At 36.4% G+C, this 57907-nt stretch overlaps 5 protein-coding genes across 5 annotated transcripts; 4 read left to right on the top strand and 1 right to left on the bottom strand.

Moving 5' to 3' along the window:
* The first annotated feature begins 4769 nt into the window (after positions 1–4769).
* Positions 4770–6296, top strand: LOC115981085. Its single transcript, XM_031103270.1, has one exon. The coding sequence runs from the start codon at positions 4770–4772 to the stop codon at positions 6294–6296; it is 1527 nt and encodes a 508-aa protein (XP_030959130.1).
* A 1665-nt stretch (positions 6297–7961) lies between these two features.
* LOC115981084 (B3 domain-containing protein REM17-like) lies at positions 7962–10692 on the top strand. The gene is made up of 5 exons (XM_031103269.1): positions 7962–8060; positions 9002–9488; positions 9586–9728; positions 10160–10357; positions 10684–10692. The coding sequence occupies exons 1-5, from the start codon at positions 7962–7964 to the stop codon at positions 10690–10692; spliced, it is 936 nt and encodes a 311-aa protein (XP_030959129.1).
* Positions 10693–25493: 14801 nt separating this feature from the next.
* On the top strand, positions 25494–30632 carry LOC115982059 (lysine histidine transporter 1-like). Its single transcript, XM_031104548.1, has 7 exons — positions 25494–25765; positions 28531–28914; positions 29028–29421; positions 29695–29800; positions 29940–30031; positions 30167–30235; positions 30340–30632. Exons 1-7 carry the CDS (start codon positions 25593–25595, stop codon positions 30436–30438), a joined length of 1317 nt encoding a protein of 438 aa, XP_030960408.1. The 5' UTR covers positions 25494–25592; the 3' UTR covers positions 30439–30632.
* Positions 30633–40991: 10359 nt separating this feature from the next.
* On the top strand, positions 40992–48317 carry LOC115982295 (DNA polymerase alpha subunit B). Its single transcript, XM_031104860.1, has 16 exons — positions 40992–41174; positions 41271–41346; positions 41820–41951; positions 42714–43074; positions 43195–43290; positions 43537–43616; positions 44080–44155; positions 44242–44418; positions 44979–45083; positions 45186–45281; positions 45415–45507; positions 45685–45723; positions 45813–45854; positions 46270–46400; positions 46502–46628; positions 46848–48317. The coding sequence occupies exons 1-16, from the start codon at positions 41099–41101 to the stop codon at positions 47004–47006; spliced, it is 1866 nt and encodes a 621-aa protein (XP_030960720.1). The 5' UTR covers positions 40992–41098; the 3' UTR covers positions 47007–48317.
* On the bottom strand, positions 47372–49154 carry LOC115982296 (TLC domain-containing protein At5g14285-like). The gene has a single exon (XM_031104861.1). The coding sequence runs from the start codon at positions 48417–48419 to the stop codon at positions 47673–47675; it is 747 nt and encodes a 248-aa protein (XP_030960721.1). The 5' UTR covers positions 48420–49154; the 3' UTR covers positions 47372–47672.
* Between the last annotated feature and the right edge of the window lie 8753 nt (positions 49155–57907).

Raw genomic sequence — 57907 nt, 5'->3', positions numbered from 1 at the left:
ATTAAATCATGTATGCATGCACTGATTTCCTTTGGATTTTCTTCATTGATAATGTTTGCAACCTCTTTATCAAATAAAAGTTATTCTTAGGGAAAAATGTCAACAAAAACTTTTATTTCTCTCAATAGGTTAATTACTTCTTCTTTTTTTAATAAGAAGTAGGTTAGTTACTTTGTTCTTCTAATTGATCTTTTCTTTTCTGTTTATATTTATTTTTTGTGTGCAAATTGGTCTGTACTATTATCATCGTAGTTGGCTGCATACACTTTAATTTATTTGAACGTGACCCAGTTACTCCAAGTGATTGCCTAATTTTTCTTTCTATAATGCTAAAGGGATTTAAGTTCTACACATTTAAGGGTTTTGATGGCATGAGTTGTTTTCAATTTAAACTCCACGCCAAGAGCATTCCAATTTTGTTGGCAAAGTTCTGCCTCCTTTGCCTTTTTTACTAAAATCTTTTTGTTGAAAAAAATATACTCAATTCTATGTAACCCACCACCTTATAGAATCTAAACAATGTTGTATGTGGTTTTCCTTACCCAAGTTTGTGTTGTGGATTCTTATTATTGCCCACAATCTATTTGTTGATCCTCGCTTGTGACTTCGGAGGTTGGAAGAAAAGGAGAGGGCACCCCTTTTGTATTCCATTGCTATTTTCAACTTGGTAAATAGAAGGGATTGTTTATGATGCTTTGGGCATTAACTGCAAGGCCGTGAAAGTTCTTAAATGGAAAGATTTATATACACAAATGATCTTTGTTAACTTAAATTTGTTAAGAGTTTCATCCTCTTTACAATTCTGGATCAAAAAGATAAAGAAAAAAAGTTCATAATATGCTTTGAGTCATATTTTTGAATAGAAGGTGAAACATATTTGTTTTGAAACAAATATTTATTTGAGCAAAGTAAATATATATAAATTTCATTAACTTATCCCGTGTATCGCACAAGTTAGCGACTAGTTTGAATTGAAACTAAGTTCGTATGATATGCGCATGTTAAAATTGCAATTTCTCTAGAATATAAAATTGCAGCTTTCTAATTTCGTAGTTTTTCTTCATGTTAGTTTTCCCTCCTATGTTTTCAATGGCTTCTCATTGCGACAGCAATAATTAACATTGTTCCATACCACACTCTTACTTTGAACTGCTGTGACCTCACTTTAGGGGGAAAAGATGTCTCATTAGTGCCCCATGTGCATTCAAGGTTGATTGTGCTGTGTGGCATGTGATGCATTTAACAATGCATTCAAACTTACCTTGTAAGAGTAACGTGGAGAGTGAGGTTATGGGTTCAAGACCCACCGGCAGTGTATGTAACTTCAAATCAGAAAAATAATGTGTTCAAAGTTCAAACTTTCTCTTGTATTATTCATTATTTGTAATTTCATTGTTGATTGTTGCTCTTCACAGCTGGCTCTTGAAGCAAATAACAATTTTACTTTAACAATCTGTCATCCGCATGTTAGAGGTGTGAGTTAATGCATTTAAACTTAATCATATATTATTGTTTATTGTTTCTATTTATCATGGCTGCCCAGACTCTTAAATTGAAGCACGTAATATTTTTCTTTAGAAATCTGTGAATGACATGTTTCATGAGTTATGGTACAATATAGATGAGCCGAACTTCATGCATTATAGTCCAAGCTACAGGTTTGGCTACATCAGTACTAGGTGACTAGGTTGCTCACCCCTAAGCATGGGCTGATCTTTTATGACATTTTCACTATCCCAAAGCTTCCAGGGCCTTGTACTATGCAAACATGCATATTATATATATATATATATATATATATATATATATATAATTTTTTTTTTTTGGATAAAAGAAAACCTCCACCATATAAATTCATTTCAGTTACTGCTTCAATTGACGAAAGTAGTGCGGAAACAAAAATAATAAAGTCAACTAGAAAATGTGATAAATGAAACAATTAGCAGGTTTGTTATCAAGCATCGCAAGATAGCCACACTGCTAGTCAAATAGCTAGAAAACGATAACATTTCTAGTTAAACCACACTAATTATTATTCCTAGTTATTTGGCATTTATACACATCTTATTGAATACCACAATAGAAAGTCATGCTTTGAGTCATTTACCCGTACGCTGTCTCATCAGTTCATCAACTTCATTATCCCCCACAACATGGGCCACCACCTCATTCAACATGTTCGCACTCAAGGTTGCAATCCTTCTTGCGTGGTCACACTCCTCTATGGCAACTTCCAACTGATACCTCAACAAGGTGTTCCTAATGTCTCCACTTGGATAGTTGGGTCCTTCGCTTCAAGATGTGCTTGGTGGACTTCAGGTGGACATGTTTAGACTTGCCCCCAATGCAGATGCACCACCGTACACGTCCATACCATTACAATGCAAATACTCCATGTATGCGGCTTCTGCTTCCCTTCGATCTTTATATGATTTGTGATTGGCGTTTGGGAACTTATGAACTTGTCTGCTCGCATCTAGCCAACTGTCATATATGCCTGGAACATGACCATTAAACACAACATAAGTACGTCCCATCCCGCTCTACAAACACGCAATGTTGGGAGTCCTTGCACTGGAATGGTGATGCATCTTACCAGCGGAGTAGGCCTGGGAATTTATAGAGAAACTCAATTTTTGAGAATTTGAGTTATTGAGTAACTCGATTCTTAAATTGCCGAGTTTCTGAACCACCATCACATCAACAGATTTCTAGAGATATAACTCGGCCACTTAGAAATCGAGTTTTAAATTAACTCGATCTCTTGTATATCAAGTTATTATTGACTACCCACATATCAGTGCCCATGCACGTGTCTGCCTCTTTCAGTTCTGAATAGCTTCACTATGCGGGTTCAAAAAAAGAAAGCTTGAGAGTGAACAAGTTCTTGGCATTTTCCTCTTGGATTGCATCCTCATATCTACATATATACAGCTGTGGCCCCCTTATTATTCATTGTGGCACATCTCTCCTGACAGGTATATCTCAACTGTGATTACACTTGGATTGGCTCTTTAGTATTAATGGTGCAAGTTCTTGCTATGATTCTTACACTTGGATTATGTAGATATATATATATATATATATATGTTGATAGCATTTTAATGAATATATGTATGTCAGTATGTGGTTGTATATGTATACACACACACACACACACACACATATGTAGATGCACACACACACACATATATGTAGATACACACACATATATATGATTAATTATTGTATGCTCTTAGGGCACACATTAGCAAAATCCTATATATGTGTGTGTGTGTGTGTGTGTGTCTACATATGTGTGTGCGTGTGTGTGTGTGTGTGTGTGTGCGATAGTGACACATATACATATATAGTAATGTATGTATAGATACGTATGAACATATATATAAACAAACATACATGCGAATTCCTACGATGATGATATATGCATTCATCCATAGAGGTACACAAATTCATTTATACAAGCAATCATGGGTTTAAATTGTCTGGCTCTTTCAGATCTGAAAAGCTTCAGTGTGTGGGTTCTGAAAATGAAAGCTTGAGAGGTGAACAAGTTCGTCTGTTAAGAATACTTAGGATATCATTATAATGCGTCTATAAAAGTTTTATTGTACGTTCATGTGGGGAAAAGATTAATTACACCATGGCTTAACATAACCCCCTATCTTTTGCATGATAATCACAATTAATTGTCCTTATCTAGGTCTACCATGGGTCATCATTGCTTCTACGTTTACTACAATGGGGAGTAGTATTTCCATGAGTTGCATGGGCTGTCCTATAGAGGCGAGTCAATGAAGCAGAAGTTCATTGACTTGAAATCCGGAACACACTTGAGAAAAATGCACCGGAAGATAATGGAAGCTCTAGGGTTGGATAAGGAGTCACATAAGATATCCATAGTGTATCGTGCCCCTCAGCTACTTGTGAAAACTCAGGTTGTCTACAACTCAAATCCATTGGGTTGTGATGCTGACGTGGACATGATATGGACAGTGATTAAGCAGACCCCCCAGTTCATAGCGTCCAACTTATATATAACTGTTGAGGCTATTAGGTTCCATGCTGGTGCAAGTTCGCAGCATGGCAATGGGGTGGAAGAGCCACACTCATTGACACTTGATGTGCAGCCTTTCTTTGCCGATGCCATGCCTTTGCCCAACAATACTCAACCATGCAGTGCTGTTGATGATTTGGACAACACCGAAGTGTTGGGCGCCACCCAAACACTTGATGTGGGAGGATCTAGTCATGCATATGAACATGTCCAAGCCTATATGGACGAGGGAATTGATATTGATGCCAGCCAAGATGTGTACAAAGAGTTCATTGATACTGATGGACAGGACCACGAAGCGGAGGTCTTAGATGGAACACAGATCGAAAACAACGAGGAGGATTGCCCTTCTACAATTTCTATCCCAGAATGGTTCACATCAAACGCATGGGACAATATTAATGACCCATCACCTACATTAGGTACAGGACAACTTACAAGTTGGCATAAAGATGACTAGCCGACGAAAGGGATGCTATTCCAGAATAAAGCCTCCATTCATTATGTGTTAACCCTCTACTCTGTGGAGCATAATAAGAAATACAAGGTCATTAAGTCTGACACCAATAGGCTGGTAGTGCGGTGCATACATGAGGCATGTTCGTGGTCAATTCAGGCTATTTGCAGCAAGAAGCACAGGATGTGGGTGATCAATAAATGTAATGGTCCCCACAACTGCACATCCCTCTAAGTAGCGACCGATGGGCGGATGATGGATTCAAAGTTCATTTCCATTGAACTTGAGAAGTATGTACGAGAGGACCTAACCCGATCTATAAAGGACCTACGTAGTATTCTACATGCGAAGCACAGGCATGATATAACTATGTACAAGGTTTGGGAAGCTAAACAGAAGGCAGTTATGCATATTTACGAGGATTTTGATAAGTCGTACGCGGAATTGCCACGGTTTCTAGCGGCATTGTCCGATGCAGATCCAGACACTATAACCACGTTAAAGTGCGACCCCCGTGTCCCGAGGACTTGTATATTCAACTCCACGTTTTGGGCTTTTGGTCTGTGTATTAAAGGTTTCAGGCATTGCAGGCCGGTGATAAGCATAGATGCAACGCACCTCTATGGCAAGTACAAAGGAAAGCTGTTGATAGCAATGGCAACAGATGGTAACAACGAGGTTTATCCACTTGCATTTGCCGTTGTTGAAAGCGAGGGCACGGAGTCCTGGGAATGGTTCTTGGCATGCCTGCTGACCTATGTTACGGACTGGACCAATTTGTGTATAATATCCGATAGGCATTGTGGGATACAATCATGCTTCGATGACACTGAACATAGGGGCTACTTGCAACCGCCCTTAGTCCATCACCGGTATTGCCTCTACCATTTAGTAAGCAATGTTAACACTAACTTCAATAGTGTGGCGTTGAAGAACTTGGTATGGAAGGCAGCAACTACAAATCAAGTTAGGAAGTTTGAAAACACCATGGATTGCATCAAGAATGTCAACCCGGATGCGTATAACTATCTTAAAGAGGTAGCTCAAGAAAAGTGGACACTTGTACATGACCATAGGCACCGATATGGGGCAATGACAACCAACCTGTCAGAGTGCTTCAATGGGGTACTTAAGGGCGCACATAGCTTGCCCATAACTGCAATGGTTCAGTTCACATTTTACAAGGTGAACTCGTACTTTGACGATCATCGAAACAAAACACTAGAGCAATTAGAAGAGGGGCAAGAGTGGTGCAAATATGCCTATGACAAGTTTGAGGCAAATCAAGAGAAGGCGAAGTTCCATATGGTTAGAAGGATGAGCGCGCAACAGTGCTTATATACAGTGGAGACACAGTCTTCACTGTTGAACACTGGTGGGGAAGCTCACACCCATAGGGTTTCCCTCATGGACAGGACATGCACGTGTGGGAAATGGGAAGCAAACAAGATCCCTTGTTCACACTTGATAGCATTTTGTGCCAAGTACAAGCACAATGCCACGGAGTTTATGGATCATTTCTATCGAGTGGAAGAACGGTATCATAGCTATGAGCTGATATTCCAACCACTGAAAGATAGGTTAGAATGGCCAGAGCCGCAAGAAAGGAGAATAGTGATGCAAAACCCAAGGTTGATCCGTGAGAAAGGTCGGCCTAAGTCCACAAGAATCCATAATGAGATGGATGACGAGGATAGGGAGTTGCCAACCTCGTTGTGGATTGAGAACGGACCAAAGTCGAAGTGTGGGTTGTGTCGCCAAAAGGGTCATAACCGTCGTTGATGTCCGACTCGAAATGTGGAATCAATAAGCCACGTGGTACATAGCAGGTAACAATTACACGTCCTAGTAACGAGGGGGGATATATCATAGGTTATTCTTATTTAGTGTTGTCAATTATTCTTACTAGTCATAAGTTATTCTTACAAGTCCTGTACTAATTTGTAGATTGTAACCATGATAGTAAAACATGGTTTTAAAATATGAGTAAAAGATGCAGTATTGATGTATTTTTTGTTGTACTTGTGTAGATATAGGATTCGTGGCAAAGAGGCAGTTGGTGTGGCGCAAGTTGAACTCAAATCTCTTCTTGTAAATATGAGAAATCAAAATTTATATGTAAATGGTTGTACTTACATTGTGAACAACTTGGTTCAATGGTTTTAAATGTATAATGGCTCCTTACCCCCCAGTCCATAGATTGTATGGATGATTTTCTTATTCACGTGGTTGTGTAATGAAGTGATTTGGTTATAGATGTGGTAGGAATTGTATGGATGATTTGATTATGGAAGTAGTTGGACACTATATGGATGAGTTGTTAATGGAAGTGGTTCTGAATAGGTCCAGTTGTATGAAGATTAAACATTGCAAATTCGTATAGGTGTGAACAGTGCTGCATGACTTCTCACTCGATGTAGGAAGTGTATTCCCAAATAACTCGATCTCACATTTATCGAGTTATGTGCAACAAGTGCTACCAAAAATTTGATTTGGTTTAGTTACACAGCACATAACTCGATATTTTCATTATCGGGTTATGTGGAAGACCCTTCTGCACAGTTGGATTCCTCTTGGACTGCATCTGGATCAGTCCAAATATATGGGCTGGGCTTTGCACATAACTCGATATGTTTATTATCGAGTTAAATTGCAAATAACCCAATTTCTGTTATTTGGTCGTTAAAGTGAGGTCCACATAACTCGATTAACAAGTAATCGGGTTATGTGGAAGACCCTTCTGGACACCTCGATTCCTCTTGGACTACATCTGGATCAGTCCAAATATATGGGTTGGGCTTTGCACATAACTCGATATGTATATTATCGAGTTAAATTGCAAATAAACCAATTTCTGTTATTTGGTCGTTGAAGTGAGGCTCACATGACTCGATTAATAAGTAATCGGGTTATGTGGAAGACCCTTTTGGACAACTCGATTCCTCTTGGACTGCATTTGGAACAGTCCAAATATATGGGCTGGGCTTTGCACATAACTTGATATGTATACTATCGAGTTAAATTACAAATAACCCATTTTAGTATGGATTGAGGTGCACGTAACTCAATTACCAAGTAATCGGATTATGTGCAAGATAAGTACACCTGGATTCCTCTTGGACTGCATCGAGATCAGTCCAAAATATCTGGGCTGACTGGGGACAGTTCACATAACTCGATTAATGTATTATCAAGTAATGTTATGAATAACTCGCTTTTTATAGAATTGAGTTACGTACGAGCCGACCAACACATCATGGATTCCTTTCAGTTATAGTGCACACAACATGGATTGGTTACAGTTACACTACACAACTCAATTGATTAATAATCGGGTTATGTGGAAGGCCAACCACCATTCTGGACACTCTCCTATTTTAGTACTCAAACATGTGGCATCAACAGTTACGATATTCTCAGCAAAAAACAGTTTGGAGAACCAGAACTATGACTTCTTACCAGCGAAGAGACAATGCGGATGGTCCTGCGCAGGTCCCACACTTTTTCAAGATTATTATGCCTGAAAGTCTTGAAGAAGGAAAGCTTGTAAGTATACTTAATTTCATGATCTTTTTCTCTCTGAAAATCATATGGTAATTAACGTCATCCACTTGATCTTTTTTATTTGTGATTGATGAAAAAATTTACATTCGTTGATGACCAAGTTCAAGAAAATCTGTGAACTTGGTTCCATGTTACCTGTAGTCATATGCGTAGGTTACTGCAATGCTGTATACATATCCCATCAGTATCTATTTTCTTAATTGCATCTTTCTACCACTGTTCATTTTTGTATTTGTGATTGATGAAAAAATTTACAATTGCTGATGACCAAGTTCAAGAAAATATTTGAACTTGGTTCCATGTTACATGTAGTCATATGCGTAGATTACTGCAATGATGTATACATATCCCATCAGTATCTATTTTCTTAATTGCATCTTTCTGCCACTGTTCTTTTTTGTAATTGATGAAAAAATTTACAGTTGTTGATGACCAAGTTCAAGAAAATCTTTAAACTTGGTTACATGTTACATGTAGTCATATGTGTAGGTTACTGTAATGTTGTATACATATCCCATCAATATGTGGTTTTCTTAATTGCATCTTTCTGCCACTGTTCTTTTTTATTTGTGATTGATGAAAAAATTTACATTTGTTGATGACCAAGTTCAAAAAAATCTGTGAACTTGGTTCCATGTTATAATCTATGAACTTGCTTATAAACTGCAATGCTGTATACATATCCCATCAGTAACGAGTTATTTTCTTAATTGCATCTTTCTGCCACTGTTATATGGTGTTTGCCTAGGTTTTTTTCATCCAACAAGTATCTTCCTTGAACAATTATGAAAGTATTATTATAAAAGAAAGACTAAATTTATTTTTCCTGTAATGGTACTGACATAACACGAGAATAGATCTTGATTGATTGCATGTGTTTATTTACAAAGCTTGCATTTATGTTCAAGTTCTTCTTTTTACAGTGGATTCCAAAGAAGTTTATAAGCAAATATGGAGTTGATTTGTCAGATATGGCCTTTCTTACGATTCCAAATGGTAGAAAATGGAAAGTGAAGTTGACAAAACGTGATGGAGAGGTTTGGTTTGAAAATGGGTGGTGCGAATTTGTAAGCTGTCATGCTCTAACCATGGGGCACTTGGTAGTTTTCAGATATGAAGGAAATTCAGCATTTTCTGTACTCGTATTTGATGCCACTGCAACAAAAATAGAGTATCCTTTAGATGACGAACCACAAGTTCATAGGATGGAAGACGATGAGAGTGATGATAACTCCATTGAAATCATGGATGCCTTTATGCCAAGCCCTCTACCTCATAAAAGGGCAAAAACCAATCCAAAGCAAGCAAGGGATACACATTTCAGACCTGAAGGATCGAAATCTAAAGGGTCAATGTTAGAGAAATCAAAAATGGTGTTTGGGGTATCTTTTACTAGGGGAGAGGGTTCAGGTTTGAATCTTACACTTTTGTTTGCTGATGGTTGATTTTGTAATCCTGTTTACTATTAATTTCATGTGCATGACTTCATATTTTCATGTCATTTCAGGATCAGCTCATGGGGTTGGAGGAAATCGAGTAGGATGCACAAACGGCCCGTTAGTTAAACTTGAATCTGATTGCTCACTCGATGATGTGTCTTTCTCAAATGACCAATGTCCTAAGAAAGATGGTGGTGTAGCTGAAAATCTTGTGAGAGCTAATGCTTTTAAATCATAAAATCCCCTTTTCACGATTATCATTCATCCATCATACCTTAATGGCAAGGATCGTACGGTAAGCTTTCAGCTTTGTAATATTGTTGGGTTTTAGAAATGCAACTCCCATTAACTTTGATTTTCCATAGATCAATTAGAAAGCATGTAGCAGAGAGTTGTTGTTGTACATAACTTGGTAATGATTTGCTTCATTGTGTTGTTAGTTCAAATAGTATCATCTTAGGTGGTAGAAGGAAATCACATAAGAATGTAAAGTCATTATGAACAACATGATCAAATCAAACTGACATCCACACAACTGCCATCCAACCATTAGCATAACAAACAATAGTATTGCCTCAAAAGTACTTTTCATTCAAATGGGTTCAACTATTTTTGAAATATGTCTTAATATTTTTTGTACAGAGCTTACCCCATGGCATTATCAACTACTTACCGAGAGAAGGCTTTAGCAAGGACTACACCAAAGGAACTATTGTACCTGTGAAGCTCCGAGTTGTGGACCGATTATGGCCTGTCAAGTTATACATTTATGAAGGAAAATACTCATCATGTGTCGTATCTACTGGTTGGTCTACATTTGTGAGGGAAAATGGATTGCAAGTATGAGATGTTTGTGTATTTGAGCTAAGTATGAGGGACGATGTTGTGTTCAAAGTCCACATTTTCAGGGCTGATCTTGATTAAGTGCTTACTAACTTTGCATTGTAAATTAAATGTTGGATATGTTCTATTATTCTAGGAACTTATTATTTTGCAACTACTCTATTCGATTAACAAACAATAGTTTTGTGAAGATTTGATATTTGTTGAGTTGTTAGTATTTACTGGTATTTATGATTATTCATTATTTGTGATTTCTGTGTTGGTATTTATGAGTTATGGTCTATATTAACTTAATTTATGAGATTTTTTTGCTGGTAATGCAGATAATCTGAGGCATTGGCAGTCATTAGTTTTGTTTTCTTTGTTATTTTTCCATATGATTTTGGTTGTTCTAGATTATGATTTTTAAACAATCAAAACCAATCCGGTTAATACATGCAAATATGCAATTAGTGAAGTTTAATTTCTCTTTTGAAATGTAAACTTGATTGCAAATTCCCGCGCAAAGAGTTTCTCAAAACCAATCCGGCTGGGATTAAAATGGTTTACTTACACTTTTGTTTGCTACAAATGCTATACTTACATGGCCATTTGATGCTTTTGTCTTAATATTGGGAGTGTCCGAATGGTTCAAAGAATAATCATCCAAATTGATCACTAACTGAAATGAAATTAGCATAACATAATAGGAATGAATATTGGTTCAAGAATAAGGATGAAACAACACCCACTTCTCATCCTTAATTTTTTTGAAATTTATTCAAAATAGTACACATTCTAACTTTCTATTTATTTCCAGATAATTTTTATCTGAAGTGTCAAACTTATTTTTAACAATTAATAAAGAATCTAACATCCTTTATTTTAATTTACTTGAGTTATGATCTATATTAACATAAATTTTGAGATTTTAGTAATAGTTTTAACATGACTTTTACTAGCACCTTACTTTAAAATTTACAGATGAAATTGGATATGTTATGCACCTTTGGTTTTTATTATTAATAAGGATAAAATAACACAAAATTCAGTTTATTTACTAATTCAATCAAATTGTTCTAGACTCAACTTAAGTTAGGCATGCTTAAACCAGCTAAGTGTTTGTTTGGGAACAATAGACTGAAGTGGACAAAATGGACTAAACTAGACCAAGAGGACTGAGTTCTCTAGCAAATGGTCTGAATTGGACCGAACTGGACCGAATTCAACAAAATGGACCTAATAGACCGAAGTGGACCAAAAGGACCGAATGGACTAAAGTGTACCTAAGGGACAGAAGTGAACCAAAATGGACCAGCAAGAGCGATTGAACAAAGTGGACTGAATGGACCAAATGGACTAAAGTAGACCTAAGGGACTGAAGTGGATCGAAATGGACCTAAAAGAGCAAATGACCAAAGTGGACTTGTTTGTGTTACACTGCACATAACTCGATTCATGAATAATCGGGTTATGTGGAAGACCCTTCTAGGCACTTGGATTCCTCTTGGACTGCATCTGGATCAGTCCAAATATCTGGGCTGGGTCTAGGACCACACTACACATCTCTAGCAAATGGTCTGAATTGGACCAAACTGGACCAGATTCAACAAAATGGACCTAATAGACCGAAGTGGACCAAAAGGACCGAATGGACTAAAGTGTACCTAAGGGACGAAAGTGGACCAAAATGGACCAGCAAGAGCAATTGAACAAAGTGGACTGAATGGACCAAATGGACTAAAGTAGACCAAGGGACTAAAGTGGACCGAAATGGACCAAAAAGAGCAAATGACCTAAAGGACTTGTTTGTGTTACACTGCACATAACTCGATTTATGAATAATCGGGTTATGTGGAAGACCTTTCTGGGCACTTGGTTTGCTCTTGGACTGCATCTAGATCAGTCCAAATATCTGGGCTGGGTCTAGGACCACGCTGCACATAACTTGATTTAAGTATTATCGAGTATCTTTATAACTCGATTATTAGGAAATTGAGATACATGATTACCCACCATTATAAGCTCTCCCCTAGTTCTGCAAAATTTGCAGCAGTCTGAAGTTACATCTTCGATTGCTCTGAGCTGCATCCGGCTAGAATCGACAATTTCCCGCGCAAATTCTTCAAAGATTTTACGTAGTATGACTCTTTTAACCTTTATTGTCTTTAAAATTACACATTGGTGGTGCGTTATTCTCTATTCATTTTTGGATGATGCTTCAAACTTCATTGTCTATGTAGATTGTGATGAAATTGGGTGTTTGGCTAGTCAAATGCTTTGTTGTTAGTAAGGTTACTTGCTTATCTCGTAGGTTGTCTTCGAGTAGTCTCCTTCCTTGGGGGTGAACTTGCCAGTGGCTCCATGATGTAACTGTGTGGTACTCCTTATGCTGTTTGTATGTCTAAACTGTACATTGTACAATTTAAGGTTTTTTATTTGTTCGTGAAACTTACTACATGTAACTAGGAATTTCAAAAATGTGTCAGGTCCTACATCCTAGTGCTAAAGATGTTTCCTGTATAATATTGTTGCTGTTAGAATGCTTGCTATCGATGCATGACATTATTGATCATTTTCACAAAATTTAACATGTTAACAAATTGCATGTTGGCTCTTTGAGTTCAACTAAAGTTTATATACTCTAGGTCTCTATCTTCAAATTATTGACTCAGACCAAAATGCATTATTATTATTTCACCAACTAAACTTGTTGATTGATCATAAAAATATTGTTTTTACATTGTATTGTTGTAAACTGCTCTAGACAGTACATTGTATGGATGATTTTCTACACATGGTAATGCGTTATTCTCCAATTGTTGTTCTCTACTTCAAACTTCATTGTCTATGTAGATTGTGATGAAATGATCTGTTTGGCTATGAAAATATGAATGGGTTAGGTAGTATGAATGTTGTGTTTATCTCTTCGTAATGCGGTTTTTGGTTCTGTTCTTTTTATCCCTAATCGTGTTTCCACCGCTGACCATCAATTAGTTATGGCTCCGAAGAGGGCTAAGAGGGGAAAATCCAAAGCTGGATCCGAACTTGAAGTGGTGTTTGATCAATTAAGGTTCCTCACGCCTGAAAATGAGTAAACCTTTGAAACCTTGATTAAGCATAGGCGTATTTGGGGAGAAAGGCAAATCAATCTACATGAACTACATCCTTCTGTCCGTGAGAATCTACAGTCTAGGCCTTGGCTGGGTGTACAAACATACAACCCCCTCCAATTGACTTAATTAGAGAATTCTATTCAAATCTCTCGGTGCATGAGGAGCTCGGTGGTCACAAAGTGGCATCGTGCATACGTGGTGTACCAATTACAATAACTAGGGAGCGCGTATCTAAAGCTCTTGATGTACCTATAATTCGTACACCTCCTTATCCATACTCTAGGTCTTCTCGTATTGATGATGTTATGGATGTCCTTTGTGGACGATCTGTCACTCGAGGTTCTGACCAAAGTATTAGGACCGGTGAGTTGACTGAGCTTAATTATATCTTCTTTAGGATAGCTTGTCACAACATTTTACCTATCTCTCATATCCATACAATCCCTGTAGATAGGTGTTTCTTTCTTTACACCCTTGTCACCAATAGTTCCATTTGTTTTCCTTCCCTTTTCATTGAAACCGTTGTGGAGGTGCGTAGGAGCAACTATAAGAGGCATGGTTTGTTTTTTCCAGTTCTCATCCATAGGGTCCTCAAATATTTAGGATTAAAGAACTTTCCTTCCCAAGAATTGGTTCATATCCAAGCCCTCATAGGAGCCAAATTTCTGAAACAGCGAAATTCCCAAAAGAAGTTTGTCGACCCCAGTGTTGGTTCATCCAAGAGAACACGAGTACGGCCTACTACTGGAGATGTTCCACATGAGGACATGCATGGGGATCCCACAGCTACATCCGCCGAGGATGGTGATGATGAGGTAGATGTTGACACTACTGCTACAGCGCATATAGGCCCTCCTCCTCCCTCTCTTCATGCTATGATGGAGACCATTATGACGACTCAAGCAGCCCATAGGCAGCTTCTATATGGTCTTTTTGCCGAGGTTGCAGCTCTACGAGCGGACTTAGCTGACTATAGACGTGCTGTTCCACCTTCTCCACCATCTAACTCTTGATGATTGCCATTGGCCATTGTACCCAAGGGGGGGACGAATTTGTATTAATTGTTGTAGCGTATTTGGAGAATTGTATGACAGTTCTATTAAGTGGCTTTCAGCCAGTTGTATATTTTGTTATTTTAGTGGCAGTTTGAAGAACATGGTATCATGTATTTTCCATTGATTGGATATTGTTGTCGCTTAAATCAGCAGCTATATTATTATGAATTTGGTCCCTGTCTGGACCATACCTCATGCATCATATTTTCATTACAAAATTTATTGATGAAACCTTGCAATGCAGACTCATCCAAAAAGAAAAAAAGTGACACTTGGCACGACGTCATGCACTCCCGCATTAGGTCTAACGGGTTTTTTTTTAATCAAATATTGAGTGTATTGATTTCGCGCTACTGCAACGGAGTATACGAATGTTAATCTTCACCGTGCTGTTCAATTGCTCCATGCATCGCATGGATTAGTGACCAGTAATAGTCATAATAACTACAATAGCAATAATAACTACAACAGGCGCCAAGTCATTCCCAGAAAAATAAAAATAAAAAAACAATAAATAAAATAGAGTAACTAGATACGCCAGCTACTCTATTGCGCCAAGTCTAGTCCTATCAAGCTGCTTCAAGTGAATATGTACGCAAACTTTCTCACAGTACCCTCATCAGTCCGTTACTATTACCCTAATTCGAGTCATATTAGATAATGGAATCACGTGAAAACTACATGTACTGTTTCAAAAACTATCCCACGTTTATAGAGATGTAAATCAATAATTATAGAAAAAAAATATATATATATATAAAAAAAAAATAAAAATAAAAACCCTATAATTTATGATACAACAGAAATTTGTTTACAAGGATGATCGATAACAACCACTTCATGTGACATTTCAATTGGGTAACTATTAACACTATACATCATATATATAATAATACTCTGTAAAAAAAAGTGGCATAAATTACATTTACAAAAATAGCATAAATAACATGGAAAAACTTGTTTACATAATACCCGCAAAAAAGAATTAGCGTAAATTACAGTAGAAAGAAAGTAGCATAAATTACCACTTCAAGCAGCTTAATTCCCTTAAAACCCAACCCCTAATTGACCAATCATGCACACATTCCTCGCTCCGGCCTGCAATGCCTGGATAAATTCCTTGGTCCCAGACCTTGCAATTGCACCCAAATTGTTCACCAAATCTAGAACCCAAAAACCAGAAAAAGTGTTAGCAATCTAAAATTACATTAAATATTACGTTATTGGACCAAAATAGATAAAAATAATTTATAAGTACCTACACGCATAAGTAGAGAGAGTCTTGTTGAATCAAATCATGCACAATGAGCTACACACGTAAATGCAAAACCAAGCAGTCTTAATTCTCATCCAAGTAGCTTAATTCCCTTAATAAAGTACCGTAAATTCCCAAAAAAATTAAAAAAACACTACAAATTACTTTACTAGTATTATTTTTCAAGAAGCCATTTTAGGCACAAACCCTCCTATTTAAAATCTTGAAGTCAACCATGATAATAAGCCACCGTGAAAAGATAGAACCTAAAAACTTGTTAAAGCCTTTGACAGTAAATGTCTTCAATCTAAAAAAAAGTAAAGGAGGATGTAGAGCTAAATTAAATGCCTTCAATCTGAAAAAGAGTGAGAGATAGAAACTAGTAGTGTAAGTTAGTTTGTGGGTCTTAAAGTGTAGGAATTTTAATTTACATATTTATCCACATCACCTGAAAACTTGTAGGTGGGTATGATAAGGGTATTTTGGGCAACGTATTAGTGAGAGTTACAGTTGCATTGTTACCGGATTGTCTCTTAGTTTTGTCTCTACTTAAACATAAGAGTGTGAGGGCATTTTTGAATTAAAATATGAGGAATCCAAACAAGGGGAGGTTGTATACATAATAGTATAGATAACAGTGAGCTGAAGATAATAAACACCGTGATAATAAATACCGTGAAGTTTAATGTTTTGTGAAGGACCAAGCACAATTAAACAGATATAACAGTGACCTCAAGCCACCAACATCAAAGGTAAAACACTTTCCAAAGTCAGTTCCAGTTGGGCTGCACATGAAACTGGCGAGTCTTTGATTTAGCTGTCGTAATCGAACGTATATGACCACGATCTTTGATCGAACAGTCGAGTAAATGTGTATTCCAAATCTGCAGTGTCACATTAATTGGCTACAATTACAAGAGATATTTCAGTGTTTCAGGCTATAGGGTTGCGTGATTTGTAAGAGTGATGGTTCTAAGAGCAAAGTGATGCTTTTAACCTCTAAATGTTTAATGACCAAAGATAATAAACACCGTGATGTTTACACACCGTGATGTTTAAACACCTTGAAAATGACCAAAAATAATAAACACTGTGATCTTCAGGATCTGTTTTCTGAAATACCAAACACAATTAATAAATTAATATAGTGTAATATCAGCGTGACAAACGAAACACAATTAGTATAGCGAAGTTTCAAGATGACCAAGTTCGAACTTTGAGGGCATGTCACCAGCCTGCTGCTGTAGCACCAACTGTAGTCAACTCAAATTCCTTCAATCGCAACACATGAGCCAATAGACGCGGCTATTTAGCGAAGTCATGTTCGTAATTCTACACGTGCTGCTCAACAGCTCAGCACTATTTCACACTGACACTCACATGAATACACAATTGTCAAATTGGATGCACAGATGTCCCATTTACATTTAATGTTGCAACTACTGCCCACCTTTGATGTGACATTGGGAACATTTAAAATCCTGTTGATATAGTGTTTTTCCAGCCTGGTTGTTCATTGACAAGCCCTAATAACTGAAATTGTAATGCTTGGACCATGAAATTAGGTTATAAATGCACCACAATAATGATCTTTTGTCTATCCCGCTAACTTCATAGATTGATTGAGCTATGAGTCGCAATGCCTCAGCATCAAATCGTACAATGCGAAACAAGTTTGGATCTACTTCAACAAATGAATCATCACAAGTTCCAACAGATCAACAACTACAGACATACACAGACCACTATGGAGGGAAATGGGTTGGAAAGAAGAGAGATTTTGTTAATATCAATATACACGAACGAGAGTCTTGGAAGCGTCGGGCACATCATGGTCGGCAAACCTACAAAACTAAGTACAGATACCACCGCAATAGAATTCACCATAGCAGAACCACCATGATCAACCCTATACGAGAAGAGGTGTGAGTTAGAGGTGTATTGTCGATGGCACGGGTTACGAGTTCCTAAGGCATGCTCAGCCGAGTTACCTAGAGATGAACCTGCCAACATACTTGCTCATCTTGAACAAGAGAACAATCAAATGCAAAGGCGACTAAACCATTTTCACACAATCCAAAAAGCTAGGAAGCATCTAAAGGGGAAGGCACAAGAGCGAGCCATCAAGTCTATTAATGAAATTACTGTGTTAAATGACGAAAGAGATATTTCAGACTTCTCAGATTCAAGCAATGATGATTTCCAAAAATTTCTACCTACGACCATTAGACGTTGTTGTTAATGTCTACACATTCTGTGCAATATGTTGTTGTTAATGTTTGACAAATGATGATTATGTACGTTTAACTTTTGCAACTCTACAGATTAACTGTTCATTAGTTTTGGCTAAGTTTATATGAAATCAGTTTCTCTTGTTTTCCCTACTATTCTTTGTTGCTAGATATGATTCTTCTGCTTTGGTTGGACAATGTCCTCTACTTAGTAATGTAGGAAAAATCTTAGGAACTGAAATGCCTCCAGTTAGATATGTTGATGTTTCCAATATTCTGTCTATGTAACTTGAAATGTTACACACATAAATTCCTTTGACCCAAATTAGATTTATTGCATATTAATTGTAGGAAAATTTAATTGATTCAATACATACAGACTCATCCAAACCACACAGACCAACCACACATGATTCAATAATACAAATAATTCATTTATATGAGTTGTTTAAGTCGCTGTATCATATACACATATCCGTGTATCTTACTTCTGCTAGTGTACTACTTTATATAGATACATTACATATAGACTCATCCAAACCAGACTAATCACTCACTCACTGAAAATCCATATGGCTCACACAAGGTCATCATTGTGACGATATTTGGCTTACTAAAAATAGGGCAAATGCCTAAAAGCCTAATCAGCCTCTAAAATGTTTCATTCAACTTATTGGTTTGTTGTAGCATTGCTCCACAGCTCCCTAATGTTGCAATTGTGATGATTGGAAGCCATTGATGTAAACCTTGGAAGCATAGTTGCACTCGTGTAATTTTACATTGATGTTTAGAAAATGTAACTACATCTTATACCCGCAAAGACTCGTTGAAAAGTTTGTAAGGGAATATGGGGATAAAACTCTCCAGTGTTGCTACACTCGCTGCTCGTAATACAATACAATGGTCAAGTAAGGTTAGAGAAGGCTGACACAGCTCTGCACTGTTCCGCCAAGTCATGTTCGCAGTTCTGCATGTGCTACTCAACAACTCAGCACTGTTGAACCCTATTCAGTCATATCATCCATGCTTACGTGAATACATAGATATGCAACCTTTTGCAATGCACTGTTTTCAATGATGTAGAGGATCCCTTAAAAGTGTAAGCAAAATTTTGGGGGTGAGCTATCCATCATTGTTACATTGATGTTCATAGTTCTACATGTGATGCTCAACAACTCGGCACTGTTGAACCCTGACCACAAGTACCCATCCCTACTCACGTGAATACACAGATGTGCAACCCTTTGCAATGCACCGTTTTCGAGGAGGCAGAGCATCCCTGAATTGATTCATTATAATTTTGGGGGTGAGCTGTCCACCGTTGCTACACTGATGTTCGCAATGATGCATGTGCTTCTCAACAACTTCACACTGTTGAACCCTATCCAGTCATATCACCTACACGCACGTCAATACACAGATATGCATCCTTTTGCAATGCACCGTTTTCAAGGATGCAAAGCATCCCTGAAAAGTTTATGATACATTTAACACAGCTCGGCACTATCTCGTCAAGTCATGTTAGATGAAGCACATGAATGCTGAATAGTCTTCAACAAGACATACCAAACTCATAAGAGAAAAGTCTTAAAACCACATCCATCAGATATAAGCATAAACATCACTAGTTTAAAATTTAAACAAGTTATCCTAGTATGAACTCTGATGGTTGACCACGTGAAATATTGAGATACTAAGCACAACAGGCTTCCTCTCGATCACCTCAAAGACACCGACATCTCCTTCTTCTAAATGATTGTCTTTCGAAAATGCAACCCATCCCTTCTCGAAACTCATTACTGAATAAGTTTTGATGGGGGTAATAGCACAAGACATTGAAGTGTGACAAATTGCTTCCCAATAATATACTTGGTAGAAAATTCAGCAAGTACATACTGTACAAGAAGGAGAAACAACTAAGCATTAAAGCATATATGTTTCAAGGCCATATTTAAGAGAACATCATGATCACATTATGTATAAAGGCTCACCATATTATGCGGCCGCGAGATATCCATGAAAGAAGGATTTTTAGGCTTGAACTTTTCAGCTGCCTGGATTGCTCTCTCTCTTCCTCTGGACATGCTAGAAAATATGTCCGTAACAAACTTTTCTCTCACTTCATGTTTTGTGGGCAAATCATCTGAGGGAGATATGTTTGTATCATCTTCATCTAAGTCTATTATTTCTACCTGATGATCTTCCAATTTACAGTTCTTGCTGGGTGGATATTGAATCTCAGTGGTAGTCTTATCAAATATAAGAACATCGAAGCTTGAATTTCCTTCATATTTGAAGACTAAAAATTAACCATAACAGATAGAATGGTATTCAACGAAATCCTCCCAACCAAGTTTCTAGTTTACAATGTTCTTATCAGCTTTCTTCAATCCCACTTGCCAAATACCACCATAGGGAGCAATGACTGTAGTTATAGTGGATAGCTCAGCACTGTTGAACCCTGACCACAAGTACCCATCCATACTCACGTGAATACACAGAGCATTACTGGAAAGTTTATGCATCAATTTTGGGAGTGAGCTGTCCACCATTGCTACACTAATGTTCACAGTGCTGCATGTGCTACTCAACAGCTTCGCACTGTTGAACCCTGTCCAATCATATCACCTATACACACGTCAATACACAGTATGCATCATTTTGCAATGCACCACTTTCAAGGATGCAGAGAATCCCTGAAAAGTTTATGATACATTTAACGGAGCTCAGCAATGTCTCGTCAAGTTATGTCAAATGAAGCATAAGAATGCTGAATAGTCTTCACGTGAATAAATACACAACCTTCTTTGCAGTACACATCACCAACCCGCTACTGTAGTACAAGCTATAGCCATATCAAATAGCTGCCTTAGTGAACCACATGCACCAATAGGTGCCATTGTATACCCAAGTCATGTTCACGGTTTTGCATGTGCTCCTCAACACCTCACTGAATAGTACATTGTCGAGTCATATCATCTTTATTCACGTGAATACTTACCCTTACATATAGTCACATCCACGTGAATATTTGCCCTTGCAAAACTCCTATATAAAGTCCCATTTACATCTACTCTTGCAAAACATCTACACATACCGATCAGAAGTCACATTTTCCACTGTCAATGCACAATTGGATGCTACCTCGTTTTCCAGATAATTATAGAAGGGAGAGAGATTCCGACGAGAGGGAATACTATGCCGGACTGCGACGAGAGTGGGACTTTCGCATGAACGAGTCCAACGCTCTGCATGATGATCTCATGCGACTCGGAGCGCCTCTTGTTGATTGTGTCTCGCTTACACTATCACGGTGAAACATGCACCAATATGAGCGTGCAGTGACAACAATAAAAAAAAGAGAACAATCTGATGATACTCCGTAGGTCCAGGTATCACATGCTACAGCTGGTGGAAGAGTTAGCCGTCGCAACGAATAGGCAACTCACTCCGATGGAACATAACAATGTCCTCAACTACGAGGACTACCTGTCAGAGTGAATGCCTATGTGATATGTGTGTTATGTCTAGGGTTAAGTTAATAATGTTAGTGTTCAATATGCAATGCATGCATATTGGTGAAATCGTGTAAGTTATTTTAAGTTTTTTGTGTTATTTTGTAGGTGCTTATTGAAAAATATCATGTGTGGAAATATTTAACTTTTATGCATTATGTGGGAATAAACTAGTTTACAAATAACGTGCATGCTCATAAGGTTTACATAGTACAAATGCAACAATAGTGACACACATACATTTAAAACATAGTTAAACAAAATAGTTCAACAACAAAGACTAATTACACCACGACACAATTACTCTTCATCTGACATCTCCACGTCTGACTGATAAATGGGATCAGCAAGAAGTGATTGTATGAATTGTGCGTGCTCGTACCACCCTCCCTCCACTGACTGTCGAATCTCGACTTAGGTCCGATATCAATTAAGACGTATCTTCATTCGATTATTTTCTTCTCTTATGCGGTTCAATGCTTTACGAAGTTCGTCAATTGTGTCTCTGGGCATCTACGATGCGAGTCGCCGAGGCACTGGCAACTTAAAACCAACCAACTCATCATAAAACATTTGCTGTTCACGAAATAACCAATCCCACTCCTGTCTCATGGTATTGTGAACGTAAGCACTATTTCGCAAATTCGGATTGATTGGATAGTTGAACTCATCTTCCAATACCCAGCAACGACCCATAGCAGTGAACACATCGTAAGGCCTACAGAGTTATGAGTTGCCAGAACCAGACATTGACGCTGAATACAATAATAGCAAATTATCAAGTTAACAATGTGCATCAATTGTTGGTAAATAATGTGATGCTACATAAAATGGTACATGACAAAGATAGTCATAAATTTGTGTACTATTACATGCTAAAAATGAAATACTAACACTAACATTTGACCATATACATTAGACGTTATTGTTAATGTCTACACGTTGTGTGCAATACAAAATGTTGTTGTTAATGTCTGACCAATGATGATTATGTACACTGCCTATAAGATTATGACCAATGATTATTATGTGCAATACAAAATGTTGCTATAGTAAAGATTTCATTCTCTTGTGACCGACGTTTACTACAACAAACAACCAAAATCACACCAATGTACTTACTTCACACTCATTCAACCAAAAAAATAAAAATTCAGTACAATATCAAATGAAAATACCATTGCCATAAATTTTGGTGTGAGTTTTTTACCTAAGGTGATACAAATTTTAGTTCAGTTCGAAAGCAGAGTGGAACTCAGTTCAGACAGAAAGTAAGACACTGTGAATGGGAGGAGAAGAACTATACGAGAATACCTCGATTTTAAGGAGTTCGAGTATGCTTTATAACTCGACATGCATTTAATCGAGTTATATTAAACGACTTGAACCCGTACGCCTGACACCAAGACAGTGCAAAACAGCTTTAACAAGAGCATAACTCGAGATCTACATAGTCGGTTATATAACTCGTTTTCCTTATAATCGAGTTATGTAGGGATTAAAGAAAGCAAATGCCACATTGGACAACCAGTGTGGCAAAAAGCTGAAGATAACTCGATTATAGTGTGATCGAGTTCTTCACATAACTCGATTTTACAATTATCGAGTTACAAAACAGGGGCATTTCCCTAATTAGTTTGAGAAAAAGGGCACAACACTGCTTATTTTGCCCAAAAAGGTCATTTGCCCATTTTCTCCGTGAAATCTTATCTTATCTTTCACTATGCCAATCACAATGCAATTTCGTTTGTTGGTATCGCTAACTCAGGTTCAGATCCATGCAATTGATTAAGAGTGCTCCTAAGTCCTAGTATTCCACCATGTAATGGAGCATTCAAAGCACTTGACTTTGGCATGACCAAAATGGTTGAGAGGTCATCAAAAACAAGTATGACAAGTCGATCTGATCGGATCTTTCTTTATGAAAATTTGTTAGGTACTCCGAGATTACGGTGAAAGTATCGTGACCTTTCATTTTTTTTTTTTTTTTTTCAAATAAATGGTTTTCTTTCTTATATCTAGTTCTAGTTGTGTGACACACTGATAACTGATAAGTCCTTCTAATTAGGTTATGTTTTCCGGTTTTTGGATGAATTTTAGGCTAATTATTTTGAGCACTAAAAAGGTTAGGGGTTAATATGTAGAAAACCATTAACTTAACATTAAAATATTTCAAAATGTGACTATTAACAAGTAAAGTCTTTCTCATTTTTAACTCAAGAATTAAATTTGTAACCCCTAGTAAAGTCTTTCTCATTTTTAACTCAAGAATTAAATTTGTAACCCTTGAACCAACCCATCTTTTTTTTTATTAATTTTCCTAAAAAATATTTAGACAACATGCCAAGGTGTTAGGTGCATAGACATAAAGGCATAAAGTACTGCACTGACACTATTTAGCCATTTTTAGTAGCCACCAATAGCAGTGGTCATGCCCCCATTTATTAAAAAAAAAGTTAATTAAAAAAAAAATACAAAAGGCAAAAGCATCTATAACTACACGTCTACACTACTAAACGTCTAACACTAAGATAAATACTAAGTAGTAGAGGAAAAAAATACAAAAGGCAAAAGAAATTACCACTACACATCTACACTACTAAACGTCTAACACTAAGTTAAATACTAGGACGACTAAGTTACTAACACTAAGTCTAAATAGCACAAAACAAAACTAAAGAAAAAGTCTAAAAGTCCACATCATTAGTGAACTTTGAATATGAAGTGCGTAAACTTAAAATATATACTTTTTGTGCTCCTTAAAATCTATCTCTCTCTCAAGTTATAAATTTGTAATTATAAGCATTCTGCTTGTGAGTTATTAACATGAAAGATTTTGTTATTATGAGTATAAAGAATTTCAGTCATGCACAAAACTATTAGAATTGGAAGGATATAGAAAGTTTTATAGTTTTTAGTTTGTTTGTTTGTTTTTTTCCGCTTCTCATGTATAACAGTAACACAATTTACACAAATAGTCTAATAATTGTAGGTGCCCACTTAATGAAAAAAAAAAAAAAAAAAAAGGTATTATGTACAATTTATTTCTTTGGTTGATTTGATTCATTCTCTCTAAAAATTTGGCATTTATTTGTTTTTTTTCATGTGAAAATATGGGTCAGCCCAAACCTACTTGCAACCCAATTGACCTGACCCATTTCAACCCGTTTAAAATGGCCATTTTTTTTACCCGGCCCGTTTGACCTGTAACCCGATTGACTCAACCTGAACCCAACCCAACTCGACCGTTTGCCATGTTGTTTCATAAGTAAAATGGCAACAATAACCAAAATGACAGCAAATTTAAAAAATGACACCAATATGGTTCTCATGTCTTTCCTGTTGTCATTTTACAAAATTTACATTTTGGTTCTCAACATTTAATAAATTTCAATTTTTTATTATAAAAAAAAAATCTTGAATAATTTATAAATATTAAAAAAATCCAATTAATTTGCAAATCGTTGATTTAATGAGTGATTTTTGGTAAATAAATAAATAAATATTTGTAATGTTCTCATATGCTAACAAGTAAGAATTTGCGACATCAACAATTTATAAAAATATTGTTAAATAGTTTATAACTGTAACATTATTCAGTTGGCAAATAAGCAAGCCAGCCAGAAAGTATTCCTACAAATTCGTACCAAATACCACCAATATTCATTGGACGTAGAGAAGTACTAATATCCAAACCATGAAATTACTAAAACACGACGCTATGAGATATGGATACCGTCACCATGGTCCACGCTATGGTGAATTGGACTTTCTAGTAATTTTAGACACCCATACAGCTCTGCATGCATACTATAGATTGGTTAGCCTTCCTAGATTCTAAAATCGGTTATGAATAGAAAGAATACTGTTGCAACCAACTGTCACATTGTACATTCTTATCGAATCAAAAAAAAAAATCCCTATTTATGGCTTCTGAGATTCCAATAATTCTTATATATATGGTTGTTTAGGTACCTGAATGAAACGCAATGTGCTTGGATTGGATATTGGAAGGCCTAGATTGTCGGATCTGTCAGACACTGCCTAAGAGTTGAACCTCTTGCCTAACAAGAAGCAAAACATGGCTCCAAATATGACAGAGGAAGAGATAGCAAGGCAGAAGGCAATCGATGACTGGCTTCCAATCACTGCTTCCAGGAATGCCAAATGGTGGTACTCGGCTTTCCACAATGTCACTGCCATGGTCGGTGCCGGTGTTCTCAGCCTGCCTTATGCCATGTCACTCCTAGGATGGTAAAATATGTCTTTTTCTTTTTCTTTTTTTTCATCTCTTTAATCAGTATTTGGTTTCTGGGAAAATGATCATGATTGTCTGATAATAAACATGGTGAATATGGACATGGAAAGCTTGTTTCATGTCCAATTAGTAATTTTGATAGTATTTGGTTTCTGGATTCTGTGCAAAAATCATGTTTTCCTAATAATAAACGTGGTAAATATGAACATGGAAAGTTTGTTTCGTCTCTGATTAGTAGTTTTATAGTATTTGGTTTGAGCAAATCTTAGATACAGTACCTTGTCTCAAAAAATCAGCCCCGTGGCTATTTCACGATTTTAGTAAGAGGGTGTTAAACTCAAACGCTTGAACTCAAACAGAATTAAGCTAGTCCTCCTCTTCTCTCACAGTTCAGTCCCTCTCTCTCTTTTCCTGGTAATTATGCACCCATGCTTTCTTGAATAAAAATCATGCACTTATGGTGAAAACATGTGTAACGCTTTGTTTGTTTAAATGGAAAATATTGTGTAAAGATAGTTTTCTGTAATTTTTAGTGTTTGGTAACATCATAAAAAAAAAGAGTCAAAAGAAACTATCTTTAGTCGATATAAAAAACATGGCTTATTTTTAGAGATTGTTTTCCACTTATTTCTTTTGGAAAACAACTCTATCTCACAACAAGCTAAATAAAGGAAATTAGAAAATTGTTTTTCAACTTATTTAAAATTGCTAACAAACATAAGAAAATAAGATAGTTTTATAGAAAATGTTTTTTTTTTTTTTTAAATAACTCATTTTTCTAGAAAACATTATTGCTAAAACAAACGGGGCCTAATAGGAGTAGTGGTGGGCTTGGAATTTGAATGGGAGGTGGAACTCCAAGGCTTTCATTGATGGATCTGGGATTTGTGTGGGTATGAAGAGCAAGGATGGGTTTAGGGACTTTGCTATGAAAAGACTCGACTTTGCAGGATTTACTAGTTGTGAGAATTTCAAAAGTTATTGTAGACCTATACGTGAAAGAGATGGGAAAAAAAATCTGGTCTTCGCTTTTTATTTTTTGGTTTTTTCCAATATTGGTCAATGAAGAAGTTAATGTACAGAGAGAGATTGAGGCTAAATAAAATTTCACGTTTTGGAACTTTTCTTCCAACAATTTCTGGTTTATTTTTTCCCTGGTTTCTTCCTCTTCTTCCAATTTTTTTTTATAAAAATATTATTGAGTTTGAATCTGGAAAATTCTACAAGAAGTATTTAATATAAATGAAAGGCAAAGATTATGCAAAGACAGTGAATAATGGATTGAGCTTTTGTCAAGGCATGATATATCGATCCATCAATGAAAGCCTTGGAGTTCCACTAGAGAAAAGGGTGGGAACGAACAGAGACAGAAAGCATTGAAGTACAACGCTAGATTAATTGATTTTTCTAAGGGAAAGAAGAAGTTCTAACACCCGTTTACTAATATTGTGAAATAGCCACATGGCTGATTTTTAGGGAGGGAACCTAACGCACAGTACATAAAATATTGTATCTAAGTTTTGCCCGTTTGATTTTTGGCTTCCGTGCAACAATCTTGTTTGTTTAATCATAAACATGGTGGAAATGGATATGAAAAATTTGTTTCATATCTAATATATTTAGTATTTTGATAGTATTTGGTTTCTATGCAAAAATCTTGTTTGTCTGGTAATAGACAATGGTGAATATAGACATGGAAAGTTTGTTTTTTGTCTAATTAGTATTTTTACAGCATTTGGTTTCTTTTTTTATACATATAAGATAGAAATTCTACTCTAACCAAATCTAAATGTATATGTAAGCAAAACTCTCTTCTGGAGACTTGAACCCCGGCCCTTTCCTCCTCACACCCCACAAACACTTATACGTGGAGTGATCATCACACTAAGAGTGTGCGGTGGTACAGTACTTGGTTTCTGGATTACGTGCAAAAATCATGTTTTTTTAACCATAAATACGGTGGATATGGATATGAAAAGTTTGTTTCATGTCTATATAATTAGTATTTTGATAGTATTTGGTTTTTGGGGTCTATGCTAATTTGATGTTTGTCTCATAAACAAGGTAGATGGTACGTTTCTTTCATATTTAATTAGTATATTTTGATGGTACTTAGCAAAAAAAAAATAAAAAAAAAATTAGTATATCTTGATGGTATTTCATTTTTAGCAAAAAAGAATATATGTGATCCACTTTGATTAATTTGTTGAGAATCCATAATAAACCTTAAAATTTTGAGAGTAAAACTTGGTTGTTGTAATTGTTATAGTATTTCATTCCTGGGTTCTGCACAAATTGTCTCAAAAACTTGATTATTATGACCTTACAGGTAGAATAATCATGAATTGTGTTTTTTTTTTTATTAAAAAAATTCTTATAAAAGATGTTCATAAAAATTTTAGTTTTTGTTTGGATGAATATCTATACAAATTTTTAGAAACAAAATACTTGTAACTTGTTGTACCTTCAATTTTTTTTTCCTGTCCTTTCGTTTTTCCTAATGTTTGAGGGTTAAAACTTTGCAAGGGATTGTTCAATAGAATATTTGAATCGGAATAGGTTTTATTTTCTCCTGTTCTGTTAATCATAATGTTAGATTGGTGTTTAACCTACGATTTTGTTCCTAATCATTTCTGGGTATATAAACACTTTAAATTAATTAAAGTTTTGCTTCTGTTTTCAACAGAACAGATTGGTAGGTTGCTAATACATCATTCTAACCAAATGATTTTTTTTTTTTTTTTTTTGTGTGGAATATTAGGGGTCCTGGTGTCACTGTCCTTATTTTGTCATGGATCATCACCTTCTACACTCTATGGCAAATGGTTGAGATGCACGAAATGGTTCCGGGTAAGCGGTTTGATAGGTACCATGAGCTTGGTCAGCATGCCTTTGGTGAAAAGCTTGGACTTTGGATTGTGGTGCCTCAACAGCTAGTTGTTGAAATTAGTACAGACATTGTGTACATGGTCACAGGAGGGAGATCATTGCAGAAGTTCCATGAACTAGTTTGCCCCAATTGCAAATCTATCAGGACCACTTACTTCATCATGATTTTCGCTTCTGTGCACTTTGTTCTGTCTCATCTCCCCAACTTCAACTCTATTTCCGGTATCTCACTGGCTGCAGCAGTCATGTCCTTAACGTAATACACAAACCACCCATGTTAACATTACCTGAAAAATTTATGTACATCATTGAAACTTTTAGATTAATGTATTTTTCTTCAAAACCCCTTTTGGGGGGTTGTTTTTGCAGTTACTCAACTATTGCTTGGGCAGCTTCTGCTGCGAAGGGTGTTGAACCAGATGTGGACTACGGTTACTCAGCCAAAAGCGCAGTCGGAATTACTTTTAACTTCTTCACCGCCTTGGGAGATGTAGCATTTGCCTATGCTGGTCACAATGTGGTTTTGGAAATCCAAGCAACAATCCCTTCTACTCCAGAGAAACCTTCAAAGGGCCCCATGTGGAAAGGAGTGGTTGTTGCATATATCGTTGTGGCCATTTGCTACTTCCCTGTTGCTCTGATCGGGTACTGGATGTTTGGAAATTCTGTTGATGACAACATCCTCTTGACACTAGAGAAACCTCGTTGGCTTATTGCAGCAGCTAACATGTTTGTTGTTATCCATGTCATTGGAAGCTACCAGGTGCGTTTCAACATTTCATGTTCGAATATATTTCCAATTTTCTGTCAAAACTGAGTGTTAACATCCTCTCCATTTGAAATTAATCTATTTTATGGTTCAGATTAAGTATTACCAGTCTAAAGGTGTTTCCAATACCACACTCTACACACTATTAGTTTCCGAAAATAAAATCTTAACCATGAAATAGAGAAGATCATGTTCTCAAAAGTTATTGATATAACAGAGTTTGTTTTTGTCGGTCATTATTTTTAACCAAATCGTTGAAAAGCACAGATATATGCTATACCAGTGTTTGACATGATGGAAACTTTTCTGGTGAAGAAATTGAAGTTCAAACCATCTTTCACACTCCGATTTATCACTCGCAATGTATATGTTGGTAAGTTTACACTCCTCTCTCACATGAATTCCGATTGCATGTTTCAATTGGTAGCATTACTAATTATGTAACTCTACCTTTTTTGCATGATAATTCTTCTTTCTTTCTTTCTTTTTTCATTCTTGTTTTTTGACTGCAGCGTTTACAATGATGGTCGGGATAATAATCCCTTTCTTCGGTGGTCTCCTTGGTTTCTTTGGAGGACTTGTTTTGGCCCCAACTACATACTTTGTAAGCAAATGATTCTTCTTTCCTTCCTCAACCATTTCAAAATACTACAAACTTAAATGGACTGCTTATTCTTCAAAGTTCATAGAAAATAATCCAATAGAATGCTAAAGTCTATGTTTTTTAATATCTTTGCAGCTCCCCTGCATCATATGGCTCATCATCTATAAACCCAAACCTTTCAGCATAACTTGGATGGCCAATTGGGTATGTTAAAAATTGCTTTATATATCATACCAAAAAGAATTGTGTAATCTTTTGCCTACTTTTTCTTATTTCTTAACATAATTTTGTTTTAACTTGCATTTCAGATCTGCATTGTGCTTGGTGTGGCATTGATGATTGTAGCACCTATTGGGGGACTAAGGACTATCATCCTTAGAGCCAAGGAGTACGAGTTCTTCTCATGAACTAAAATTGGCATTAGTTCAGAATCAGATGATAGCGATGAAAATTATATGGATATCTACCTGTCTAGATTTGCTTTTTCCGTACAGGGAATAATATTATGACTGTTGAACCCATTAGATAAAAGGAATTTCTAGATGTCTATATGTCATGTTTTCATTCGTTTGATGTATTTGTGCCTTGGGTTAAAATAACCGCACAAAAAAAAAAAAAAAAAAAAAAAATCCAAACAAACAAACAAATATATATGTATTTATGTCTTCATATTACTTTTATGACTCTTTTTTTTTTTTTTTTGACAAGACTCTATTTATTATTGTTATTACAATTTATGTTCTTTCAGAAAATTTGGATTAGGCTCGTTCAACTTATATCATAATGATGCTATTGATCCAAAATACCGTGTTTGGCATAATGATGCTATCTGTAATTTCCATGTGATTACGATGAAAGTGTGATAGCCATTAAAGAAAACAATACAACCTGAAAAAATTGCCCAATTGAAAATCATTATGGCTATCAACGCATCACCACATTCTGGCACTATAAATCCACCACCAATTAGGGATTGCAAAACTTTCTCATCCCATATGTCTTGTCTTGTTTTGTCCCATTTTGCCATACGCAGATTTACTCATTTCATTCTAAATCTAACCTATTCTGCTCTCGCTCTCAGGGACAGAACCAAGTGGGGGCCCAGGCCCCCCTAGGTCCAAACAAATTTTTTTTTCTTTTTTTAGTTATATTATTTTTCATTTTTGTAGTTAGGCCCCCTTCCAAAACCTTAGGCACCCTTTCTCCACAATAAACCTAATTAGTCTCACCCAAATAGCAACTACCTAACCAAAAAACTTAACAAAAACAATAAAAATATTCACAATTGTGATTGTATTTTAGCAACAAAAAAAAAAAAAAAAACAATTTTACCACCAAAGAACCAAAAAATTATATGTTATTGGAGAAGCTTTTTTTTTTTTTTTTGAGAAAGAACAATGCTCTTATATTAAACCTTCAAGGGGGGAGCCTAAATTACATCAAGGATGTCTGGTGGTACATCTTCCATCCAGACACTTAAATTTTCTGAAAGAATAGCCCTTCTAGCTAGTGAATGGGCTGCTTGATTTCTTGTCCGACTAACATGGCTATAAAACAGATGCTAGAGAATAAAGGAACTAAAACTTTTACATCCTGTATCAAATGACCATGTAAAGCGAGAGAGGAACCATTATTCATGAGGTCTTTGTAGACGATCTCAGAGTCGCCCTCCAAGATGATTTTATCAAAACCGATCTTAAGAGCAAATTCCGTCGCTTTTCTTGCTGACATTGCTTCCACCTATGAAACTGTTGTGGGGAGCTGAACTAGCTGGGACATAGATGCCATAACTTCCCCATTTGAGTTTCAGATGACAACGCCCAGGCCTGCTTTCCCTTGTTGCTCAAAGATTGCTCCATTGTAGTTAACCTTGTAACAGACCCTGTCCGGAGGCTTCCATCTGGTGTGTTTTTTATGCTACATCTTCAGAGTTGTTGGTTGAAGGCGTTGGAACTCCCTTTTCCTCTCCTTTGCTAACGGTAATATCTTATTCAGTGGGCACGCACTCTCCTTAAACTGCAATTGATTTCTTCAATTCCACACAGACCAACTCGTGAAAGCGAGTAGTGCAACATCCATATTTTCCTCAAAAGCATAGCTGAAAATTTCTTTCACGGTGCTTCCTTGCAAACCCGAAATCCATGGCCACTCCGAGCTCCAAATTACCTGCACATCAGAACAAAAAAATAAAGCATGTGAGCACTCCTCCCCGGCCTTGCAAAGATCGCAAAGACCATTGGGGACTATTTTTCTCCGCTGCAAATTTTTCCTGGTGGGCAAGGCCTCCCTACAAGCACGCCAGACAAAGTTTTAACTTTGCTAGGTACTTCTAAACCCCAAACTTTTTTCCAGAAGGCAGACTCTTAGGCTGATGCATGTGAATTTTCTGCACACTCCTGCAGAAATTTGTAGCCGGATTTCACTGAATATTGACCCGATGGATTGAAAGGCCATATTAGTGTATCAACCTGACTTGATGAGCTTAGGGGAATGGCTTTGATCATCTCAGCTTCAACCGGATTAAAGACATGGTCTATAACTTCATTTCTCCAACACCTTGTGACAGGATTTATGAGCACTTCAACACTAGAATTTTCTTGACCCCACATAACTGGAGTTGTAATTCTTGCTACATTCTTAGAAGGCAGCCAGTTATCCCCCCAAATTCTAATTTGCTTCCCATCTCCCACCCACCATAAAGCTCCCTTTTTAATGACTTCCTGACCTTTCAAGATACTCTTCCAAGCATAAGAAGCAGATGGGGCTTCTTTAGCATCAAGAATAGTCCCATTTGGAAAGAATCTAGCCTTGAAAACTCTATAGAAGAGTGAGTTATCTTTTTTTTTTTGGTTAAAAGAAGAGTGAGTTATCATCATGCAGCAACCTTGTTATTGGAGAAGCTAAAGCTAAATTTTTTACAACTATAGTAAACCGGTATAAATACCAGTTGACTGTAACAAGTTGTTAAAAATAAAATACAATATTTTATTAAGATTATATTTCTTCCTTCAATTAAAAAACTCAAATTCTCTCGCTTCTTTTATTATTTTAATGAATTGTTTATATTATTTTAAATGAAGTTGTAAAAAATAAAATAAAACATTTGGTATTGGGTGTATTGTAAAGTGGAGTGGTTAAATATATAAAGTAACTTTTTAAGGTACTAAAAGCTAAAAATTTTAGCACCATCAATGTGAATTCTCTAACTTCAAATAATAATAAAAATCCTAGACAGACTAGTATTAAAAAAATACATTATTTTTTTTTTGTTTGTCTTTGTTGGTAAAGGATTGCATCTTAATGAATTTAGAAATAAAGATTTTGAGTATTTATAATTTTTTAATACTATATGGATGCCTATTTGAATTTTTTTTTCTTTATACTCCAGCCCCGCTAACTTAAAATCCTGAGTCCGTCCTTGCTCACTCTATACAAATTTTCTCAACCTTGAAGAGGAGACAAGGCAGGAATAGAGCACCCCTAATCCAACCCATCCCACCCTATTGCGATCCCTATCACTAACTCACTCTATTAACAATTTCCACGCACTACCACATTCAAATTATCCAAAAATTTGTTAGGCCATAAAAACTCTGTTTGCCACAAGTGAATACCTTATTCTTCTACCACACGTATATAATTCCCCTATTAAAAGTCTAATACTTTTTAAAGAAATTAATTATTGTTATTAATTTTAAGTTATTTTTTTCATCTACCTTAATTTTTAATTTAAATTAAAAATCTATTCAATATTCTATTCTTCTACCATACGTACCCTATGCACCATTAAAAGGGTTCCAATCAAGTCAACATTCTTATTAGGCCATTAGAGATAAACACTTAAAATTTGGTACCTCTAGCTAGGGAAGTAAATAAACCAAACCATTTATAAATAGCTTGTCTTAGTTCGATAAAAAGTTTGTTCATGTTTGTTTGTTTATAAACAAGTCAAGTTGAGTCTTAATTTTAGATTTATTTAAATAAATGAGCAAAACCTCCTCCCACCCCCCGGTCACAGTGACGCCCAAACACACAAAAAAAGTGTTCATGAAAATGGTAGAGGGTGCTATGTATTAGTTAGGGTGCTGACCTAGGAAAAAAAATTATATGACCCTAAAAAAATTAATTTTTAATTAACATGGGTGGTTGACCACCCTAAAATATTATATATATATATATATATATAATTTTTTAAAAAAAAGCTTGAAAGCTCTAAATAAAATTTGAGCCATTTTTTTTGTTTTTTTGAAATAAACTAAAGATAAACACGACAACAATAACTAACTATAAACCGACCATTTTTTTTTTAAATCCAATAGTTCCACCACTTTAATGCCCCCATACATAGGTTACAATCAGCCTAAGGGCCTAAATATTTTTGAGAGAGTTTTAACCTATGGCGTCCACTCCTGATGATAGCCCTTTATCATCAAACCAAGACACCAATCAGTTTTTGGTGTAGACGGGGATTGAATCCTAGATCTCTTATTCAACTATTAGAAACTTTACCGATTTGGCTAACTAGAACCCCCAAGGACCTAAATATTAGCTTCGCTTTTGAACCCAGTATTCCTAAAACACATATGGAACAAATCATCTCTATGAAATGAAAAGGCCAAACGCACCTCTTTATGAACAAATGCTTACATCTCGCTCGCCATATGCTTCACTCTCTCTCTCTGTCTCAGCAAATGTTTGGTTTTTATTGTGGCTTAGATCAAAGGCATTTTTTTTATTTGTTGTGTAAGATTGTGGGGCTTATAAAACACAAATGATTTGTATTTTAGAAAGGGGGCATTTCAATAGGGATTTTTTTTTTTTTTTTTTTTTTTTTTTTTTTTTGAGAATCAAAACTTCTTGGGATTAAATTAAGGGATTGGAAAATTAGCCATTGCAAAACTTTTAATGGCAAGTGGAACAAATTCCATCCAAACCAGTAAAGGAAAAGAAACTAAGGGTATGTTTGATAACTGTTTTTTCCCCTTATTTTCTATTTCCAAAAACAATTTTCTATTTTTGAGACTAAAAAACTTATTTGGCAACCCAAAATGGATAAAAAACAAAAACTATTCTCAAAACTCAATTTGTGAAGGAAACTAAAAACATGCGAAAGGCTATTTTTAGTTTCTAATTTTTAAAAGTCAATGAAAACACGCATTTAATTAAATAAATCTATCTTATTTAATGAGTTAGCATTAGAGTTCAAATCCTAGTAACAACATATTTTAGTATTTTTCTATTTTTTTCTTCAAAAAATTATCTTTTTAACTTCAGCTAACCAAACATGTTTTTTATTTCAAAAATACAAGAAAATTGTTTTTTCTTTATATTCCCAAAAACAAGTTTTTGAAAATAGAAAACAAAAACTATTACCAAACATAACCTAAGTGCCTGTTTGGTTTACTTGTTTTCATCACTCATATCTCAATTTCCATCACTCATCACCCAAAAATTGTGGACCCCACCAGAGAAAATGTTGTTTGGCTTGATTCTCATAATTCAATTCTCATCACTCATTACTCAAAATATTGAGAATGAGTGATGAGAAATGAAAACACATTTTTGGTGTTTTCAGATTTTTGAGATATGAGTTTAATGGCAATTTGGTAAATAAAGGAAAATTGTGGGATCCATTACATTGTATTGTCACACTCAACTCCTGACACCAACGAACGTCTCCTTCTTTTTCTCTTTCTTTCTTTTGCCTTTGCTTTCTTTCTTCCTCACTTTTGCTAATTTCTCTCCACAGTTTCCTTCTTTCTTTCTTTCTTTCTTTCTTTCTTTTTTTCTTTCTAACTTCTCACACTGGTGCTTCTTCCTTTCTTCTTCGTGATGAACACAATGCACTCCACCAAATTTGTGGTGTGGCTATGGTGGGTTTGGATCTGAGATGTGGGTAGCTATTGTGGGTTTAGATTTGTGGTGTGGGGTTCGGATTTGATTTGGGCATCTATGGGTTTATGTTTGTAACTTTGTACATTTAAGAGGGTTTGTATTTGTGGTTTTTTATTTGGGTATTTGTGGGTTTTGATTTGAACATCTTTGGGTACCCGTGGGTTTATGTTTGTATTCATTTGTGTTTGTATGTTTATGAGGGTTTGGCCGTAGATTTTTGATAGGATTGCTCTTGTTGATATGTGTGTACATGAGAAATGAAAGAGGAAGAAGGATAGCTTCAGTGAGAAAAATGAAAGAGGAATGGGGAGAGAAAAATTTCATGGATTGGGTATTGTTACCATTCTGAATAAAATAGACATGTGGGCTCTACAACTTTTGAGTTAAAGTTGAGTTGTAAGTTGAAAACAAAACCCAAATATTTGAGCCAAACACATTGTAGAGTGATTTAAGAAAAAGTAGAGAATGAAATATGAGATATGAAAATGAGTTTTGAGTCATCGAAAATGAGATATGGGAAACTAGATATGAGTAATGTGAAAACCAAACAGACTAAGCTCTCCTTACCAAAGCATAAGCTACAACATTATCTTGTCTATAGGTATGAGAGAACGAGAAACTCTAAAGAGAGTTTGTTGAAGATAGAATGTCTTTTATGAAATGACCAAAATCCGAGTGAAACATATTCCCCCAGAAGATTCAATACTTGAAATTTTTCCTAACAAGATGAAAAGATAAAAAGATTCTAATAACAAAATACTAGATAATCTTTCATAGCAAGTTAAGTCCCTTTTAGTAATTTTACATTTGAGACAGCAATTTTAGATTAATAGCTAATTTGTCAAACTATAGTTTTACCAAACACTTCATTGTAATTTTTAAAATTGTATTTTCATAAGGCATATTTTAAAATCATTTCTTAATATGCACTTTTTCTAACAACTAGTATATTAGTGCTTAGAGCATTCGTATCAGTTAATGCAAAAATTCCTACATATTTTAGCATAACAACCTACTTTTTCAATTTTACATAACTATTTTTCAATAGAGTCCAAATTTAGTAAAGATGTGTAAAAACTTTATTTTATCCCTTTAATACTAGCATGCCATGCCATGTCAGCTTTTCACAGAAAGTACAAATAAGTGAATAAGATATACCACACACAATAGTTGCTCACGATACCCAATTTCAAAAACTTCAAAGTTCTTTCCTCCGCGTTATTGGTTGCTGGATACGGACTGGTTTAAGATAAAGTGCAGGGTTGTGATATCAATGCTGGCGACAGAGAGGGCAATGGAGTTGACGCTAGGATCATCACTGAGAAATACACAGTGTATTTCCTTGGTTTGATAAATAGGTGAATCTCCATCATAGATGAACTGAGGTTTTTTTGGCTTTGTTGCTCTTTAGCACCACAAACTTCCATGTCCTTCTCTATATTTTAGAATAAGCCTTTTTGTTTTCTAGCAATAGACATAATCAAGCAATGCCATCTTTGCAGATCCAAGCAAGCACAATGTTGGATTTATTGCTTTTGCTCCAAGCCAGCACTGTGTTGGATTTATTGCTTTGATTATAGACAATTAGACATACAATTAGTTTTTCTAATTATAATTGGTAGCTCACCATCCAGTCTGTACTGAGAAACCATGGAAGCAACGAAGAGAAGCTCTCTTTTCTTTCTTCAATGTTTTTGGGTATTAGGGAGAAAGTATTGTGTGTGATAGCATGTATTCACTAATTTGTAAATTGCCAATGTGTCATCATGGTATTGGAGGGTGTAAACAAGAGGTTTTACACCAAATCCTTACAGAATTTAAACTCTTTTCAAAAACACCTACATCATATTATCTATTCTACATTATATTTTATTTAAATAATCACTTTTCTTTTTTTTATCTTCATAGAGAGAGAGAGAGAGAGAGAGATCTGATGATACATGAGAGTAAAAGGAGAGAGAATAGAATAAAATATTGAAATACAATGTGAACAATGCTTATATATATATATAGCAACCACATATTTTTACATAATTTTGTATGGTATGATAAGGGTGAATTTTGGGCTTAATTGGCTAAAATGTGATTCTTATTTTATTATACAAGCACTAATGCAAGTGCTCTTACTTTAGTAGATAAAGAATTGCTTGGTTGTGTATATTGAAAGAGATACAGTTGATAGCATTAATACTGACACTATCATGCAACAATTTCAAAATATGAAAATTTGTAGAAAGAAATTGTAAAATTTCATGTATCTATATTTTCTTTTTTAATGGTGTTGATATATTCAAGTTTCTTTTTATTAAATTTTTTTTAATTTAAGTTTTTTAATAACTATCTTGGAAGAAGATTCTTGGAGCCATCATTGTGAACAGACTCGTGAACAATGGACTTAATCAAAAATTAGTTGAGCTTAGGCTGGTTTATGAGCTTGGTAAAACTTAATATGAACTTGAAAATTAAACTCATATCTTACTAAACTTTTAATTAATTGGGAGTTGAAACCACTAGTCCAAACTCCAAACGAAATGGGCTTTGATAATCTACTTATCTTGGATCTTGAGCTCAAAAGCTTCAGTTTGAGCTCGAGCTCGAAATTGATTTAACTAATGAATCAAACCAAGCCAAACTAAAACTTTTGAACTTTCTAACAAGTTTAAACTCAAACATTGTTTGTAAACTTGGTTCAAGCTCAAGCCAAGCTTAAACATTTTGCACTTGTTAATGAGTCAAGCTTCAAAATTCAATAATCAATAATACTCAGCTCGTTTATAGCCCTCTAACCAAGGCTTTAAACTCAGTTACATTCCAATGCTTAATCTAGTGCACTTACTCTCCCTATTCCGTTTTGGTCTAAATTCTAGTATGTTTTGATGTTTTAGATAAATTTCAACTATTCCAGTCTCTCAATTATGGACTATTCCGGGTTGTTCTAGATAGGGGTGGCAATTCGTGTTCAAGGGTCTGGTTCGTGTTGTGTCAAGCCACGAGTATTCAGCTATATGGGTTGACCCAAACCCGACCTATTTAATAAACGTGTCAGGAATGCTCAACCCGAACACGACCTGTTTATTAAACAGGTCAACCAGACCTAACACGTTTAACTCGTTTAATTAACAAGTCAAGTCAAGGTCAATACAAATGACCCATTTAATAATCTAAAATTAAAATACAATTACAACTATAAATATAGTAATAAACATATAAAAAAAAAAAAAACATTAATTAAGCAATAATATCAAAATAACTAATAATTTTATAAGCTAAACAGGTCAGACGGGTTCGCATGTTGAACACAAGCACGGCCCATTTATTAAACAGGTTAGCCGTATTAACTCAAATATGACCCGAACCTGTTTAGCCTCAACCCATGATCTGTTTATAAACGGGTTAGTCGTGTCGGGTTCACAGGTCGTGTCAGATTTTGCCACCCCTAGTTCTAGACTATATTGAATTTTTAAAAAAATATTGAAGCCCAAATTCGTCATTTGACTAATTGTATTCTCATATCGTATATAAAACTTCGTATTGGTTAATTAGGAGTCTGTTTGAATATCGTTTATTTGCTAAAAACTAAAAATTTATTACTAAAAATACTATAATAAAATTTTTTTTTAAAAGGCAAAACATTGTTCACGAACACTATTCACGTGTTTTTGTGTTTTGCCTAGTCCATGAACAATGCCATGAAGAGGGCACTGTAGTTGTAGGTCCCACTATTTCAAACGTCAAACACAGACGCAGGGCTGGAAACATGCTTTCCAAACGCACACTAGATATAATGAAATTGTGCACTAGGATATATATATATATATATATATATTTCCAAAAATGGTGCACCGTAATATTCTATTCCAATAATCAATCCAAAATGACATTTGAAACGGAATTCAAAACCTTGCCCTTTAACACTTTCATTCGGGCTAACTACTTGTGTGTAGGGATGGCAATTTTTCCCCGCTCCGCTTGACCCGTCCCTCCCCACTTCGCCCCGTGCGGCTTTTCTCCGCCCCGCAAAGGTGGTGGGGCGGGGATGGGGCGAGATTTTAGACCCACACCATGGGGCGGGGCGGGGATGGGTTTACACTTTTTAAACCCACCCCGCCCCGCCCCGGCCCGCCCCGCATTAATAAGGGTTAAATTGTAATTTTATTGTACCCTAAAACCCTACTATTTAAACAAAAATATCATCAGCTTATTTTATTCTACCTAACGTGGCTCTACATCTTTTTTCTCTCTAGCAAAGTTGGAAATAAGGTACCAATTTTAACTTCTTCTTTTTTGTCTTTATTGGAAACAAATTTATATACTATTGAATTGATGATTTCATTCATGATTCATATGGTCTTTCTCAACTTACTTTTCATCATGAACATAATATAATTTTTTTTAATGAGTTACGGCTCTGTGGCTCTAAATATGTGTCTGTGTCATTGTTTTTGTAATTTTGTGTGGGCATTTGGTTGCTTAACAACACTGTTTCTTTAAACTTGTTAAAATTTTATTTTATCATGTTATGAGAGTTTTGTTGTGATATTGTCTTGTTAAACATTTAGATAATATTATTTAGTTTTTGCTAAAAATTAGTTTGATTTGATAGGATAAATTTATTTATAATTTCAAGTATATTTTTATTATCGAAACATGTCATTTTATTTGAAAAAATGATAATAGTTGTAGGGAAAATTAACAAGAAATAAAGTTTTACGGTGTAGGGCGGGGCTTCGCGGGTCTTCGCGGGGCCTTAAGGGGCAGGGATGGGGCAAGAAATTTTCCCCGTCATGCGGGGCGGGGCGGGGATGGGGCAAGAAAAATCCATGCGGGACAGAGGCAAAGATCTCATCCTTCGGCCCTGCCCCGCCCCATTGCCATTCCTACTTGTGTGCCATAAAATTTTCGCTGAACGACACACCCAGATTGGCAATGAGGTCATTTTCATTCTACCCCAAAAAAAAAAAAATAATAATAATAATAATAATGTATATATCTGTTAATAAGAGTAAACAATATGGGTATAATAGGAATATAGGAAGAAAAATCACCAGCCCTATTTAATATTCACCCAAACCCACAATTTTCCCGCCATTTTCCGCTACTCTCTCTCTCCCAAAAAGTGGCTGAGCAGAGCTTGAGATTTGAGAAACCCTAGCGAGCGAGAGAGAGCGAGCCATGGAAGAAGAAATCATTGCGGTATTCAAGAAGAACGGGTTCTCTCTCGACGAAGAGGAAGAGATAGCCAAGAAATGTAAGTTCTCCCATTTACCCCCTAAAATTCTACTCAGATATTTTGTACAATAAATATTTGTTGCCATAGCTCTGAATGTTGAATCTTCTCAATTAGGCCTCACTTTCTGCATAAATTACAATCTCAAGCCCTCAGACATCGTTTCCAGCTGGGAGGTTTACTATCTCAACAGGTTCATCACTCACCTCTTATGTATTTATTTGTAGAAATTGTTTTTTAGATTTTTCTTTGTCCCTTTTTGTATACCCAGTTGTTTGTTTCCTGGGAAAATTGTAGAAATTATATGAATTGAGAGAAACCCATTTTAATATATCCAATTGTTTGTTTACTGGGGAAATTGTAGAAATTATATGAAGTGAGAGAAACCCATTTTAATATACCCAATTGTTTGTTTACTGGGAAAATTGTAGAAATTATATGAATTGAGAGAAACCCATTTCAACTGTGCCAAATAATTGTGATTTGCACTGATTAGTGGTGGGTTTTCTTCTTTGGTTACTGTGAATTTTTTTTTTTGAAAATAAAAATTTTGAATTTACTCTCTTATCCAAAATTTCTAAGCAAAGGATACAGAGTTTTACTTTTAACTTATGATAGAAATTTCTAGGTAGTCTATGTTATAATTGGGACATGAATATTTGACAGGCAATTGGATGAGTCAACTGTACAAAATGCTCAGATGGATGGGTTTTTACAGTATTTGCAAGATGTGCAGAAGGAAGCAGCAATTATGGAGGAATCTGATTTGCATTTCTACTCAAGTAAAGATGTTGATATGTATGAATTCTAACAATTGTTTGTTCTCTTCTTTGTTTCATCCTCATCCATGCTTTGTAAATTTCTTACCTGTTTGACACTTTGATAGCATGTATGGATGCGCATATGAGGCTGCAAAAGGTCACCTTTATGTGTCTGTGTCTGTGTGATGCATTATGCTGGGATGTAGTATTAGTTTCGTTTTAAAGCTCCAAGTGATAAACTAGTAATGCAACCACTTGACGTACTTTAATGGTTCTAAGAGTAGAAGATTCTCTCTCATTCCCAACCCCCCCCTCATTTTTTTTTCTTTTTTTTTTTTGTATTTCCTTACCATGGCTACCAATATTTGGATTTGTAACAGAGCATTTTGTCAATTTCTCCATGCTCTTGCATCCCCCCACCCTAAAAAAGAAAAAGGAAAAAGGAAAAAAAAAGCTCTCTCATGTCATGTCTCTGTATCTATGTGTTTGTGTTTCTTATTGTCTAGCAGGTTTCACATGGTACATGTTTGATCCACTGCAGTCAGTTCTTCAATTGATATATACCATAATTAGTCTATTACAAATGTGATTTGTAACAGATGAAGTTAAGGACATGTAATTAACTCTAGCCCTGTGGTTCTGGTGGTATGACCAGTTTCAAATGTTTTATTGGCAAATAGCATACAAATTTGCAGATATGAGCACTTATTTTATTTTTTATTTTTAAAATGCAGATATGAGTAACAATACCGTTTTAATTCCTACAATGATAATAATTGATGAGAAGTCTCTTATGTAGGATTTTGAACGATGAAGATGGAGATACAAAAGAAGGTATTCTTGGCTCTCCAACAGACAAATCTCAGAGACTTTATTCAGAGCCATTTGATTCAACGCCTCAAACAAATGGGGGCATTTTTTCTTCTGGGAAACCATTTAAGCATGTGACACCATTTGGGCAACGAACAGATAAATTTGTGGTGAAGTTCAGCACTAATAATATTCCCAATGCAGAGAACAGAGAAAACGAACTTGCTCATGAGAATAATGATGATGATATCATAAGAAAGGTTCAACCCCGAGAGAGGTGTTCTCTGATAGTTCATGGATCAGGGCCTGAACCTGGTTGTAGGTTCATGTATGATCGAATTGAAGATAGGGTATGTGCCAGCAACAATAGCATGGGATTGTTCTTATTCTTCTCCTGCAACTATTTATTACCTTCTTCTATTTTTGGGAATCTTATATGTATTACGTAACAGAACTTTTTTCCGGTGTAGTTTAATGCACTTGAAAATCGAATCAAGAGACATACAACTGCACTTGTTGCATCTGGGCTCTATGAGGAACCAGTGGACCCTACAGTTGCTTCCCAGGTAATTTAACCACTCCATTACTCTCTCTCTCTCTCTCCCCCCCCCCCCCCCCCCCCCCCCCCGCCCCTAATTCTGAATAGTAATGAAAAAATGTTTTTGTGTTACTGATTTCTTATACAGTCACTGTGAGGCTTCTTCTTAGCCTAAACACAGTCTCCACGTCTTTCTTGTTTTGTTCTAAAGATTTTGTGCGTTAAATAGCTACAAGTCTGAGTATCTAAACTCTAAAAAAATCTTATGTTTCAGAAAAGCATATTTGCTGTTGGCATGATCTGTTGTGATGGAGAAGGCCATTTAAATGAGAAGTCCATCTTATTGCAAAGCAGGTAAATGTTCATGGTTTTTTCTATGTAAGATCCATGTGTATCATCTACTAGTAGGCTGACAGAAAAATGTCTTCTTGCTGCAGTATTTACTCTTGAGAATATTCATTATCAGGTAGTTAGTCTTTGTGATTAAAGATCAATCTATGAATACCTAGAATTAGAAATAATGGATTCTCCTATGAAGCTTAATGATATATAATGTTTCTGAAGCATTGTCTAGGCAATGCCAAGACTACCTAAATCGAGCTAGGTTCACTGGGCTTAAGCCTGGGCCAAGGCAGGACTTAGATACATTGATGAATGATCAGGATCATATTTTTGGACCCACTATAAGAAAACCTCTGGTAGAGGACTAGTTAGATGCAATGTTTAACTACCTATATTTGTGATCTCTGTAAATCAGTCAGAGCGTAATCTCTTCAATTTTTCTCATATGTGGGTTTGGCTTTTATTTTGTTAACAGTGTTGAGCATTCTGGAGGGCAACGTGTTCGTCTAGAACTACAAAAACTTAGCCAGTTTTCAGTTTTCCCAGGCCAGGTGTGAAAATAGATATAGCTTTTAGCTCTCAATCCAATTTTGAAATTCCATCAGTATTGAAAATTGAGCCAAAGGAACTCTCTCAGGTAGTAGGTATTGAAGGACACAATCCTAGTGGGCACTGCTTGATTGCATCAAAACTTGTAGATTCAATTCCTTTGTCCACTGCTGCTGATGTGAATTTGCATCCTGCAAAGAAGCAAGCTTTGGACCAGGAGATTCAGTCAACTGATCTGTCTCATAAACGGGAAGAGCTATCAGTGGTATGTAAGCTTGTGTTTTACATCACTGAATGAGCTGCAATGGAAATATTATTGCTTATGCTAACACATCTATTTTACTGTAATCACAATTTATGTGTATTCATATTATATTCTGTATATCATATACTTCATTTTCTATCAAATATGTTGACATGATTCTGAGATAATGTTAAGAATGTAAACACTTGAATTTTGGATAGTAGGGCCACCTAACTTATAAAATAAGGGATTTGGATTATTCTAATGGAAGAGGAAGGTTCAAAAGAAATAGATAATTTAAATAAATAAAAAAACTGGAGAACAACTTTCGCTATCTGGTTTGGGTTGCCAACCCAAACAGTTGAACAAGGCAGCATAATTTTCTAGTTAGACAGATACAAAAATAATAGCATTCACTACTTATAAGAGGAAACCTTGTACTAATAGGTCATTGTTGATACATATGGAATGAGCACCTCTTTGGAATTCCATTAAATAAATTATTCCCTGTTGGTAATTTGCACTTCTCTTTTTTAATTGATCCTGTTGATGATTAATGCATAATTTTGGTATTTATATAGATCATAGCATCAGGCCCTTTTACCACTACAGACAACTTATCGTTTGAGCCTCTGACAGAACTGCTAGCATATGCAACCAGAAAGTTACCTCAGGTGCTTATATTGGTAAGTATCTGCTGCTCTTCATATAAGTAATGGTTTGAAGAATTTTTTTTGTATTCGCTGAGTTAGGAAGTTTCATGTTGAAATTTTTGAAAATTTCCTCAGCTTGGACCATTTGTTGATTCCGAACATCCAGAGATTAAGAAAGGAACTACTGACAGAAGCTTTGATGAAATATTCCATGTGGAGATTCTCAGAAGGGTACCTCCTCCCCTTCTTCTCTCTTCTCACAGTTTTCCTAGGTCTCAGAATGATATCTACTTAAGAATGATTTGATTGTAGCAGGGGAAAAAAACTCTTTAATCTTTATTCTTTTTTCTGTACTTTTTTGCAGTTACAAGATCATGTGGAATACATGGGTTCCAATGCACATGTAATTCTTGTGCCGTCTATACGTGATGCTAACCATGACTTTGTTTTCCCCCAGGTAATGTCATTGTTGAATTAAACAAGTACAAATTCAGTACCTTTTCAAAGTAATGACATTTTTTTTATTTTACTACATTGTATTTCATTTATTGGTTTTGGTTCTTGCTAGCATGGTTACATGTCATTGAGATAGTATATAACTACTAAGATATAAAATACTGATTTGGTTGTGCAGCCTGCTTTTGAAATTCATTCACCCAATCTCAAACATCAGGTACACGATCTTCAGGAGTTCATCTTTCAACTTGTGGTCATGAATATTTTCCATCACTTTGGTCTGAATGATGTTGCCTTGTTTATCAGATAACCAGCCTCACAAATCCAGGGACTTTTGAGGCAAATCAGGTAAAATTCTGGTGATGTTGGTCTTAAAATTATGATCGTCTCTTGTGGATTTCTCAAACAGTATTCATTTAAAATCTTGATGTTGCAATACTAAACTTTCATTATATATTAAGAGATTGAAATTGTAATTTCGAAGTATCCAAGTTGTCCAATATCTGATAAGTTTGTACAAAATGGCCAAGGACCTTTTAATAGAAGTTAGATTAAGGCGTCCTGCAATTATATTTTATTGTTATAGTTGTTGTAGACTTTGACCTTTCTGTCGATGCTATTTTGTTGATTATGATAGTTTACTTCATAGGCCTTTATAGGGGAGAGAGAGTCTTCAACCATTAACAAAGCACATGTATCAAAATTATATATGGTGTTTTGAGAGTACTCGGAATTGTATTTGCATCACAAGTTTGCATTTCAGGTCAAGATAGGTTGCTGCACTGTAGATATTCTCAAACACCTTAGCGGAGAGGAGATGTCACGAAATCCAGCAGATGGAACACCTATTGATCGCATGAGTAGACTTGCAAACCATATTCTTAGCCAGCGGAGGTATGTTATATTGCTTTGTCTTTTTAGAAATTTCTCTTGATATATAGGTCTAAATGAGCTATTTTACTTATAATTAATGTAACTTTTGAAATTTGAAACAGATTCTATCCACTATATCCACCAGCAGAAGGCATTCCATTGGACTTCTCACTTGCTCCAGAATCTCTTCATATCTCTTCATTTCCTGACATTCTCATCCTACCTTCAGACATGAAGTATTTTGTAAAGGTAAAGAACATGCCAAGCGCTTGTCTTTTCAAAGCTAGTCTAAACACTGAAGTGGCTGCAACTGCATATATGGCTAAAGACTCTCAAAATTCATGTATTACACTTATGAATTGTGCGTTTTAACTGCTCACAACAACTCATTACTGAGTCCAAAGGAAGGATATGCTGATGCAACCAAAGAGTGTTTGATTAAATATTCACTTCTGGGTTTTGGTACAGGTGCTGTCTCTTGGGGAAGGAGGTGAAGGAGGAGAGCCAGTGAAGTGCATTTGTGTGAATCCAGGAAGATTGGCAAAGGGAGAAGGAGGGGGCACATTTGCAGAGCTTAACTACTATGGAGGTCCTGACACAAGCAACGCATCTATTATTGGCATATAAATCCAGGAGTGATACTCAGGGCCTCATTGTGAGTTGCTCGGTGTAAATTGAAGATGGAGATCCAAGATGTGGCCAACAAAATGAGAGTTTTGGATCTTAGAGGTACTATGTGATAATTATTGGATTAATTATTTGGTTCAAAAAGCTCAATGGCCTGCAGAAGATCATATTAGCATATGTAAGTTCACTAAAGTTTAGACAAATAGATTAACAAAGTTGGAGCGAAATTAGGAAGATTGGTAAGGAGTCTTGTAGTTCAGATGATTGTCCTTATGTTTCAATTTCTTGTATCTTTTACAAATGTAACAACCACTACCATATATCTAATAATTCAGCTTGCTTAAAACATAAAACAAACAAACAAATAGATCAGCAATTCTGCATCATAGTATTAATCACACAAGTATATGGAAAACTCGTTCCTGATCAGGAACACAAATTAAATACTGAGGACACAGGATTATATACAGAATATATGTACCATCCCTTGTAGTAAAAAAATAATAATAATAAATGAGAATTGTTCCTTCCCACCACTACAATAAAAATCGATATGACCACAAACCCCCTAATTCCAGACTATCATCTGAGAAATTTCTTTAAATTCCATAATCCCAATGCACATTTCTAGAACTGTTGAATAGCGCAAACTAAAACCCCCAGATTTTACTTGACTTTCTTCTGTGCTCTGTGACTGCGTTGTCTAAACCAAAATATCCATAGATTCGAAACCCACAAAATGCTAATCATGACAGCAACAACAATTACAACCATCCAAGAAATCCATGCCCATCTTGGAATCAAATTATTAGCTCCTCCACTCGCATAAAACACCCCTATCTTGTACACAACGAGTGTTCCCAAAACCCCTCTTGCAACAGAATAAAAGACATAGAAAGGAGGAGACAAGAATTCATACACTTTGGCAGCCAGAGGAACATCAGCTCTCCGCAAATTCGCAAGGCTCCGAACGTTCTGGCAAGCACTTGTAACCTCAGCAAGAAAAAGAAGAACAAGAATTGCGACCGCCCCGTGATGAACCACATACCGACAAGTCACAAACACATATAGTGTGGCTAAATGGTGCCCAATGAAGAGGAGATCACTGGGGACGAACACCATGTAGTGAAGGAGGTCCATTAAGAAGTAAGCTATACTGAATTCTAGTACAAAGTTCTGAAAACTAGCGTTTGGAGAAGCAAAACTAAGTGGGGTTGGGGAGTTCATCAACGCACGAGTAGCCATGATAACAGCTGGAGTGCCATGAGTTAAAGACATAAGGCAGCTTGAAGCTTCTGGTTTTTGCTTTGGACTCCAGTTGCGAAAAACTACCAAGAAAGCAAAGAGATACGCCAAGAGAAACATCAAAAAGAATATTGGGAAGGCTGGAGTGAAATTAAGTAGGGTCTCCATGAAAAAAAACCCAGATGAAGAAACACCAAGATTATAGAAATCAAGCAGCTTCAAATTCTCCAAAATTTGACACTATGGTAACCCAATAAAGAGAAAAAGAGAGAAAGATTGAAGGAAAAGGTTCACCGGGGTCTTGAAGCTATAGAGTCATAGACAAAGTTGAAGAAAGGGAAAAGAAGAATTAAAGTTTGCTTAGAGTACTGTATAAAGTGGAATCTTTTGGAGACGTATAGTTTATTAAATGGACTAGAAACCAAATCGGTACCAATAACATGATCAATAATAATCAGGAGACAGCATGATTTAGACGGTGATTAGTGCTTTGAGAGTTAATAATTCTTGGGAGAAAAGGTTAGCGGATTAAGGCTTTGGCAACCAAATAAATAAATAAATAAATAAAATTGAAGATAATTTCACTTTACATGTGAGGTAACAACGAGTCTTATGGTGCCACGCTATCTTGATACTTTGAGTATTGATGGATATTCGAACATTTTGCTTTCGTTTTGTAAACTGCAACTTAGCCTTAAAAAAACTTTGAGAGTTTGCGTACGGGAATCAACCGTACAAGTTCTATCTATCTACAACTCAGCGCACACGCACACAAAAAATTAAATAAAAAAATTGAAAAAAAATACAGATTCCTTATCTGTCTATCATGTGATGAATGATGATTATGATGATGGCTTTTTATCAATTGTTGTGTGGTTCTACACTTCTATTCTATACAAATTTAAGCTTTTTAAGAAATCAGCAGGGGGGTTGGATTTTAAATCCACCCACTTTCCAAAGAAAATAATTGAAAATTGAAAAAAATAAATAAATAAAAGTCAAAGTTATCATGAAATGATGATCCTAATTCCTACCAATCATTTCATGAGTGGGTGACGAGAATGACGAAGACACCCAAAGTTAATTATTGAGAGTTTCCTCTTGTTATTGGGTCATTTTTTTTGGCCCCATGAATTTCTCTTTTGCCATCTACAAGCATGCATGTGAAATACTTGAATTGATTAAAAAATATATTCGTCAATTAAAGAAAATATATTACTATTATATCTTTTAGTAGTAGGCTCAATAGAATCTGGATTTACGAAGTTTATTTCACGATGATTATTTTTTAACATCTAGCTTAAACACTAATTAACGTTTGGAGGCACCTATTAAGAACAACTAGCATGTAATTCCATGCAAACGCATAGATGTATTTAAAATTAAACTAAATTTTAATTATAAAAATATAAATAATTAGTCAATTTTTTTTTTAAAAGCATGTAACACATGCATTTATGCATACATATAGATACATTTAAAATTAAACACAATTTTTATCATAAAATATAGATAATTAATCAATTTTTTTAAAGTAAACGCAATTAGTCACATATTAAAATTCTTATCTAAATTTAATACTACTTATGATCATTTTTTTCTAATTTTTAATAAGATAGAACGTGTGGAGATTTTTGTTATGTGGTGATATTTATTTTATTTATTTATTGAGAAACATGTGGTGATTTTTATTGAGTATATGTGATTATTTTTTTTTTTAATTTTATAGTTTATTAATATTAGATTCTTAGTATTTTGCACTCATTAACTCAATTGACACAAAGATTAAAAAACTTATGTAGACACATGGTATAAGTTTAAGTGGATAATTATATGTAATTTCCACATAAATTTAGACACATGGCACAAAATTGGATTATAATTTCAAATTCTAACTCAATTTTCTCTAATCTTTACCTATATATATAGATGACTTATAAATTTGAATTTTTTTTAGTTATATGATTATATTTTTTGTGGTTTATTATATTGGACTCATCGTTTTCTACACTAAATTAACTAATTTGACACAAAAATTTAAAATTTTAGATTAGATGGAACACGTGGCACAAAATTAAGCTCTAATTGAAATTCAATTTTTATACTAAATTAACTCACTTGGCACAAAATTCTAAAATTTAGATTAGATGAGATACAAGGTGAAAAATTAGACTCTAATTAAATTCCAATTTGAAATTTAATTGGATTTTCTCTCTGTTTTACCTATTATTATATATATATAGATAAATAGGTCTAGTCCCTAGCCTACTCCAATTGATGCTCTCGTGATGTCTCGTTCAACTTCCAAGGCACGACCCATCCTCTTATAGCTCTTTCTTCAAACTCAAGTCTATTATTTGAGCACAAATATTTTTTTAATAATTGAGCTAACTAAAACCCAAACATTTTGCTATTATTAAGAAAATTATTTTACTATTTAGTGAACCCTTTTAAAATTTTAATAGAGTTTCATGAATAAATTAACAATCTTGAAAATTCTGGAATCACATGGTAAAAGTACATTAATTTTATGACCTGTATTTCATATTTGACACAAACATAATATGTTTGTGGGGCCCAATAATTTAAGGATCAAGCCCGATTGCTCCTGGAAAATCCGAAGGCCCAGTCCGAGGAGAGCTGTGGCCCAAGCTCTACAGTACAGAGCACAAAACAATTTTGGAAAGCAGCCGAGGACAGTTTGGTCCTCAGCAAATCCTGAATCCCACCGAAATAAAGGGGTAAAACTGGTATAGGGACGAATTTGTAAGGAGATCCAAAATATCTTGGGGAAGTTATCCTTACTACCCTTCCAGATAAGACCCAACACATGACAGAGCCGTACTCTGCAGCCTTATCAACCATACCCAACAATTCTGGGATTAGACTGATGGGACAAATATCAGTCTTGTAAAGATTGACCCTACACGTGGATGAAAGACAATTAACACAGACGAGTATAAAGGAAGAAAGCAAGTAAATCTAAAGGGGATCCCATCCCACCTCCGAAAAAGGAGGATCACATGGGAGAGAACATCTCAACAACACCGGACTTCACTGAAGAAAGTCCGTCTTTGGATAACCGGGGTTAGGCCTCAATGGTCCTCGGATCAACTCCGAGGAGTCCCATCCCATATGGTGCGACGTCTTAAGGCTTAAATGTTCAGGCCCAACACCTTTTTCTACCTGAATTCCTCTAAAACCAGGATCGGACATCGCCCCGCGACCAGCGGCTAGCTTTTTAAGCCCACTCTCTACAAATTATATTGTGAGGGATCTTCCGTGCGCGAGCCCAACATCCTTACTGGGCCGCCAGAGAATCGTGTCCTTACAATTGGCGCCGTCTGTGGGAAAGCTTGCGCGTTGGCGCAGGTGGCGGTGGAATCAACTCATTGGCAAGCAGAAATTTCTGGGATCTCCTCCGTCTCCGGTGACATATAGTTGTTGCTCCGACGTAAACTTCTGCTAGGGGCTACGCCTCGCAGTGCTAAGGGCGCGGGCGTCTCTAGGGGCTTCCAGCCCCAGGCCAACTGTCCCCGCCTTGGTGTAGGGGCTGGTGGTTGAAAAATAAAACAAATAAAAAGATCGTAAGTTTTGGACAGAACCAAGGCCTTGCATGGTCCATCGGATGGTCTCAAGCCTATGGGGAAACCAAGTACATAAAAGGATCATAAGTTAAGTTTTGGACAGAACCAAGGCCTTGCATGGTCCTCGGACTCAAGCCTATGGGGAAACCAAGTACATAAAAGGATCATAAGTTTTGGACAGAACCAAGGCCTTGCATGGTCCTCGGACTCAAGCCTATGGGGAAACCAAGTACATAAAAGGATCATAAGTTTTGGACAGAACCAAGGCCTTGCATGGTCCTCGGACTCAAGCCTATGGGGAAACCAAGTACATAAAAAGATCATAAGTTTTGGACAGAACCAAGGCCTTGCATGGTCCTCGGACTCAAGCCTATGGGGAAACCAAGTACATAAAAGAATCATAAGTTTTGGACAGAACCAAGGCCTTACATGGTCCTCGGACTCAAGCCTATGGGGAAACCAAGTACATAAAAGGATCATAAGTTTTGGACAGAACCAAGGCCTTGCATGATCCTCGGACTCAAGCCTATGGGGAAACCAAGTACATAAAAAAGATCACAAGTTTTGGACAGAACCAAGGCCTCGCATGGTCCACGGACTCAAGCCTATGGGGAAACCAACTAAAAAAAAAAAGAGAGAAAGAAACTACTATGGCATATAAACCTCAAAATCCATCCGAAGAGAACTTCTCGTTAACAGTTGGGTCAATCTTTAATTGCACGGGTTCCCCGGTCTACCCTCAGATCCCCAGTGCCAAAGGGGCTAATACGATACGGCACAGAATGTTACCCCAAGGGCACGACCCAAAGGGGCTAATATGATACGGCACAGAATGTTACCCCAAGGGCACGACCCAAATCCATCGCTGCTCGGCTGCCCTCTCGGATATTCGTCTAGCGTGCATCACGCAGCGCTCAGCAGCTATCTCGGTTAGTTCCATGAATTCAATCTATTGAGGATTGCCATTGTTATACTTGATAATGTTTGCGAGTTTAAACTAATAAGGGTTTGTATTAAAGTGTTCTTCCGTCCAGAATATTGTTAAAGGCAGGCTTAGACTTAATATTCAGACCCAAAGTGGTAGTTGCAAAAAAAAAAAAAGTATGTATAAAGAAATAAACACATCTTTTATTAAGACAAAAGAACAGTACATTGTACAATAAAAGCTGAAACCAGCTTACATTAGAGTTAACTGCGTAAGCAAAAGAAAAGTACAAAAGAGTGAAGATGGTGCCGAGGAGATATCTCAGAGGAGAGGTTGGCTACTGTTCCAAGATGTCGTCTAAGGAAACTATTCCTCGACGCTTCTACATGCCCATAACTCAAGCAGCCAAAGAACCTGACCTCAGGCTAACACCATCTACGGAAAAGATGCAGGGAGTCGGAAGTTGGGAAGCCCCCGCAGAAATTTGCCAGCTACAAGGCAGACGGCGCTGATGGCGGAAATTCCTTCTTCGGGCATACCAAAAATCTGGCATGACCAGAACCTGCTTCGGATTTTGACTAAAAGAGGGAGAAACATCCTTTCCCCTCTCTCGAACTGAAATATTCTCTTGAGTCTACGCCTCCCTGGCCCGCACCTCACTATCTGGAGTCGCAGGAAGACACGACGCTTTCGTGGCGGAGAGAGCTCCTTTGCCCCAATCCTCGCCTCAAACATGATGTACTAAGAGGGGAGACTGAAGAATTCGTGTGAAAGTAAAGCAACCTTCTCTCCTATTTATTTAAAAGATGAGGTGATGGCATTTAATTCACGCAGCGTCCTAAGGAACACTACAGACAAAATGTCTCCGGCTCGATTTCCAATGCCGTCTGCAACCCTGAGATTAAAGGAGCCTCGTGAAGACGCACCTCGAATACTGGGACGCCAAAAAGTACCGCGTGACCAAAGACTACGGAAATGCCTCTAAATCTGTGGGCCTAATAAATTCGCGGCCCAGGCCCGTTCTACATGGAAGCCCGCGGACTATGGCCCACACCAAGGAATAACCGTTACCGAGGACAACTTCCTGCTCGGCAACTTATGAGACACCTGAGGAAAGACAGGTGCAAAGAGAAAAAGGGAAGGGCATAAAGTTTTGGACAGAACCAAGGCCTTGTATGGTCCTTGGACTCAAGCCTATGGGGAAACCAAGTACGAAAAGTTATTATTATTACAAGTTTTGGACAGAACCAAGGCCTTGTATGGTCCTCGGACTCAAGCCTATGGGGAAACCAAGTACGAAAAGTTATTATTATTACAAGTTTTGGACAGAACCAAGACCTTGTATGGTCCTCGGACTCAAGCCTATGGGGAAACCAAGTACAAAAAATTATTATTATTACAAGTTCTGGACATAACCGAGGCCTTGTATGGTCCTCGGACCCAAGCCAAGGTGGTAAGTACTACTTTTTATTGGTCTGCCCTATTGTGCCAAGCACTCCTATTAAGATTATGGCAACATCTTTTTATTATTAAGTATTTTGGTCTTAGTCGTCATTGATTTAGATGCGGTATTATTGAGTCGAGCAGCACTTGCAAATTTATAAAAATAAAGAGACAGAACATGTAAAGTGAAATAGAAACAACTTTTATTAATATAAAAAAATTATTACAATGTACAAAAAGAGGCTTCAACAAGCCTATACAAAAGAGGGGCTGCCGAAGCAATACTAACATCCACAGTACAGATAAGCAAACGATCAAGCGCCTTTTTGAACTTGTCTTCAAAGTCTCTCCAATCTTTGCCTCAGTGTTGCTCATACTAAAAGAAGAACTCACTTCAAAAAAAAAAAAGAGAACGAAGAAGAAGGAAATAGTAAGGAAGAAATCAATGAAGAAGATGGAGGACATGAGTAAGAGAAGGAGGAGAAGAAGAGTGGGAGAAATGAAAAGACAAAGAGAGGAGCAAAAGAGGGAGAAGGACAGCACCAAGGCGGAACTGGTGCTGGGAAGACTATAAGAGGAAGACGGAGGAGGGCACCAGTGAGCAAGGAAAGGGAGAAGCAGAAGCACTTCGCCCCTGCCTCAACCCTGACTCCTAACACACTGGTGCCATGTTAGGTACGCTCGTGAGGAGCCGAGTGGTGCTGATATTGGGTGTTCTCGACTCAGTCACGCCAAGAGTTTGACATGACGAGCCCTTGCTTCGGATTTTGGCTGAAAGAGAGGCGGGACAGATCTTAAGTCTACGCCACCCTTGCCCCGATCGAGCCATTTCAAGCTTTATCGGAACATGGTGTTTTGAGGAAGGGCATGGTTCCTTCATCGTTCGTTATGGTAGGCGTGTACTGATATGGCGTATAACAAACGGGCTAAGCAGGCGCTAAAGGAGGCTACGGGTTTCAGATCTCAGAGGGAAGGAGAGGAGTCTGCACGAAAGTGATGGCCTCCTGCTTGCCTTCTTATAGGAAGGGCAGAACGGAGGGTATTAAATGCATTCAAGTTTCCCAAAGGAATCTGAAGAAAAAAGAGGCGTCCGTTCCACTTCCCCACCTTATCAAATGAGCCGCCGGACATAAATGAGTCTCGTAAAGGGGATTCATTAAGGGCGCGTCTGGAACAGCCAAGCGGCAGGAGTAGATCACGAGCAAATTAAACGGAATCCCTAGAAAACCGGCTAACCTCCTGGACAGGTGGAAAACCGCTCACATAAATGCGAGGTTGAACTAAACAAACCATACTAAGGGCCCGGGTTTGCCAAAACCCTCCCTTCCAACCCGGAAGTCGGATAGAAGGGTTTTGAGGGGCTATTGTGGGGCCCAATAATTTAAGGACCAAGCCCGATTGCTCCTGGAAAATCCGAAGGCCCAGTCCGAGGAGAGCTGTGGCCCAAGCTCTACAGTACAGAGCACAAAACAATTTTGGAAAGCAGCCGAGGACAGTTTGGTCCTCGGCAAATCCTGAATCCCACCGAAATAAAGGGGTAAAACTGGTATAGGGACGAATTTGTAAGGAGATCCAAAATATCTTGGGGAAGTTATCCTTACTACCCTTCCAGATAAGACCCAACACATGACAGAGCCGTACTCTACAGCCTTATCAACCATACCCAACAATTCTGGGATTAGACTGATGGGACAAATATCAGTCTTATAAAGATTGACCCTACACGTGGACGAAGGACAATTAACACAGACGAGTATAAAGGAAGAAAGCAAGTAAATCTAAAGGGGATCCCATCCCACCTCCGAAAAAGGAGGATCACATGGGAGAGAACATCTCAACAACACCGGACTTCACTGAAGAAAGTCCGTCTTTGGATAACCGGGGTTAGGCCTCAATGGTTCTCGGATCAACTCCGAGGAGTCCCATCCCATATGGTGCGACGTCTTAAGGCTTAAATGTTCAGGCCCAACACCTTTTTCTACCTGAATTCCTCTAAAACCAGGATCGGACATCGCCCCGCGACCAGCGGCTAGCTTTTTAAGCCCATTCTCTACAAATTATATTGTGAGGGATCTTCCGTGCGCGAGCCCAACATCCTTACTGGGCCGCCAGAGAATCGTGTCCTTACAATGTTATATTAAAATATAAAATTATGATAAATGATCAAAATGGTTCAAATAAATAATAAATTTTATTTTAAATTTCTTGGACTTTATTGTAAAGTTTTAGATTTCTTAAAACTTAGGTAATAAAGTTTTATTTAGAATAACCTCTCTTAAAAATTGATATGCTGCTTGATAATTGATAAGAGAATTCTCAGAGGACTTCTTGTACTTAGTGTGTGTTTGGGAAAAATTATTTTTGCCAACTTATTTTACTATTCAGCTTATTTTTGTTACAATTCATGGGTCTCACTGCACTTTTTGATACTATTCATGTGTCTCATTGTATTATTTTAGCCAATTTTTACCTTTATCTACAATACTTTCAGCGAAAAAGTTTTCAATTTCAGCAAAATAAGCAGATCCCAAACAGACCCTTAGTGTCCGTTTGGCATGATTAATTTTATCAACTTATTTTACTGTTCAGTTTATTTTTGCTACTATTCATGGGTCCCACTACAGTTTTTGATACTATTCATCGATTTTACTATACCATTTCAGCTAATTTTTACCTTTATCTACAATACTTTCAGCAAAAAATTTTCAGTTTCAGCAAAATAAGCAGATTTCAGACAGACTCTTATTCATTAAGTCTACTCAATTTCATCACTACATTTTTTTTTTTATTATGACTACCAAAAATTTAGTGAATTCATCTAGATTTTTTTTTGCCTCTTTTCAACTTGTAAACCACTATTTTTAGCATCTCCCCTTTCTACTTAGAAAATAATTGAATTAAAACTTTAAAAAATTAAAAAAATTAAATAAAATTAAATGGTAAAGAATACAAAAAATTATAAAGGACCATAATTATTTCACACACATTACAAATTTCAACACTTCGTACACATCGCGTGTAAAATATGAATACTTTGTATCCACATTACTTTGTATCCACATTTTACACCTCGTGTATAAAGAGTATAGAGTATATAGAGTATATACTATATACACTATTAGAGCATTTAGCATACACTTGTGCTTTTTTGACTAAATTTTATTGACATCTACTCTCCGTACTCTCGTAGTTTCCCTCTATCCTTTCCTCGTCTCTGAGCTTGTCTCTTTATCCCACTGCCAAACTTCCCCGTCAACAACACCCTATCCTTTATCATTTTCCACACCTTTTCCACTATCATCATAACCCACCCTCTCATCTTAAACTCAGCCTTCTTACTTTGTCCCACCTATGGAGGTCTCTGACCTCGTCGCTCGAACCAAAGATATATCCTGTCAAGACACCAGATTAGAGCTCCCTCCAAGACAAACCCTTACCAAAAATACTAGCCTCATATTCCTAGCTAAGCTTCTCACTACCAAACCGAGCAACCTCAACATTGTCAAACAAATCACCTTTAAGGCCTGGAAACCTTCTTTTCCTCTAGATGTCAAACTTTTGAGCAAAGACGTGCTCATGTTTACTTTTCAACATGAGGTAGATATGAACAGAGCCTACCAAAAGAGACCGTGGTCGATTAGGGGTGGCCACCTCATCCTCAATAAATGGCTACTAGACCTGACATGGCAAGAGATTGATTT

Source organism: Quercus lobata, chromosome 3 (assembly GCF_001633185.2).
Source record: "Quercus lobata isolate SW786 chromosome 3, ValleyOak3.0 Primary Assembly, whole genome shotgun sequence".
NCBI lineage: Eukaryota > Viridiplantae > Streptophyta > Magnoliopsida > Fagales > Fagaceae > Quercus > Quercus lobata.
Note: the sequence above shows the minus strand (reverse complement) of the source record. Positions and strands in the feature narration are given on the sequence as shown.

Bases quoted from the DNA above. Each gene is read 5' to 3' on its own strand.
- LOC115981085 (XM_031103270.1), top strand. From the start codon at position 4,770: ATGGATTCAAAGTTCATTTCCATTGAACTTGAGAAGTATGTACGAGAG.
- LOC115982296 (XM_031104861.1), bottom strand. From the start codon at position 48,419: ATGGAGACCCTACTTAATTTCACTCCAGCCTTCCCAATATTCTTTTTG.
- LOC115982059 (XM_031104548.1), top strand. From the start codon at position 25,593: ATGGCTCCAAATATGACAGAGGAAGAGATAGCAAGGCAGAAGGCAATC. The intron at 25,766-28,530 runs GTAAAATATGTC...GTGGAATATTAG, and splicing joins GCCATGTCACTCCTAGGATG to GGGTCCTGGTGTCACTGTCC. The intron at 29,801-29,939 runs GTAAGTTTACAC...TTTTGACTGCAG, and splicing joins CACTCGCAATGTATATGTTG to CGTTTACAATGATGGTCGGG.
- LOC115982295 (XM_031104860.1), top strand. From the start codon at position 41,099: ATGGAAGAAGAAATCATTGCGGTATTCAAGAAGAACGGGTTCTCTCTC. The intron at 41,952-42,713 runs GTATGAATTCTA...TCTCTTATGTAG, and splicing joins TCAAGTAAAGATGTTGATAT to GATTTTGAACGATGAAGATG. The intron at 46,629-46,847 runs GTAAAGAACATG...GTTTTGGTACAG, and splicing joins ACATGAAGTATTTTGTAAAG to GTGCTGTCTCTTGGGGAAGG.
- LOC115981084 (XM_031103269.1), top strand. From the start codon at position 7,962: ATGACTTCTTACCAGCGAAGAGACAATGCGGATGGTCCTGCGCAGGTC. The intron at 8,061-9,001 runs GTAAGTATACTT...TTCTTTTTACAG, and splicing joins GTCTTGAAGAAGGAAAGCTT to TGGATTCCAAAGAAGTTTAT. The intron at 9,489-9,585 runs GTTTGAATCTTA...ATGTCATTTCAG, and splicing joins TACTAGGGGAGAGGGTTCAG to GATCAGCTCATGGGGTTGGA.